Below are 72,089 nucleotides of genomic sequence, written 5' to 3' on the forward strand. Positions count from 1 at the left end.
TAAGTTCATTGTGCTTCACTTCGGCGGCCTGGGATTGGTTCCTGGGCACAGACCTACACCACATGTCGGTGGCCGTGCTGTGGTGGCGACCCACATACAAAATAGAGAACGATTGGCACACAATTAGTTCAGGGCAAATCTTCCTCAAGCAAAAAGAGGAAGATTGGCAACAGATGTTAGCTGAGGGTGAACCTTCCTTGGCAAAAAAAAAAAAAAAAAAAGTTTCTCGTATTTCTCTGGGGAAATTAAGGACTGTGGGCCTTAGAGCTTCTAGAAGAAAACTTTAGCTTGTTTTTGCTTTTGTTTTTAAACTTTGCCTGCCTAACTGCCTGAGGGGGAGTATTGGTGTTTTCTGGCCTTCAGACTCAGACTGAAATATTGGCCCTTCCTGGGTCTCCACCTCGCCAGCTTTTTTTTTTCAGCTTTACTGAGGTATAATTAACAAGTAAATTGTAAGATATTTAAAGTGTATGTGATGGTTTGATATATGTATACATTGTGAAAGGATTCCCCCCATCTGGTTAATCAACACATCCATCAACTCACGTATTTATCTTTTTTTTTGATGAGAACATTTAAGTTCTACTCTCAGCAAATTCCAACTATACAACACAGTGTTATCAACTATAGTCACCATGTTATACATCAGATCCTCAGACCCTTTCACCAACCTCTCCTTATTCCACCGCCCCCCAGCCCCTGGTAACTACTTTTTTATTCTCTGTTTTTATGAATTCAACTGAGTATGTCTGTGACTCGTGCTTGAAACACCTCTAGGCTACTTTGCAAGTGTAAGCAGTCTGCACTATTTTGTTAAAACCTAGTGAGTTTCGATCTCTGATTACTTAGGAATTTATAATGCCTTTCAAAATTAGCTTAAAAGACAGAAAAAAGTTTTCATTTTGGCAGAGAAGTTGGCCTGACTGCAAGATTATATGTAAGCACTTTAATATCTTAGGTTTCTAGGAACAAGGTTGCTTTCTTTGAAGCCTTTTTCCCTTGGCTTTCTTTGGGATCTGAGTCTTTTTATAAAATAAGAATACTGCTCCCAATTATTTATTGCTGGATGTGAATATAAAACTTTTATGCTTATTAAAAAAGTGTTTGATTCTGTGTGGTCTTTGTCCTTAATGTTGGAATTTCAGTAGGTCAGGGGATTCCTTCCAGCTTACAGTGGCCATATTTAAATCTCTTTTAAATATAGACAATGTCATATTTATAGTCCCTGCCAAAATTTTTCCTTTAGCTCCAGTCTGCCTATTTGGTATCTTGTCAGATCTCACAGGCACCTCAAACTCTGCATGTCCAAGATAGAATGTATATTCCCACTCCCTTCCCAACACCCGCTCTCCAAGCTTAGTCCTCTCTCATGCTCCCATTCCACCCTTGCCCAAACCAGACATCTGTGAGCCCCCTCCTATTCTCTCACCCTAGCGTTTAATCCAACAGCAAGTCTCGTCATTTCTAAATCTAAACTACTGGAAATGATCCACTTCTCTCCAGCTCCACTGCCCCAGTCCTGCCCATAATTTCCCATCCATAATTTCTAGTTTGGACTGCTGCAGTAGCCCTCTAACTGGTTTGCTTGGGTATCTCTGCTGCCATTCCATTTTTCACATTAACAAGTGTGATCATGGCACTTTTTTGCAGGGAGAGTAAAACCAAACTTACCATGATTTACAAAGCCCTGTGTGATCTGGCACCCACCCACTGCCCATTCATCCCTTTGCTCATAATACTGTTAAACCAGTTCTCAGTTCTTTGAACACCCTAAATTGTCTTACTGGGGACCTCCACACATGCTGTTCCCTCTCCTTAGAATGCTTTTCCCTCAACTCCACGTGGCTGATTCATTCCTATCTTTCAGGCTTTGCCTTAAATATCACCTCCTCAATCTCTCTGACACCCCTTGTTGAAAATAGGTCCCTTGTTATTTGTATTGTTTTCTTCATAGCATTTGTCTTATTTATAATAGCTTGCTTTTCTCCTTGTCTCATCCACTAGGATGGAAGCTACATGAGGGCAGGAAACATGTCTGATGCATTAACTATTGCTTCTCTAGAACATAGCACACAGTAAGGACTTAAGTGAGTGACTCTTCATTTAATCCTCCCCTCTAGAGTTAATACCCCACTTTATAGATGAGGCAACTAAGGCTTAGAGAAATTACAAATTTACTCCAGGGCACAGAATCAAAAACTCAGACTTAGGTTTGACTGATTTCAAAGTCTGTGCCCCTTACACCCTGGGCACTTTTTATCTTATCTATTAAACTTGTACTGAAACACCAGACTAAGTATGAAAAGCAGCACGATTGTTCAATCCTGGGGTAATCTTGGAGCAGTTTCAGGAATAGTCCAAGATCACATATCTTTTCCTTCCTGATTCTCCATAGGGTACACCAAAGAGAAAACCCTGACCCTTAAGTCTGGTTAAAAAAACCTTCAATAATCTACCTAGTCAACTTTGGTGTCTGTTAAACATACCATGGAATGTAGATTTCTTGTGAAGTCACTCTGGAGCAAGCTAGTATCTCTTGATAGTTGCTTTTTTTTTTTCCAGTTTCATTAGAATTGTTAATCTTAGCACTCAAAACTGCTCTACCTCACAAAGTAAAATTTGGCGTTGAAAAACACTACCAGCTAATGCTAGACTCATTGCAGAATGTGGTAGTTACATACACTACGAATGTTCACTAGGGTTGCAAAATATCTTTCCATTGCACCAATTCTCCCAGACTGTGCTGGGGGATATAATAGTTTATACTTTTGTGGATGGATAATACCTAACAATACTGAATACTTGTGCTACGATATTCTAAATGCACACATAAAATTTCAATGCCTACATAGATATAAATGAGCACATTCTCATCCTCACAAATCCAGAGGATATATCATTACCTTCACTTTACAGAGGAGCAAACAGGACACAGGTTAAATAACTCATCCTGGTCACACACCTACCAAGTGGCAGAGAGAGGATTCAAATCCAGGCAGCTGGACTCCATAGCCCATTTCTTTTTTTTTTTGTGAGGAAGATCAGCCCTGAGCTAACATCCATGCTAATCCTCCTCTTTTTGCTGAGGAAGACCGGCTCTGAGCTAACATCCAGTGCCAATCCTCCTCCATTTTTTTTTTTCCCCAAAGCCCCAGTAGATAGTTGTACGTCATAGTTGCACATCCTTCTAGTTGCTGTACGTGGGACGTGGCCTCAGCATGGCCGGAGAAGCGGTGCGTCGGTGCGCGCCCGGGATCCAAACCCAGGCCGCCAGTAGCAGAGTGTGCGCACTTAACCGCTAAGCCATGGGGCCGGCCCCAAAGCCCATTTCTTAACAGCTACATTAAACTGCTCCGAAAACTGAACTTGAATACAAATATTTTAAATATCAGCAGCATCAGGGGCAGCGTGATGTGATAGGGTCCCAGGCATACAGTGGAAGAGGCATGGGCTTTGGCTTGATAATCAAGTTATCGTGGTTGTGGCTAAACAGGGCTGTAGAGACTGCATGCTCTCAAGGCCTTAATTTTATAGGGAGGTGACTGACCTATAGTCTTGGTCAACGCCTGAGCCATGAATAGAATGGAGGTTGTAACTTCAGTATCCTTTACATTTATACCATGCAATATGCATATTTGTTGAAGCATTATTATAAACTCCTTTGGAAAATAACCAATATGGCAAGCATTAATAGTGACACAGGGGTAAAGAGCTATCATTAGATCAGTGAGTCCCAACTTTTCTCCTATGCGAAACAAGTCCTCCAGGTAATTCTGATACCCCCCATACCACGCTATCTGCTTTCAAGCAAGAAGCTTGGTTTTGAGTTTGATTTGGAAAATACCTAAGCAGAGAAGAGTCTTCTTTTTGCCACCGCATACTTTGTTTCAGTTTGTTATAAAAAGGAGATGCCGAGGTGGAGGATAAGGATGGGCTGCCCCAGGAAAAAGGTTTTCATCATGAGACCTTGACTCAATGCCACATCTGATCGGATGAGACTGACCACAGTGGATGTCCAGAACCAGCTGGATCATGCTTTGTGTATAGCATAGCTCAGACGCTTTAAGAAACCCCATTAGTTGCTCATAGACTCTGGAGTTAAGGGCTAGAGTCAGGGTCAAATTTATCACAATGGCAAGTCTAAGCCTTGTGTAAACCATTTATGGGGCAGCAGAAATTTGGAATAGAGAGTCAGACTGCAGAGAGGAATGTTGGTCCCTAGCTTCGCAGTACTCAGCTGTAGTCACCACGAGACCCAGTTACACTTTTGTCTCCTGCTTGTGGCTGTTTCTGAAACTCTTAGACTTAACAATCAAGTACCCTCTTTTACTGATATTTTCAATGGGAGAAAACAATTTTCCCAGGTCCCAGTATTTTCTGAAGGGCAGATTAAATTTTCTCTGCAAATATCTTTTTATCCTTTATCCTTATAGTGTGTAAATTTGAAAATATTGGGCCGGCCCCGTGGCTTAGGGGTTAAGTGCGCGTGCTCTGCTGCTGGCGGCCCGGGTACGGATCCCCGGCGCGCACGGACACACCGCTTCTCTGGCCATGCTGAGGCCACGTCCCACATACAGCAACTAGAAGGATGTGCAGCTATGACATACAACTACCTACTGGGGCTTTGGGGGAAAAAATAAATAAATAAAATTATGAAAAAAAAAAATAAATTTGAAAATATTCAATCTAAATAGCCACTATGACAAGGACATTAGGATTAAGCTATCACACACACACAAGAAAAACATGCCAGGTGCTTAATATTTGTTGAATGAATGAACAATAATAGTCTTGACAGTAGAATTAAAAAGGCTTTTCATTTCATGTTTATTATTAGTGCTTCAATATAGAACATTTTGTAATGATTATTGACATGTGGATACCAACAGTTTTTTCAAACACCAAGTGCCAGTATTTTTTGATAAATATGGATTTTCACCAAACATCACAATTTCAGGAGATGGTGATATCATCAGCATAATTCACCCAAATTACAAAAATGGCAAGACGTAAAATCATGCACTTTATTTCACCATTTCATAAAACTTCTTTTTAAACTTCTACAGACTTTCGCAGTGTAAAAAGACTCCTCAAAAACTTCATGATAACATTAAATTACAAAATTTACTCTGGAAATGTAGAGAGTTATTTTTCAAATTTTGGCTTTAAGAATTTTTTTTTATTCTGTTAAAAAATATAGTGAGGATTGTACTGAGAGAGGTGGAGAGAAAGGAGCTTCCAGTTGATGGATTCGACATGTCTGAAAATACTTTAGTAATGTAGAGGAAAAACTTCAAGAGCAATAATATATTATAAATAAGAGTCTTTCAGCAAGATGAACACATGAGCAGTTCTTGCACCAACTGCACCCACAGGAGAGAGGTCTTCTTGAAGAACATTTGTTCATAGAATCTTCTGTAAGATAGAGTTGGCTACCTCCAATGATTCATCTTTTACTAGAACAATATCATAAGAGTCCATGTACTTTTCTAAAAGCTCATCCACCTAATCAAAAAAAAATTAATTAATACGCAGAGAAGAGAAGCAAATAATTTCTCTATGCATCTCATTGTTATGTTAGATCTTTTGGGCAAAATGTAGTAAATTAAACTCACTTTCATAAAACCTTTGAAATGAAGAAATACTTTCAAACTTTTAAGATTCATTGACACAGAAATTTTCCCACATGGTGGCTTTTCTCCCAAAATGATTTCTCCCTAGTCCAGTGGTTCTCAACTAGGGAGGAGACTGCCCAAGGGACATTTGGCAATGTCTGGAGACATTTCTGATTCTCATGACTGGGGAGTGCTACCAGGTTCTAGTGGGGAGAGGCCAGAGAGGCCTCATCAAGAATGTATACCCTTGCTCCTCCCAATACCTACAGCACACGTATAAGTGCATACCAACTCCTTTAGTTATCACCAAAGTGAAGGGATAAAGAGCAATCAAAATGTCTAAAATACCTACTTTCTCAGGCACCTTTGGTAACAACTGCCTATAAAATTTCATCCTAAGTTTTTCTTCAAAGAAAATTAAATGACAGATCTGTATACTTACTCTATCATTTAGATATCCAATTTTCAGAATGTGATCAACATTGGCTACTCCATCTGCCATTCTTAAATCCCCTTGGGAGTCTCCCAGCAGAATTATGTTGCTATTGTCTTTTAGTTGATTGAAATATTCTGTATTCTTCAAGGCACCATCATGTTTGTTAAATACATGAATTAGTTCTCCTTTAAATCCTTTGAGCAACCCCTATTAAAAATATAAATCCTTTGAAACAATAGATTTTACAAATTGTTTTATTTTCACATTCATGATAGGTAAGAAGGGCTCTGAGAAGTCAATGACTTTCTAGACACTACTTTAAAATGTTAAACACAATGAGCTGAAAATCCAATTTTTACTTTTCATTTGTTTCCTAGCCAGAAGGAAATTTTTTGTATATCATAATATATTGTCTTGATTAGAAGAACTTGTTCAAATAATGTCAGTACTAATTCACTTCTTTTATCCACCTATGGATGTTAAGTCTTCAGAGTTGCTGCATTAAATTACTTTAAAAGAAGTTTTACTAATTTTAATATTAGTCTATAACTTAGGAAACAAAACTTTAAGAAAGGTATATTATTTTTAAAACATGGATATGGATATAACACAAGGAGAGATAATGAGTCCTATAGCAGGCCTAGCAACTTGGCCTAATTTAATGAATATACATTAATTAATAAATAACAAATGCATTTACATGATTAAAATATTTTCAGATTTTACAAGTAACATGAAGAATGATTTGATATTCTTACATTGTCATCAAAATCCATGAAGTTGGACACCACTTTGACATTCGGATGATAAACACCAGCTTGACGGATAACCTCCTCTAGAACATCACCAATTCCAGCAGAAAATATGAACACAGGGATACTGTATTGTTGGAGCTTATCAAAGAAATTCTCATATCCTTCCCTGCAAGATGGAGGTAGGAACTGATTGTTAAAGAGCAAGATATATCTCCTTTTCACCTAGAAGTTAAAAAAGCTAAATATTCCTACCTAATTCTATGGCTCATTTACATTCTCATTTCAAAATACTGCCCAAGAAGGCTACTCTTGATGTCTATGACACTACTAGTACAAGTTCTTCAAACAACAGTTAACTCTTTACCCTCTTTTAATAAATTCTAATAGCACAAATTTGATGATTTTAGACTTGCACTACATGTGGATATAAGCATACAGTTCTGAATTTATACCATTTAACAGCGAATACTTAAACCACACCTTGAAAAACCCATTTTGAGGCCGGCCCGGTGGCGCAGCAGTTAAGTGCGCAGTTCCACTTTGGCGGCCCGGGGTTCGCTGCTTTGGATCCCAGACATGGACCTGCTCATCGCTCATCAAGCCGTGCAGAGGTGGTATCCCACATAGAAGAGCTACAACTCTACAACTATGATACACAACTATGTACTGGGGCTTTGGGGAGAAAAAAAGAAAAAAAAAGAGGGAGCTTGGCAACAGATGTTAGCACAGGGTCAATCTTTCTCAAAAAAAAAAAAAAAAGAAAAGAAAACCCCATTCAGGGTGAGCTGAAGACCTCCTGCTTGTCATCCTGCTCATCTACTCCCTATTGTTAGAAAAGCAGGGTTGGGGCCGGCCTGGTGGTGCAAGCGGTTAAGTGCGCACCCTCGGCTGCGGTGGCCCAGGGTTCCAGGGTTCGCTGATTCGGATCCCTGGCACGCACCAACGCACCGCTTGGCAAGCCATGCTGTGATGGCGTCCCATATAAAGTGGAGGAAGATGACCACGGATGTTAGCCCAGGGTGTCTTCCTCAGCAAAAAAAAAAAAAAAAAAAAAGGAGGATTGGCAGATGTTAGCACAGGGCTGATCTCAGAAAAAAAAAAAGAGAGAAAAAAAAAAGAAAAGCAGGGTGGCAGGAACTGAGCTGTATTCTCTTTACATCCGGCATCTCACCTGCCTAAGATCTGGCAGCTCTAGGTAAGGTTTTGATCTTAAATCTTCTCTTCCCTTTTTACCCTTCCCGGGCTATAGGTTGAGCTGCCCACAAAAGAATGACATACTTACTACCTGTCCTCACACTCTTTCTGACAATTTAACGCTTTCCTCCTTAGAAGTAGATCACCTTAAAATGGAGCATCATCAAAAAAAGAAAAAAAAATAGCATCATCATATTTGCCTAATGAGTTGAAAAGTTTAAGAAATGGTAAACAGTATTGAAAATAAGCTTAAAAATGTTTATCTTATAATTCATGTGTTATAAATATTTTTATTATTTGCTAAAACATATTCACCTTTCCTAGAGATAGTTTTCAAGGGAGGTGGGAATTCAGAAAGTAGATTCATGTAACTTTAGATTCGGTACTGAACTAAACATCCTTTTCTACTTGATTTATAAACATTCCTTTCATATTTCACGTCTTTCAAAAGTATTCTGCTATAAATTTCAAAATGGTCTTGGTTTCATAAATTTGTAAATTAGACTTGAAATTTTTAATCTGGAGAAAGGAAATGCAAATTAGTACTTAAATCTCCTAAGGCTCTTACCCCCTACACCAAGATCTAACATGTCATTCTAAACTCCCTATCTCATCACTATTTTATGATGGGTGGTATATTTTGGGTATGTTTTTATATGGAATATTATTATGGATTGTTTTAATAAAAATATACACTTGAATACATATATAACAACAGTTCAAGTCTGTAGACAATTAACAACAAAAAACACCCAAAAAACTTACTTGAGCATAACATCAGATTCTGCCACAATTTCTTTAAGTTTAGCTTTCGGTAAAGCTTGTTCAACAAGCAAACCATGTGATTTAGTATACCTGGAGTTTATGACCAAAGAAAAAGAGAATATCAATTAAGGCAAAATAAAACTATCATCTTTGTTAAAAAGCATTCTTCAGTGTGAGAAAATGCAGTATTTGGGGCCAGCCCGGTGGCGCAAGCGGTTAAGTGCATGCGTTCTGCTGTGGTGGCCCGGGGTTCGCCGGTTGGGATCCCGGGCGCGCACCGACGCACCGCTTGTCAAGCCATGCTGTGGCGGCGTCCCATATAAAGTGGAGGAAGATGGGCACAGATGTTAGCCCAGGGCCAGTCTTCCTCAGCAAAAAAAGAGGATGATTGGCAGATGTTAGCACAGTGCTGATCTCCTCAAAAAAAAAAAAAAAAGGAGTATTTCATTCATCATAGTTTGGATTTAAATTTCAGAAATTTAAATTCATCACTAATAAATGTATACCCCATGTGTCTCAAAAAGTGATGCATGTTCTTACTGCATTTTCCAGTCCTCCCCAAACTGTGGCTTAGTTTAAATGTGTTAATGAGATAATGAAAGGATACTAGGTGTAAACCTTTCCTCAGTCTACAGATAAGAACTGAATCCAACCTTGGGAGGTAGAATCATTTCTCTGATTGCAATAAGAATTAAAACAGGGGCTGGCCCCATGGTGTAGCAGTTAAGTGCGCACGCTCCGCTGCTGGCGGCCCAGGTTCGGATCCCAGGCACGCACTGATGCACCGCTTGTCAGGCCATGCTGTGGCGGTGTCCCATATAAAGTGGAGGAAGATGGGCACAGATGTTAGCCCAGGGCCGGTCTTCCTCAACAAAAAGAGGGGGATTGGCATGGATGTTAGCTCAGGGCTGATCTTCCTCACACACACACAAAAAAATTAAAAATAATAATAATAAAAAAAGAATTAAAACAAAGCCATTTTTTTCACATGTATGTAGTCTGAATTTTCATGAAATGCCTAAGTACATAAGATGCTGTCTACTGAGCAAAAGAGACAATCCTTGTTACGGAAAGCTTTATATATAGGTGCTTTATAATTATAGACATGTGCTGCATAATGACATTTCGGTCGACAGACCGTGTATATGATGCTGGTCCCATAAGGTTAGTACTATATAGCCTAGGTGTGTAGTAGGCTATACCATCTAGGTTTGTGTAAGTACACTCTATGATGTTTTCACAATGACAAAATTGCCTAACGATGCATTTCTCAGAACATATCCCCATTGATAAGCGACACACGACTGTACATGAAAGCACATATAATCACAGCATCTCAATATATCAGGCCTTTAGAACCTCTCCATCTGATACCTAAAAATCCCCCTTTAATATTCCTAACTGACTCTCCTCTTTGGGTCAGCTCCCATCATGTTAGTGAGCTCATTCTCCCAGGGAAGTTTATACCATTGCTAGAAAATTCTACTCCTCGACAGTCCTTTCTTTCATCACGCTGAAATCAGTTTTGTTAAGCCTTCCAAGGCTGGTTCCAGTTCTCCTTCTACAGGCACATAGAGTAAGTCTAACCTCTTTTCAACATTTCATACCATAAACACTGATTAAGTGTGCAAGGTATTCAGGTTAGGTAATGGAATAATGAAGATAAATAACATCATTCCTGGTCTCTTAAGATTCTAAAACCACAAGTTATTGCTTCTCAAACCAAAGCATTCTCTATTCCTTGAAATCTTCCTCAAATGGGATGGCTCCAATTCCTGTGATTATTTTAGTGGACTCCTTGGACACACTCTAAGGTTGTCAACATTTCTCTTAACAGCATTCTCCCAGGACTCAACACAATGCTTTCAGTGTGATCTGCCTGAAATGATGCATTTCGATTAATGCAACCAACAGCAGAGGTCCATTTCTCAGTAACTATGTCACCTGCTGGCTCCAACTGAGTTCAGAGTCAATTTAAATCCTAATTCTTTTTCTTTACACATCCAGCCACATCTTGTCCATATACTTAAACCAAAAAATTGTTTTTAATTTAAGGTATAAGTGCAGAATTTTAAATGTATTCCTACTGATCTTCATCTTAAAAAAAACAGAACAAAGTCTAGACTGTTAGAGTGATTAGAGGATTAAGAGTTCATTTTATTATATTTAATCACTGATCTAACTCATTGTATAATTTATGAATCTATTTATATATAGTACAGAGGTAAATAAACCATTAGTTGCAACTGTAATGTTATTTTATTATATTTTTAACCTTCCCACCACCCAATACACACTTACCATTCTACCATATAAGGGTACTTCTCTTCTATGGTAAGAACAGGATCAATTTCAATAGGATAATATTTTTCCTTTAGTTGCAGTAACTATAAAGAAACAAATAACTTAATCATGAAGATTACAGAGTTGTCACTAAGCTGCTTAGTTTTATAGAAAGCAAAACAATGCAAACAAGTGTCTTCCCCAAACTGCTTTATATAGTAAAGATTAGTTCATGAGCACCTAGCTAATACATATATCAACTGAAGAGCTCCTTTGCTGTTCATAATTTACATGTAACTATATATACCTGCAAAAAGCTACCTTTCTTTTTTTAACTACGTTCAGGTCAGCAATTCAGTGAAACTGACCAATAATCAAATAATCACTACAAAAAAACTTTCGTTCTCATATTAAAGTATTAAATTTGATTCACATTTGGAGTCTTATTTTGTTAAAACAGACACAGATAGACACCTACTCAAGTAGAGAACTAAGGCAATTTCCTGATCAATTTAAGGGAGCAAAACCTACATAAAACCAAAGTACTTCTGTTTTAATTCTCCAGTTAACATAAGGAAGGACACCAGAATATTGTGGTGATCAATTAAAAGTTTTTCATGTAAGTTTTATTGTTGTTGTTAAAAAGCACTATTAATTTTTTCTTTCAAATACGTTGAGAGCATATAACCCATACAATAAACCTAACATTTATTGAGTGTTTACTATGTGCCAGGTATGGCTATAAGCACTTTGCATCCATTCTTGTTTACGTGAATGAACCTGAGGAAATTCTCAGGCAAAAAAGGGTAATGAAGTCTTTGAGTAACTCTGGATCACTATCAGTATTTACCTTTTTTCGACATTCATCGGTAACCAGCTTACAGTTGTCAATGACATCTACAGAAGAAAGCAAACTAGGCATTAAAAGTCATACTCTGATTGATGCTACTACTAATTTAACTTATTACTTTAAAGTTTAAATGCCAAGTCTACTAGCATGGTCATTACAACTTTTGGTCTTAGTGCTACAATTCACATGGCATTGCTAGAGAATCTAATGGTTTTAATATCCGAGGTTTAGCAATTGCTTGTTTATACCAATGAGCTAGATAATTCAAAGTCTTCACTGTGAACTGTATATTGACTGGTCCCTTTTTCACCTTCCTTTTTAATTAAACAGAAGCAAGGAATACATCTTTACTATATACTTTTTTCCTAATAAAGAGTTAATGTGAAAATCTGGAAAATTCAGATTATTATAAAGAAAACAAAATTACTCACAATTTTACCATTTCATAATAAATTACTAAAAATATTTAGTGTATTTCCTTTCAGTCTTAAAGTTTTATGCATAACAGTTAGATAAGAGAATAAACCAGATCTCTAATTTTGATCTCTGCTTTCTTTTTCACTTCACATTGTAGTCTCTATTTTTCCATACAATTAAAAGCTCTCCATGAATATCATTCATAATTGCTCTATATTCTCTGTTATGTAGGCATGACATTATTTATACCATTTCCACAGTGTGAAACTTTTTATGTTGTCTCCAGACCTCTGCTATTATAAATAATTTTATGTTGAACTTACTTACCACTATTTTTGTGAATAAAGCTTTTTTTCCCTGCATCTGGGATTACCTAATTAGAAATTCTCCAAAGAGGAATTACTGGGCCAAAGGGTATGATTTTTAGCAGTTTTTATATAAATTATCAAAACAATTTCTCAAATTACACACATACCAATAGCAAATGAGAAGGCTTATATCACTCCTACTTTTGTCAGGTTGAAGAGTCTTATTTTAAAAACTCACTGCCAAGTTTAGAAAACAAAAAGGTATTTTATCCTAGCAACACATTTTGAGATTTATTTAATAACTTTTCTTTTACTTAATTTATATATAAACAATAAAGAAACTTAACATTCCTTGAAAACACAAAGTATTTGATAAATACTGTTTCTTTAGGTTAATCAAAAGTTTAAAATCCATTTAAATATTCTTGAGTAATGAACAGACTACATTTGGAGTGAAAAATTTCAGAAGTCTTCATTCCTCTTGCAACCAAAACCATTCAAGAAAATAGCCATTGATAAATAACATGGGAAGAAAAATCCTCAAAATATAATAAGAAAAGAGCAGGTCCCATCACTTTCAATGTCCAAAAAAGAAGAAAAAACTCTAGTCAATATCATAGATAATATAGGTAGAAAAGTAGCCTAAGATAATGATTACGTTCATGAATTTGATTATGAATGCCACACTTACTATGACATGTTGGGCATCTTTTCCCTTCATAGGAAAATCTACTGAGTGTCATATCAAAGTCTGTTATTATCTGTAAGGAAAAGGAAAAAGACATTACAAAAACACAGCACCCAGGCCAGAGGTACTGTGCTTCCTAGAGGCATGGGACTGTGCTCAGTCCCTGGGCTCCCGCTGTAGGTTATTCTCTTCCCATTGAGCTCTCTAATACAGCTCATATATATCCTGAGAATTGCCTCAGGATATATATGAGCTCTCTAATACAGCTCATATATATCCTGAGAATAACTATCCTGATACCTTAAATGCCCTAGCATTGTCACCAAATAAAATCTGAGTCATCGGTACAGGAATTTGCTATTGCAGGTGATATGGTTACAGTTCTCGATAGAGATAAAACACTGCACAATTTCAATCTACTTGGTCAATGTACAAACATGCAATGGAAGCAATTAAACTATACGAAGCTCTTAGTTATTGATACTGTTACAGTCTTTTTTTTTTTTTTTTTTTTTTTTTGTGAGGAGATCAGCCCTGTGCTAACATCCGCCAATCCTCCTCTTTTTTTGCCGAGGAAGACAGCCCTGGGCTAACATCCGTGCCCATCTTCCTCCACTTTATATGGGACGCCGCCACAGCATGGGTTGCCAAGGCAGTGCGTCGGTGCGCGCCCGGGATCCGAACCAGCGAACCCCGGGCCGCCGCAGCGGAGCGCGCGCACTTAACCACTTGCGCCACCGGGCCGGCCCCTCTTTTTTTTTTTTTTTAAAGCTTTTTTTTCATTTATTTATTTATTTATTTTTCCCCCAAAGCCCCAGTAGATAGTTGTATGTCATAGTTGCACATCCTTCTAGTTGCTGTTATGTGGGACGCAGCCTCAGCATGGCCGGAGAAGCGGTACGTTGGTGCACACCCGGGATCCGAACCCTGGCCGCCAGCAGCGGAGCGTGAGCACTTAACCGGTAAGCCACGGGGCCGGCCCGATACTGTTACATTCTTTTAATTTTATTTATTTATTTATTTATTTTTCCCCCCAAAGCCCCAGTAGATAGTTGTATGTTATAGCTGCACATCCCTCTAGTTGCTGTATGTGGGACGCGGCCTCAGCATGGCCGGAGAAGCAGTGCATCGGTGAGTGCCAGGGATCCAAACCCAGGCCGCCAGCAGCGGAGCGCACGCACTTAACCGCTAAGCCAGAGGGCCGGCCCAGTTACATTCTTGATTTAACTTGTTTATTTAGGTAAACTATACCAACAAACAAATGATACACAGCAATAGTTTACCAGCTCTTGGAATTTGAGAGACTGGGTTAAATATTTTTTCAGAAATGTTTCAAGAAAGGAATAATTTTTTTACTGAATGTCCAGATTGTTGATTTAATATGTACATTTGAAACATTCCTTTAAAAATAAGAATTAAAAAAATCAATTATCCCGTAATAAAGTTACATCTTAATTTGAACTACTGTAATTTAATTAAAATAGAGAAGAGCAACTTGAAACTGTACACATTTTCAAAAATAATATTACTAATTTTTATTAATATCATTCTTAAAATGGTTTAATAATTATGCACAGCATTGGCTAGCTTAGAACTTAAAAGTAAAGAAAAGCTAAATTTATTTCAAGGCTATTAATTTTTGTTTTCAATGGGATATTCTGTCTATTTTAGACCAACTCTAGATATTATCCTTTAGATTTCACATTCCAAAAAGATAGGCAAAGCTTGTCTATCTAAACTTTTTTACTCATATTTTAGCAAAACATGAAATGAATGAGTCTGCTTAAACATTAAAAATAAAGGCTTCTGGGCCGGCTCCGTGGCTTAGCGGTTAAGTGCGCGCGCTCTGATGCTGGCGGCCCGGGTTCGGATCCCGGGCGCGCCCCAAGGCACCACTTCTCCGTCCAGCGCGAGGCCGAGTCCCACGTACAGCAACTAGAAGGATGTGAACCTATGACATACAACTATCTGCTGGGGCTTTGGGGGGAAAAAAATGAATAAATAAAATCTTTAAAAAAAAAAAAATAAAGGCTTCATAATAAAGACTCCTTGATAATTATTCACCTGAAGTTTGGCAGCTCCTCCTTTGATAAGACCACAGATAATTTCTTCCACTCTTGCAGGGTTCTTGATGTGAACTGAACTTTTCTGGAATTCTGGCATCTAAAAATAAAAGGAAATTAATTAACTATTTTTAATTTCTCTTTGCCCAGGTTCCTTTGATACCAAGCAGAAGCGTATATTATTTAAAGAAGTAAAAATGTTGAGGCATTATGTTAAAAAAAGCAAACCACTGCATCCAATTACCATTTATACATACAAAAATCTTAAAGCACATCAGTAGTTTCCATCTAGAAGTTAAGACAAAACTACATTCATAATACATTTTCAGAAATTAATTTTTCTGGGCTGGCCCCGTGGCTTGGTGGTTAGGTGCACGCGCTCCGATGCTGGTGGCCCGGGTTCGGATCCCGGGCGCGCACCGAGGCACCACTTCTCCGTCCATCCTGAGGCCGAGTCCCACATACAGCAACTAGAAGGATGTGCAGCTATGACATACAACTATCTACTGGGGCTTTGGGGGGAAAAAATAAATAAATAAAATCTTAAAAAAAAAAAAAAAAAGAAATTAATTTTTCTAATTATAAAAGTCATGCAGTCTTAGCATAGAAAAAACAAAAAAAAAGAAAAAAGAAAATAAAAATTGCCTGGAATTCTACTACTCGAAGATAAACAACTAAACATTTTAATATTTTCCATTATTTTCATTTCTATGAATTACAAATATGCATGAATATGCACATAGTTAATCTCATTCTCATTATATACTTTTGCATCTGGCTTTTTGAAATTATTACATATATAGTTACAAAAAATGTTTTGAACAGAATTCAATAATCAAAATAAAATCCTAAAACTGAACAGAGAACATTTAAATTCTGTGATAAAGAATTTTCTCATAAGAAACTTTCTGCTTGGGGCCGGCCCAGTGATGCAAGCATTAAGTGCGCGAACTCCCCTGCAGCGGCCCGGGGTTTGCCGGTTCAGATCCCGGGCGCGCACTGGACGCACCGCTTGTCAAGCCATGCCGTGGCGGTGTCCCATATAAAGTAGAGGAAGATGGGCATGGATGTTAGCCCAGGGCCAGTCTTCCTCAGCAAAAAGAGGAGGATTGGCAGATGTTAGCTCAGGGCCAATCTTCCTCACAAAACAAAAAAAAAAAAGAAAGAAAGAAAAGAAACTTTCTGATTAAGATTTAGCTAGCAGGGCCAGCCCGGTGGTGCAGCAGTTAAGTGCACCCCTTCCGCTTCCGCAGACCGGGGTTTGCCGGTTCAGATCCTAGGCCTGGACCTACTCACTGTTCATCAAGCCATGCAGAGGCGGTGTCTCGCACAGAAGAACTAGAAGGACCTACAATTAGGATATACAACTATGTACTGGGGGCTTTGGGGAGAAAAAAGAAAAAAAAAGAAGAAGATTGGCAACAGATGTTAGCTCAGGGCTGATCTTCCTCAAAAAAAAAAAAAAGAGACTTAGGTTGTATTCATATTTACATCTAAAGAAATTTCTTAGCAGAAAGGAAACAAATAGGACATGATTATTCCTCCCAAGTTTACCTTTGTACAGATAATTAAAATATATTTAATATATTTAATTTGAAAAGCTGCTTCAGGATCTTTACTCCTTTATTGTACTATATCCCAAATAACTTCGTGGTTCTTGGCATAAATTTTACCATGGATTTATTTCAAGTTAAGACAACTACTAAAAAGTATTAGACGACCTGGGCTTAGGCTGCTACTAGGCTGGTTTATGCAGGCTTTAGTGTTGCTCAACAACTTAATGTTAAATATGGTCTTTTTTCTACCCTGTCACAGATAGGCTGAAACTGATCCCAGTTAAAATCAGCACAAGCACAGTGCTCTTACAGCACATGCAAAAGAAGCCTGCAGGCCGGCCCTGTGGCTTGGTGGTTAAGTGCGCGCGCTGCGATGCTGGCGGCCCGGGTTCGGATCCCAGGTGCGCATTGAGGCACCACTTCTCTGTCCATCCTGGGGCCGAGTCCCACATACAGCGACTGGAAGGGTGTGCAGCTATGACATACAACTATCTACTGGGGCTTTGGGGGCAAAAAATAAAATAAATAAAATCTTTAAAAAAAAAAAAAAAAAAAGAAGCCTGCAGGAAGGAAACTAGGGATCATTTAATAGTCAGCTCACAGTATAAAAAGACAATAATAGAACCTCAAATCAAGGTTCCATACTGGTTTGTACCTGATAATCTTTATTTATTTTATATGGTATTATTCTGAGCATGTTATCACCAAGAGTAACAAATTTTATGTGTCTTATGGTCACGGTTATGAAAAATTCCCTAGCCCTTATATCTTTGCTACAAGAGAATCTGACCGTGTAAGTCTATCAAGTCCCATGTTGTCTCTACATAATGGACAAAATTAGAAAATTGGAAAAAGGCTAAAATGTTTTCCTAAGACTGGGAGATGAATATAGAAGTGTACAGGAGGGCCGGCCCCGTGGCTTAGTGGTTAAGTGCGCGCGCTCCACTGCTGGCGGCCCGGGTTCGGATCCCGGGCGCACACTGACGCACCGCTTCTCCAGCCATGCTGAGGCCGTGTCCCACATGCAGCAACTAGAAGGATGTGCAACTATGACATACAACTATCTACTGGGGCTTTGGGGGAAAACAAATAAATAAATAAATAAAATTATAAAAAAAAAAAAAAAAAAGAAGTGTACAGGAAAGAGAAATGCTAACAATACAATTTTCTCCATGAATGAAAGAGCTGGACCTACAACACACTTAATTATAAAAAGCCAAATTTAAATAGGATAGTATGCAACTAACCTTCATACAGTGACCTTTTAACTTAACTGGACTTTAAAAGGTTTCAACAGAATAAAGAAGGTTATTTAAATATTTATTTTATAGTGATTTTTCAATAGATGAGAAAAGCAAATAGGCACTTGTTCCTACATTCCTTTTTTTCATTCATTAATCCATTTATTCTTTAACAAATACTTAGCTGGTGTCTACTCTGTGTCAGACACTAGATGCAGGGATATGATGATGAGCAGTACTCACACTGTTTTCCTGCTGAGTTTTAGGAACCATTGCTGTTTTGGAACATCACTTCTGTAGCTCCCTTACAAATACCTTAGCTAATAAGTTCATCTCCTAACAACTAAACTCTGCTCTTACCTCTGCCTTAACTGGCAGATGCATAGTAATCAAAAAATGCTTGATCCGATAACTATCCCACCATTGAAAGCAACAGAGGATATATGTCACTGACTAAATTTTCACCAAGAAAATTAAACATTTTATTTCAGCGTGTCCCTACTGAGGAAGATGTGCTGCGTCAAATGAATCACATCCTACAATACATTTGATTTTAAAAGAGCCATATTTAAATAGGATAGACTAACCTGTTTCAGATAATGGAAAGGAGAATAGCACCAAGGACACTTCAAAGTAGGCTGGTTTGTGCTAGACTAACAACTATTAGATTGGTTTATTTTATACCCCTGGGGCCTGAAAGAGAACCAGTGGCTAGAGGCATTGGTATCCCTGCTTCTGCATAACGTGCAACCATTTATTTTTGGATAAATAAGTAGTGAATACCCAAATAGCACTAGAGTGAAATAACAGTGATGAAAACTGATGAAAGAGCAGTTAATTTGTCCAGAGAGCACAATAGGATGGAGGACATAGGTGTAGGAAATATAAAAATGATAACTATATCTGCCTTGAGTCACACAGTAATATACTACATCCCCCTTCCACAATACACATACAATGTCACTGAAGTATATGATAAATACTTCTCAGGAACATGAGATATTGGGCATTTTACTCAAATATTTTAAAATGCAGCCTAAGAAATGTAATTTTAAAATATTGTATGAAATGTGTCAAAGAATACCAGAACATTAAGAAGCATGCTGCAGGAGTATACTTTTCATCATATGTTGCATACTTTTGTTACCTCTCAAATCCCTTCTTCCATACTCCTTTTAAACAAAAATACCCCTGGTTTGGTGGCACATAAAATAATGATACTTCAAATTTGAAGGGCAAGTTATTTTGAATTGTCCAAAAACTTTTCGTTATGATATAATTTTATGAAAAATAAACAAGGGACTAAAGAGTTCCATCATTTGTGAACAAAAGAAAACAAATTCATTCTATAAGGCCATACTGTAAAATGGTGGGGAAGGAGCCAAGTTTTCCTGACAAGAATCAGGGTATTTTGGTTGACTGGAGCCTAATCTGAATCAACACTAAAGATAACTAAGAAAAACCTAAAATATATTTTATTCTGGCTGATCTTTAATATATTGTATTTATACAGATGAAATGAACTCCTACTCATTAGTCTACCTCCATATTCAAAAAGCAGTGATTTCTAAAGAAGTTGATTTCAAAGTTATACATTTTTATTCACAACTCTATAGCAGTATTAGATTATTTGATATTATCTTGTGGATACACTGAGATAAGATATAAATGAATATCTGCATGGCATAGTCACAAAAGTGTCCTAATGATGTTTACCTGTATTTTTCTGAAAATGGCCCACATAAAAATTAGTTTAAATTACTTAAGAAACTCTGTCCAAAGCTCTCAGGGGAAATATTTTTTGTTTTCCAATGTTCATATTTGGTACAAGCAAAAGACTTCATTACTTCATTGACACAAAGGAGTGGGCACTACAATTTTTATGTAACACATAAAAAGTATAGATTTAAAACCACCTATTCAGACTGGTCCATTTACTCACATACATAGATGATTCTATCATTTATTTGGAAGATTAGGCATTACTAAATTTCAGTGATAGCAATTTCCTCCTGCCTACCACACATTTGGCCTGTCTCCACATTAAGGTAGTGTAGGCCAAATTCTTTCACTCATTCACCATAGAGTCATTAAGTGTAAGGCACTACGTTAAGCAGCTCTGCAAGAGGTACAAGTTTTAGTAAGATACACATCTTATAATCAAGGTACACATTCTCTAATGTGGACTGTAATACAGGAACCCAAATAACTAACACATTGCCAAGATGTCCAGAAAACATACAAGAACAGAAAAAACTGAGATTACTTCTGCTGGGGCCAAAGGAGGAAGAGCCCACTGAGCTAAGCTTTCAAAGAAAAGCAGGACTTGGATACGTCAAGACTGGGGAGGAGGCAAAGTGCAGGGTCTAATGTGGGAAAAGAACAAATAGATCTGTTTGTCTGGAACTTAAGTGTACATGGAGTGGGGAGAGAGGTGGGGAGGGGGAGAGAGCGTGGCAGGGGGAGAGGGGGAAAGGGAGAGAGAGAGAGAGAGAGAGAGAAAGGGAGAGAGAGAAGTCTAGGAGAGATTTGGAACCAGATCATGAGAAGTTAAGAATACCATCCTATTATAACCAATGTTACCTCAATTAAAGAAAAAACAACAACAGCAGCAGCCTAAGGAGCTGTCAACCTAAAAGATGTATCAACATTTTTAGAAAAGCAAACCTGAGGTAAAAACTGTGTAAATTAATGCAATGATAGTAAAAAATATATTAAGTGTATATCATCTTTTGGCTTGTTTTCCTTCAATAGTCTTTTTGTGGGTTGACTACACTGCTACTTGCTTCTAAAGGAGACACATGTTAGAGGGTTCTGGAACCTGGGTTAACAACAAATTATATGGTGGGACATTCCTACATCACTTATATACATTTTGGTTAAAAAAATTAATCAACTCAAGCCAGAAAATAAGTTTAGACTGATTTAATTCTACTTATCAGAGATACATGTTCAAGACCAATGAATCAAATGCTAATTATGCAATGGATGCAAAGATCATGTATGTATTAGGTTAAACCATCTGAAACTGCCAATATTGGACTATATTTGACATATAAAAAAACAGTAATTTCATATGCTTCATCCTAACAGCAAAAATTACACTGATGACAGCTTAATCAGCACTTTTGAGTCAGCTTTCACCTCCCATTATACACTGGATGAGGAAAGTCAAGCTGAACAAGAGATTTATTAATTGTGACACAAGGCTGTTCACATGCTAAGTCATGTTCTGTTTTATAGGCTCAAACCAGAAAAAGAAAGCTAGAAAGAAAGAGGATGAAAAAATAGAAGGAGAAGAGGAAGCACAACAATAAAAAGAACAGAAAGAGAAAGTAAGAAACATCATGGGGCAGCTGTCTCCTTTAAAAGAGGAAGAGAAACTGATATTTAGGATTTTTATTGTGACTATGGAGAATAACTTTTTTCCACGTGTACAAATAAATGCTACTTACATAGTTAAAACACTCACTAACATAATAGAGGAGATTAACATTTACTGAGTGCTTCCTGTGTGCTATTAGGCACTTGATATACTTTTCCATTAAATACGACTGAGAACGTTTCAGTTATAAGATGAATAAGGTTTGAAGATCTAATGTATAACATGGTGACTATAGTTTGTAACACTCTTGTATAAATTGAAATTTGCTTAAAAAGTAGAACTTAAATGTTCTCAAAAAAAAAAAAGGTAAATATGTGAGGTGATGGATGTGTTAACTAGATGGAGGGAGTCCTTTCACAACGTATACGTATATCAAATCATCACGCTGTATGCTTTAAATATCTTACAATTTTATTTATCAATTATACCTCAAGAAAGCTGGAAAATAATATGAATAAAAACAAGATGATGGGCAGGCCTGGCGGCATAGTGGTTAAGTTCGAGCACTCCATTTTGGTGGCCCGGGGTTCTAGGGTTTGGATCCCCGGTGTGGACCAATGTACTACTTATCAAGCCATGCTGTGGCAGCGTCCCATATAAAGTAGAGGAAGATGGGCACAGACGGTAGCCCAGGGCCAATCTTCCTCAGCAAAAAGAGGAGGACTGGCAACAGATGTTAGCTCAAGATGTTAGCTAATCTTCCTCACAGAAAAAAACCCAAAAAACAAAAACAACATGAGATTGGTGGTTTCATATCCATTTCTTAAAGGTGTGATTGTTGCCCTCACTCAAGGGTATCACAGCTATTAAGGACTGAGTTAAGATCTGAAGCCAGTTCTGACTCCAAAGCCCGCACTTTTCTTACTTCATTCTAATGTCTATAATGCAACAAATGCTGTATAAGAAGTTTTTTTTAATTTAAGTGCTTGTCATTTTAATTCAGAGGCCTAAGATAAAACATTTGTTGTATGATTTAAGTGTGTTGTTGCTGAGCAAGGAAAATTTAGCACAAAAAGGAATGCGGTAACCATTTTATATGCTGAGAAACACTATAATGCACATTACATTTCAAGCAAAAAAAATTTCAAAAATATGTTGAAATTCAATTCAACAAAAATTTGAGGTTCTCTTGTGTGTCAAAGACTTGAAGAAAGATCAGCATAAAATTACAGTCCCATAATTAATTATCTGGTTAGAGACAGAGGTAAAAGTGGTGAAGATTCACCATTAATAAATGGAACTGAAAATATTCAAATACCCACCATTTTCACATGTACAGCAGAATCTTGATTAGGTATCTCTTGGTTATCCAATCTTCTGGATTTTCCTAGGTGATGTCACAGTAAAAGAGAGAGAAAAAAAGTACACGTGACATACATACATTTCAGGCTCTTCCTGTATGTTAATGACCTACTAAGGTGGTACTTTTGGTTTGATTTAAATACCAAGTTATTGAAGGCATTTTTTTTCTTTCTTAAAAAGCTCAGCCAAGATTTTACTCTATCTCACAAAGTTTTGAATTAAAAATTTTGTATGGTGAATTTGCAGCTTTCCTATAAGAGTTTATATGGTGTTAGGAAGGTTTGAATAAAGAGGTAAAGTGAAGTATATATTTGCAAGAAAATGCTTTATTACAAGAATATTTTATCAACATTTTCTCTACATATAAAGATAAAGTTTGTGGGAAAATTATGCATTACTATTAATCAATGAAGAAATATATAAATAGAACATAAGGAGAAACATAATACACAAAAGTCAAATGTATTCTTCAATTTTCTCATATTAAAATCTTTAATTTTGTGAAATGATGTGAGTAAGATCTGAGTTGTGTTTTAATCCAGCATAGTGTCTGGCACAAAACAGGTATGTGATAATGTTTGTTAACTGAATGATCAATTTAAGAGTTTGGGTGAAATTTATACATATCTATTTAAGCCAAAAGAAGCAGTTTTTAAAATATCTCATCATTATTCTAAATTTTTTTCACTTTTGTAGTATGAATCTTAGGGAAAATTACTTATTTATTTTTGCTCCTCACGACTTTACTTTTACTTTATTCTAGGTTAAGAAAAATTTTACTATAATAAAAGCACTATTTAAAAAGGGCAACTTAGTTTAAAGGGAAAAAAATCTGACTTTTTCTTAAACTCTAGTAATAGAAGTTGGACATTAGATCTGTGTTCTTTATAATTAAAATGTGCTGTAGTAGATATATAAAATTTTCTCAAATTCTAAAATCCATTTCTTCCCTTCCATTTTAAGTGCATAAAATTAGGAATGTCTTATAAAAAAGTATCCCCCATCTCCCAAAGGCTGTTAGTAAGTTGGTGGTCTTATAATTGACAGCTTCACAGAGTTAAGTAAACAGTATTTCCAAATAGTAAGATACTTCCAATTTTTCACATCTGAAAAATAATTCAGTATCTGCAGAAGCTTCTATCTACATTCTATATAACTCATAAAACATTTGATCACCACTCTCAAAATGTAATTATAATGTGGGTTAGTAGTCTTTAGATAATTATGGTCAAATTTACGTAACTTTTCCTTAGTCTTAACTTTTTTCTGTCAGTCATCTATCTTAAAAAAGATGTCACAGAAGTTGCCTGCAAGTCTGTTTCTTCATTTATAGAAAGCAAAGCACACAACATTAAATGCTTATGGCTTTTCTTTGATGTTTAACATTTGAAAAGGAGTCTAGATTTCTTGGAAGATGCTATTTAAATAAAACCATTTTATTAGCTTGAAAAAGAGGAAGGAGAACGTGGAAAAGTACAGTAGTGTTTACAAAAATACCACATACTCTGAAACATTTGAAAAACCCAAAGGAAAAAAGAATTCAAGCTGAGAAGAATACATTTTAATATCTGGGAATCTCAGATCTTTTTGTTACACACAGCCAGGCAGCCCAGTCCCTCTCCACCCCTTACCCCCAAGTATGACTCTTTTTGGAGCACTCATGTTTAGTAAAAAAAAGAAAACAATGGAAAAAAAGCCAGTGTTAGTAGATAAAAGAGTAATCATCTTTCTCATGGTCTCTGCACATGTTATTTAAACAAAACACAAAAGAAAACAAAGAGTGATCAGAAATTTGATAATGGCCAACTTTAGGACATTATTTTTGATAAGTAAACCTAACAGTTCGTGGATACTGTGCAAATTTCAACGTAAGATCTTTCATTCTTCCCACTCCTCACTGGCAATCTGACCAGAATTTATCCTTGTTCAAAGATAACCTCACACAAAGTGATACTGCACTTCTAACACAAAAATCACCCCGTTGTCTCTATCATTATCAAGGTGTAAAGACGAAGGCATAAATGTCAGCATTCTGGCACTATTCTAAGGAAGACATTGAAAATTAGGGCAGGGTATTTTTAAACCAATAGGCTTGTAAACCTATACTTGGTATATAAAGTTCTGGCTCACTCTGCCAACAGTCATCTGTTGCAGATGCTTCAAGAGAAGAGCTGGAAAAACACATCAGGTGTAGAAGACACGTTCAAAAATAGAAAACACTACCCTTCAACCATGAACTCTCTTCAAAGGAAGCTTTTTGAAGTTTTAAGTCTTTGGAATCTTTAAATATGGACTGGAAAAAGTAGAAACTGGAAAATAATTACTTTGTGTGCTTTCACTATGAGATTAATAAGGTCACTACTGTAACAGTGTTCTTTACAAGGAATATGTAGGACAAGGCTAAAGACTGAAGCAAGAGGTAAGAATTTCACTTGAATAGGAGAAACTTGATAACTGAAAGCTTTAGCTATTGTGGTATTTCATTCTGACATGATTATCTTTTTTTTTTTTTTTTTAAAGATTTTATTTATTTATTTTTCCCCCAAAGCCCCAGTACATAGTTGTCTGTCATAGCTGCACATCCTTCTAGTTGCTGTATGTGGGACGCGGCCTCAGCATGGCTGGAGGAGTGGTGCCTCGGTGCGCACCCGGGATCCGAACCCGGGCCGCCGGCAGCGGAGCGCACGCACTTAACCGCTAAGCCACGGGGCCGGCCCCTGACATGATTATCTTGAAAAGATATTTACAATTCAATGACTGAAAATTTCTATTTCTACAGGAAAAAAATTTACTTGCCTACATTATTAGCTTAGAAAGTTGTGATTCTGCTTTAATTTTGATACTTGTAGAAACATTTAAACTACACAATAAGGTAATGAAATTTTGAAGAGTAAACTGTATACTACTTACAGAAGAAAAAGCATGTATTCCTACAGTATGGACAGGGTATCAGCAACAATACTAATCATCCATAATGAATCCATTTTTACTGCACTTTTCCAGCAACCTATATTGCTTGTCCTAGGCTTGGGTTTTTAATAATGACACTTTCTTAGGGTGATTAGCACACGGGAAAATCAAACTATAAGTTAGTTATTTCTGTAGCATTGTAAATCAGTTTCTTGGGGCATTTAAAAAATTTTCCCTAATTATATTTTCAAGGCAGCAGTGAAAAAAAATACATAAACTGGAAAGTGAAACTTACTCGATACAGACATAAAACAAAAATGAAACTGAATAGCCAATGGTAGGGGGGGAAGGGGAGATAGAAGAAAATAAAAAACAGATTTCAAAGGCTAGTTCTTTAAAAATTAGCAGTTTATACCAATTTTCTTAAATAGTAAAACTTGGCTTCTCAGTCAGAATTTCATGGATACTTAGGAAAATACACAATTTCAGAGCTTAGAATTTATTAATCTACCCCCACTCCCACTGCTCTAATATCTAATAGTGTTTTTCAAGATGAATAAACCAAGGCACATGGAAATTAAGTAATCTATACTGATTATCCTTAAGGCACTCTGAGTTCTTCTGTCCTTGGATCTGTCCTAGAACAAGAGCATAGGTGGTAAGCAATATCCAGAGATGCAGGGCTTGGATATAGGCTGCCAATAAAAACCAAGTAAACTGCTTTAAGAAATGGCCTGCTGCATTATCTAATTTTCCTGATTTAAAAACAAAACAAAACTATAAAAAATAAAGTAAATTCAATTATTTAAATCTAAGTTAGCCACAACGTTCTAGGCTTTTATAGTAATATATATGTTTGAATCTTAATTTTCAATATACAATTTGTTATAAGCCTTAGAGACAGTAATCCAGCTTTTATCAATTCATAAAACATACCAATGTAATCCCATCCGCTGATATCATGGATAAAGCTCACAGGCACAAAATAAAAATTAATCATCAATTACTAGCCATATAGAACAGTTCCTAATTCTAGGGACACGAAGCATGTAGCTATCAGCAAAACTGAGTCACAGAGCAACTGAATGAACAACAAAATTGAATCTTACAGGTTTTTTTTCCCTTAAAAAGAGATTTCTCAAGGTACTTTGCTTTTTCTTAACATCTACAAGTGAAAAAAGAAACTCTTAAAATTAGATCCTATAAATTGTAATTTCTAAGACCCAAGACACTACAAAGTTTTACATATTCATATCTTTGCAAACTATAAAGTTTTGCATTATACTAGATCACTCTATTTTTATTTCCTTATTCTGTACTTTTAAATGTCTAAAATTTCAACAAGATACTGAACCAAGTAAGAATCAGATAAAGTTAAACAAGAGAAACTCATTTATTCACAGGAACTGTACACACTTACCCTGAAGGTAACCGGACGAGCAACACGAGCGAAAGAAAATTCTTCCTCTGTGAGAAGTACTAATATAGCACAAGGTGCAACTGAGGGCGGTTCCAAAAGCCTTGGCTAAGCTCTATGCAAAACAGTCTTGTGACGCATTACTACACAGAGCTTTATTATGCTCTGGGTGACAGGCTTGCTAACTCTGAGCTAGTCACCAGTCAGTGCGACAGAACACGATCAGTTGAGATAATGTGACAGCTAAGAGAAGACAAATCTGTACTATTAGAGTGCTAGCAACTTGTTCCTCAATTTTAAGACTTAAAAAAACTCTCTTCCTCATCATGTTTTTTGGTTGTCAGTATACTTGTGGTATGTGCACTTTTCTATATGAATATTATATTTCAATACAAAGTAAAAAAGATTACGTCATGGTTGCCAAGGGTTGGGGGAGGGGAAAAAGGGAGCTATTGCTCAAGCTATTGAAACAAGAGTTTCAATGTGGAAGATGAAAAGAGTTCTAGAGATGGATGGTAGTGATGGTTGCACAACGATGTGAATGTACTTTAAGGCCACCGAACTGTACAATCAAACATAGTGAAAATGGTAAATTTTATGTTATGTATATTTTACCACAATTTAAAAAAGATTAGCTCATTTAAGATATGTTGAAAAAGACATGATGCATGTTAAGTGTGGTTAATAGAATGTTAATAGTCTTTATTGCAGGGCAGGGAAATTTAGAGTGCTTTTTATGTTTTTCTTCATATTTTCCTATACTGTTTGTAAATTTTAACAAGACCATGCATGGATTTGCTAAAACATCTGAACACAAAAAATGAAAACTAATTTTTATGGTTAAAAAATTGAAAAAATTTCCTTTCCTGCTGGAAATAAAAGCAGTCAAACTGTTGTGAAGAAAAATATTTTTAACTTTTAAAGAGAACCAATCTTGCTTTTAACCTGAGTAGTAGGATTGCAATATGCTAATACCATGTGTCAGGGCCTGAGAGATAAGTCATGCTATGGGGCTCTGGGAAGCTTTATCATTAGGAACACGGCTAAGCTACACTTACGTAAATAAATTTTCACATCAGCCTTCTCTCTTCTATGCTCAAGAGAAACTGAACCCACAGAACACTTCAGTAATCAAACGTGGTGAAGTAGCATTCTCTATTAAAAACAACACAAAAAATTTAAAAATTGCTTTTAAAAAAGGCCACTAACAAATTATCCAAACTTGGTATCTCCCAAATGTTAAAAATTTGGCACTGCTATCTTATTTTAATAAGATGAGAAGATTCACAACAAAACATTCCTCTCAGAGGAAAACCTTTTCTACTCTTGTAACGGAAGCTCAAGGGTAACTAGGTGATCCATTTTGAAAATACTTCTGTATTATGTATGAATGTGATGACTTACTGTCCTGTAATACATTAATATAGTTAGCAATGATAAGAATTTTAAAGATATCACTTTGAGAGATGATTCAAGATAAATCATCTGCAACAACAACAAAGAATACTGGAGTTATAGTTCCACAACCTTTTTGGAGGGCTATTGAGAAATACTATTAAAAGCTTTAGAAATATAAATTTCTTGGGACACACCAATTTTATGTCCCAAGGAATTTATCCTAAGGAAATAAGGCAGTATACAAAGATTTAGTTCCAAGGATGTATATTGCAGAGTTGTTTTATAATACTGGGAAAACTGTAAACAACCTAAACACCCATATCTAAATGTTCATTAATACAGGAGAGGTAAATAAATTGTGGTATATACACAAAATATAAAATTATACAGTTCTCAAAAATGATCATTATAAATAGCTAAAATTTATTGTATGTTTTCTATGTGCCAGATACTTCTACGCATTTGACATACCTCACCTCATGTAATACTCATAACCCTGGAAGGTATGTGCTATTATTATCCTCACTTTACAGGGGAATAAATTAAGGCTTGTAGCTGACAAGCAGCAGAAATAAATTCAAACTCAGGTCTCTCTGTCTTCACAGTCCATGCCTGGACAGTGCTGCTCTGTGAGATCAAAATGTACAGATATATTGAGGCGTACATGATCAATTGAGTGAAAACAGTTATGAAAGTATCAACAGCAAGAGTCCAATTTCAGGGGAAAATCTTATTATAGAAGTATAGAAAAGTCTAAAATAGAATACAAGACAGTATCAGCAACGGGATTAAGGGGCCATTTTTATTTTCTGAGCTTTATAAAATAAATGAGTTCCTTAGGAAACAAAAAATGGCTTACTAAAAACGTTATAATAGTAGCACCAATCATGTCCATAATCAGAAAAGAAAGTTAAAAAAAAATAAATAAAACAACCCGAGCTAGTCAACATGATACAGATGGATTATTTGAAACAGTATTTCTAAAGTAGAGACAGAAGAAAGGAATTCAGCCAGTTTACTGTAAAACAAAACTAAATATAGCATGAAAAGAACGATGGCTAGTATCTTATCAAGACGGGTGTTTTGGTCTTTAACGGTAGAAGATGGTGTTCTATCCTGCTAGTCGAAGGAGAGTAGAGAAGAGAGGAAATGAGTATAGCCTCCTGCCTATAGGGTACTTCTTCTGCCTTTTAATTCCACTCAGGGTGTATATGCGATAGGGGTGGGAAGGTGTGTCTGGTGGGGTGTCCCTCCAAAAAGGACTAACATCTTTTGAGCATTTTCTTACCCTGTGTGTCAGAGTTTCAGAAGCATGCAATGGCCCTTTATATGTGTTCTAATTTAATTTAATCAGTAAACCCTTATCAGTAAGAGAAAAGAGTAAAATCAGTAAGAAATCAGTAAGAGAAAAATAATACTTCCCCTTTTATTAAAGATAAGGAATCTAAGGTCTGGAGAAGTCACTTATTACTTATGTGACTCAGGTACAAGAACTGGAACACTCTTTTTTTCTTAGCACATCTCACTGTTTCTAGGCAATAATATACACATAACACTTACATGAGAGGGCTAGAGATGTCTATGAACAAGAATGATGTCTTAAAACTGTGCCACAGAAATGGAACAAGGACACAAGCAAAGCAATGAATAAACGAAAATGAAATCGGTTTCAAATAGGTCTAGGATACTTTTTTTTTTTTGGGGGGAGGGAGAAGTAAAAAGTCGTAAAGGCAGGATCGTCAGCAGCACAATGGACTTGCACCTCTGGACGCAATGACTGGGCCCTGTTGCCTTAGAGTTTCTTTACCCATTGTCATAGAAACAGAAATCACTCATATCATGCCTAATGCAGACTCTAGACCTGAAATTGATATGACAAAAAGCAGAGAACTTCTCACACAGGACTCAAATCTTTGGAATATTTTTCTCCCCTTATAACACTGAAACTGGCTGTCTTTATCAATGGAGAAAGAGCTGTCTGTACTTCGCAGTAACTAGTTACAACTTTTCAGATACTGTCAATTATTCAATCAATTTGAAAAGCTAAAAATGATCACTTCGTATTTGGCCATCAAAAAGTTCCCCAAAATTTTGAATAATGAAAAAACAAAAAAGCCCACAGAAAAGCAAATCTATCAATTTAAACCTTAATAACTTATTAATTGATGGATTCACTTTGACTCTGATCCTGGGGCAGGGAAGTAAAGGGAATATAGGTATTACACAAATTAATAATTGTATGTGAAAGGACACAAAAACCTGTAGTAAGTATAGTTATTTCTCAATAATCCAATCTAAGACTCAACTACTAACTCACAGTTTACCATAATCCAATTATCATTTGCCATGGAATGTATTTTTTAAACTTCAATCTGAACTTGCCTGACATGCTAGGAAGTTACTCCAAACAAAACAATAAACCCACACAAGGGAGACAATTCAGTATGAGGTGACATGCAATACTTTCCATAAGTACTCTTGCAAAACTTGTTCCCAATAATTGCTGCATGATGTAAATAGAAAGATGATTTTTTTAAACATGCATAACATCTGTCTAGGCATAAAACTTCTCTGAAGACAACAGTCAACTGACTTTACCACTGTGACTGTTCAAAATAAAACTGAAATCAGGTGCTATAAATGTTTATATGAATATGGTTTAAAATGTTTAAGGAGCAAAAACAGATGAAACAATTATTATATTTTGGGAAAATGAATGACAAGTAAGATTTTCTCACTTAAAATCATTACAAAAACTTATCCTAGGGGCCGGCCTCGGGGTGTGGCGGTTAAGTTCGCATGCTCTGCCTCAGTGGCCCGGGGTTGAGCGGTTCGAATCCTGGGCGTGGACCTACTCACTGCTCATCAAGCCATGCTGAGGCAGCGTCCCATACAGAAGAGCTACAACGCTACAACTATGATATACAACTATGTTCTGGGGTTGTGGGGACAAAAAAAAAAAAAAAGAAAAGGAGGAAGATTGGCAACAGATGTTAGCGTAGGGCCAATCTTCCTCAAAACAAACAAAAAGAAACTGTATCCTATTTAGTGAAGCTGATTGCTGCATTTATGAATTTATATACATATACGCAAACTGAGGAAAAGCTATGGTTCTAATCTTATTGCATTTCTTCTTCTTCTTTTTTTTTTTTTGGTGAGGAAGATTAGCCCTGAGCTAACATCTGTTGCCAACCCTCCTCTTTTTGCTGAGAAAGATTGGCCCTGGGCTAACACCTGTGCCCATCTTCCTCTACTTTATATGTGGGACGCCTGCCACAGTATGGCTTGATAAGCAGTGCGTAGGTCCATGCCTAGGATCTGAACCTGCGAACCCTGGGCCGCGGAAGCCGAGCACATGAACTCAACCACTACGCCACTGGGCCAGCCTCCTCAATGCATTCCTTAAAAACACTATGCCAAGACTCTAGGATTGAGTAATTTAATGTTCAGAAACTCAAAGTTCCTGAACACAGTCTATATCTTCTTTACTTTCTTACTGTTAGATAAATTCTGTAGTTTAAACTCCTTTAGAGGAAATGACATTTATGTTGCAAAAGGTAGGTCATGTTCAAGGAAATCAGATGTTAAGACAGTAACATAAATGAAGAGTCTTTCCTAGCTCTCCTCTCAAATGCACTATGTTCTAATATTTCTGGATGCTTAGCACTGAAATTATTGTTCCCATTTTACTATATCTGGATTTCTGTGTCTGAAATGGAACAAGAAGAAACACTTTGTTTTAATTTTGGACTCCATCCACATCACACAGCTGGTACCGCGTCTGTTGAAAAGAAACAGTATTGTTTAGGATTGCTGTTTTTGTTTGGTTACGTTAAAAATGATGAAAAGGTATGCTATTTAACCTTTTATTATTGGTGTATTATATGCAGTACATTTAAATGGAGAGTACAAAGATGTAACTTAGTATCTCCTCCTTTTGTTGAGCCAGATAAACTCATTTAAAAAATAATAAGGTAAGAAACCAATAAAGAAAATTATTTTGAAAGAGACTCAAGTTCATAAACTAATAACTTGTAGCAAAGAATTATTTGAAATTCTAGGGAGCATCACTGGGTGATAACTTGAGTTTTACAAGTATGTAAGTAGAAGAAACCACAAAATATAGCCCCTTCAAAACTTTCTTCAATATTAATAAACAACATAGTAAACGAAAGTACTTAATTTAACCTTAGAAAAGTTTTTTTTTTAATAATTTTATTTATTTATTTATTTTTCCCCCAAAGCCCCAGTAGATAGTTGTACGTCATAGCTGCAGGTCCTTCTAGTTGCTGTATGTGGGACGCGGCCTCAGCATGGCCGGAGAAGCAGTGCGTCCGTGCACACCCCGGATCCAAACCCGGGCCGCCAGCAGCGGAGCGCACTCACTTAACCGCTAAGCCATGGGGCCGGCCCAAAACCTTAGAAAGTTTTGATAACATATATTACATTCAACGATGGAATGTGTGCTCATCAGAATAGAACTTATAAAAATAAGTTTATCAGAGAATGGGCTTCAAAAAGCTTTATGGTGAGGTTTTATACTGGTGAGTTCTTTCAAACTTTTAAAGAACAGATAGCTCCCATGCTAAACTGTTTAACAACACATAAAAAGAAGTTAAGGTATCCAATTCCATTTATGAAACTAACTAGAATAAAACCCTGAAACAAAAGCCTGTCAATAATAGCACAAAAAGAAGAAACATATCTAATTTCACTTAAGAATATAGATACACAAGAGCCTTAAATCATAAACCAGTACTAAACTAAATTGAATAGAACAATAATCATCTAACATGACTGAATCAAATATATTCCAAAAATCAATTAACAGTCATCACAGAGAAACAATACAATCACAGATGACTGTATTTTCTTCTTCATAAGCTTCTGTATTTTCTGTATTTCTATATATTTGGTATTTTCTATTCTAATGAATATATCTTTTTTTTTTTTTTTTAAAGATTTTATTTATTTATTTTTTTCCCCCCAAAGCCCCAGTAGATAGTTGTTATGTCGTAGCTGCACATCCTTCTAGTTGCTGTATGTGGGACGTGGCCTCAGCATGGCCGGAGAATCGGTGCGCGCCCGGGGTCTGAACCCGGGCCGCCAGCAGCGGAGCGCGCGCACTCAACCGCTAAGCCACAGGGCCGGCCCATAATGAATATATCTTATACACAGAAGAAAACAGATTATTTTTAAAAATTACATGTTACAAAATATAAGAAAGTGAAAGTGTATATAATGCTACTGCATCTTTGGAAAAAATGAACATGGCATATGTTAACTCATGTTCATGAAGGTAAAATGAAAATTATCTATTGGGGCAAAATCATACTTTACTATTTTTTCTGTAGTAGCCTTCCTCATTTTATGGCTGGGAGGGTAAACTAATGAGTAAGTTACACAAACTATTTAAACAATGTGCTATCTTCTCCTCCTACTCTGGCTATAAAATGAAGTCATAATGTGTAAATGAGGAGTCATGTGCAAATTAAGCTCAGTGAAACATTCTAAAGAATTAGTACATTGGTTTAAAGCAGCCATTGAAAGGTTTGAAAAGGAGGGTCACATTTAAACTGCTCAAAAATGGAACTGAAACAAAAAAACTTGGAAAAATATATTTCTAACATATTCTCATGTTTAAAATTATTTTATAAAAGCCCTTCTGAATCAAGAAAAAGAACTCAGATGATTCCAAAAAGAAGAAAATAAATGGCCAACTATTTTTAAAAGTTCAACTTCAAAAGGAATAGAAATAGTTTTTTTTTTAAACTATCATTTGGCAGACAAGAAAAAAATGATAGCTACTCCCAGGAAAACAAGGAGCTAAGTACTTAAATATACTGCTGGTGGAAATATAAATTGGTACAACCCTTCCAGAGGGTAACCTGGAAAGCCTTAGATTTGTGCATGTCCTTTGACCCAGCAATTCCATTTAAACAATCATGGACACGCACAGATGCTATAAGAACGTTCACTTATCTGTTATTTATCATAATGCAAAATGAGAAACAATCTGAAGTTCAACAACAAAGAACGTGCTAAATAAATTATGATATCTGTATATGATATATTAACATAAAGTAATATAATCATTAAAATAAGTATAAATTTATTATTAAGAAATAAATTAATGAGTAATCTTGTTAAAAACAATGTTATAGTATGCTCTCATTTTGGGAAAAATGATACTTAATAGTTATGTGCATAGAAAAAGAAAGGAGTACACTTACTAAAATATGGGTTTTTTTATGTGGTGAAAACTGCAGATTACTTCTTTTTGCTTATCCAGATTTACTAATTTTTATATCAGCATGTATTACACCAGAAATAAAAAGAGAATCAAGGAGAAAATGAAACATTAAATAAGTAAATAATTAAAAATAGAGAAATTCCTTACAAAAAGCTGGATCTTAATTCAGGTACTCATGAGTCCTTAATTATTAAAACTGCCCTAAAGCTGAGTCACATGATTGGAAATCCACCTGTATGGACCCCATGAGTTAATTTTTTTAAATCTATAGTGAATCACATGATCTGTGCATGTTGTAAGTGTGTCAGAGGGGCTTCAAAAGTGAGTCAAATGCATATAGAAGCTTTATCCTTTATAATAACCCATGTTTCTCATACGATCTTAGTGAAATTAAATTTCAGTGCCTGAAAACGATGTAATTATATATGACAAGCCTCCCAGCGTGCTACCCAGGTCAGTTTAACCATCTACAATTATGCTAGTAGGCAGGCAGAAATTAGGCCCTATTTGCTAGAGTGCTAGGTGCTCAGGTTAAAAACTTTCTCAAAAATTGGCATAATGCCGGACATCTCCGCATTCCCAATCTTTTCAACTTGAAGAAAGACAGATGTATAACTATACATTCTGCTTTTATCTTCAAATCTGAGAACTCAAACAGAATATTGTTTTGAGATAATTTTAAATGCGTTACTTAATATGAATCTACTATAAAAGAACATCATGTCTAAAAGAAATTTGGGAAAAGAACAGCTTTGTTTACTAACAGAAGGGAGAAGATAAGAGGATGAACATTTATTGAATTACTATGTGGTAAACATAATTTGGCACTGTATGTATAGCATCTCTTTTTTAATCTTAATAACAACCCAGGTAGACAGTATTTAGAATAACATACTGTTGGAATTCTCCTAAACTGTAATTATTTAAAACACCAAGTGAAATAAAAAATAGAAAGACAGAACATATTCTTAATGTAATACCCTGAAGGAAACAAGGAGGCAGGAGAGTTTTTAGGTGAATCTTCTCCATTCTAGAAAACTGGAAATCGAGGCTGAGAAAAGTAACTTGTCCAAAGCTAAACCATTAGAATGTGGCAGTGCTGAGATCTGAACCAAGGATTTACCAACTACTAAACTCTCAAACATTATATATTACCTGACCTCATTCACTTATAAGATTGTCTAGTGTTCAATTCACAGATTACATAACTTGTTCAAGAAAGAAAATACTGTATATCTTTACTAGATAAACCACAATACTTAAAATACACGGAGAATAATAGAATAATTATGGAATACTAGGTAGATTTTCCTCTCCTACCAAAACTAGGAACACATGACAAAATCAGACATATATAGCACACAGTTGTGCATAAAACAAAAGACATAATAGAATAAAGTATTTAATTAGCTTGGAAAGACATAAAATTTTTAAAGACCAGCAACACAATAACACTTACTAAAGACGTAATTCTCATTCCCAACTGGGAAGCGTGCTCTACTCAAAAGCTTCAGAGAGAGCTGGAATCAGATTGAACGCTGGCTCTGCTACTTACTAGCTAGTTCCTGAGGAAATTAATAGAAAATTACAATAATAATGACCAGCTGGACTGTGTTTTAAGGATTAAATAAGATAAACATGCAGGATGTACTTGACCGTTAAGTAGACATCTCAAAATTTTAGTTTCTTTTCCCTGGTTACAGAATAACAGGACAGCGACAAATTAACCCAAACAGGAATCCATTTCTAAGTGTTTTCTAGTTCCAGGCCCAGTGTTACTTCAGTGGGTTTCTATTTCGTAACATTTCACTATCCTATAATGCTTAGGTTCTCAAACTTTTCCTGTCTCCCTCCATCAAAATCAATCGAGTGTCTCCTTCCCTTAGACTGTTAACGCTGTGACAGAGAAATCTAAATAAGCTGACAAACTGTTCACGGGGGAAGACTGTATATGAGTATGATGATTTCTTTTTTTTTTTGATAATGGTATTCTGAAGCCAGACCCTGAGTAGGACATTTAAGGTAAGGTAAATGAGATGGCTGTGCCATGACAAGGCTTTGGAGGAGATAAAATAGGGACAGGAAGGATCTTGCAGGAACCCACATCATGTTAGACATATGACTATCTACTTCCACCTACTTACAAGCAGGCACTTGCCAAACAAATGAAGTAACCCTCCAGTCAACTGCCAAACAATTTTGTAACCTATCAGCACCTTGAAAATGAGGAAGACAAACATACATGGAAAAAATAGACAAACAGTATTTACATCTACAAATAATGACAGAAGACTGCTATATTTGGTTTAAATTTTATAGAGTAATAGTTTGTAGGGGAGGAAAAATAATTTTCCCTCGACCCTTCTAGGTTCTTGGCTGACACCCCCCTGTACTAAAAAGACAGATTAACAGAGGAAAAAAAAAAAAAAAGACCAAATTTAATTTTGTACCTATGGGGGCCCCACAAAGATATGAGACCCAAAGGCAGCCAGGCAATTGAGGCTTACAGACCATCCCGAGCTAAGGAGAAAAGAGGCAGGGGTCTGGGGCTTCGAAGGAGAGGGAGGCAATTCACAGCAAGATGCAGAGCAAATACTTGGTAAACAAATGTTTCCCTGCCGTGCAGATAAGTCTCTCAGATGAAAAAGTTATCTCTGGTAATAGCTCTTTTCCTGGTACAGGATCTCTCTCTAAATTCTTTTCAGCAGTTAAGGGGGAGGTAAAAAGCTTTTCCTGAATCTGCTGGGTCTTGATTGTTTTCAGCTCAAAATAATCCATATGCCAAAATGGCACATTTTGTGGTAGCATATTCTGTTCCCCTTCAGGTTTAAGTAACACTGGGAGAGTAAATATAAAAGTGCATAAACAAGAGAGGTAATTTAGAAATGCAGCACTGTCCTACAGCAGAGAGAGAGAAGTCTGCCACCTGCTGACAGAAAAATGGAATTGTGTAGACTTCCCTGCTTGCTATTGTGGGAGATCAGAATTGGCCACCTCAAAATATGTCTCTTTACCTTAATTATTTTCTCTGAAAGAAACTTTGACCTCTCCCTCCCCTCCCACTAACTGCTTAAAAGAATTTAACTCTGGGTATGGATAGACTGGGAAGGTCCTTGCTAAGCCCATTCCAAGCAAATATAGAAGTTATCCTTTGTAAGAGACATTTACATTTATAATGGAAATCTTCATTTGTAAAGGTATCTCCCTCTCTGTATCAGGAAAAAGGTGGGATGACCTTATCTCTAGAAACTCTTATCATTGTGGAAGGTGGGGACTTAAATCTGGACACTCTTGTTCACTGTGCCTTTCTGGTAATCTCCCATAGCTGGTTCCTCCACCCCCAACATCGTCCTTTATCTTTAGCTGAAGGTAGTATTTAAGGTGAGAACCTCTGCCATCTGGTCAAGACACTCAGTTACCCAGTGTGTCTCTCTCATGTATACATGTTATAAAGCTTTGTTTGATTTTCTCCTGCTATTGGGTCTCATGTCAATTTAACTTGTAGCCCAGACAGAAAGGACCCAGAGTGGGTAGAGGATAGGTTTTTTTTCTTTTCTTCCCCTTCACTGTCTTTAAAGGGGGGAGAAAAACCTATCAGGTAAGGTTTATGACATTAGATTTCAAATAAGTTATTATATTGAATAATAATATACATTATATTATTATAAATGACAACTTCTAATTTAAAAGAGAATAAGGGGGCCAGCCCAGGTGGCCTAGTGGTTAAGTTCAGCATGCTCCACTTTGGTGGCCCAGGTTAGGGTTCCTCGGTGCAGACCTACACCGCTCATCTGTCAATGGCCATACTGTGGCAGCAGCTCACATACAAAAAGAGGAAGATTAGCAGCAGATGTTAGCTCAGGGCGAATCTTCCTCAGCAAAAAACAAACAAACAAAAATCCAAAAAAAGAGAAGGATTAAATTAGGATTTAAGATTCTTTATATGCTTCTTAATTCAATAACTCTAAATAATGTGATACCTGAATTATTTTAAAAGCCAACAAAAGAGGAATATATGGAAACGATTTAACAAACTATAGGGAACATTCAAACTGCCATAAAATTTTTTTTTTAATTTTTTCTTAAAAATAATCAGCCACAAATAATCCTTATGCCAAAGAGGCATATTTAGGGGTAACAAATTCTGCTCCCCTTCAAATTCTATAGAGTTCACCTCCGCAATCTGTTAATATTCTGTCCTCCTCCTTCTATGACTCCCACAGCAGTGTAGGTCTTCATTTTCTTTAATCCATGCTTATCTTAATTCCTGCTCCTTGAGGGTGGCAGAATATGCCACCCCAACATATGCCTCTTTGGCATACAGATTATGTGACTATTTTATTATTTCAGAGAAAGAGCAGACACAGAAGCAGCTCTGAAAACATTAGAAGGTACCCTTTTGTAAGGGAAATTTACATTTATAAAGGGAGTCATCCTTTGTAAGGGTGTCTCCCTCTCTGTACCAGGAAGAGAAGGACAACTAAAGCACAAGAAACTCATATCAAAGGGCATGTATTTAAATCTGCATATCAACCCTTACTTATGTTTACTGTACCTTTCCTCCTCCCCGCCCCATAACAGGCCTCCCCATACACTTCTCTTTTTGTCTTTAGCTGTAGATGGTATAATTCTAAGCCACCTAGGAAAGTTACTCATTTTTCCCTGGGTATCTCCTATGTATATCTGTTAACAAACTTCTGTTTGTTTTTCTATTGTTAATCTGTTTTGTTATAGGATCCCCAGCGGAGAACTTAGAAAGGCAGAGGGAAAATTATTTTTTCCTCCCCTACACTCCTCATCTCCTGATTCTAGTAATGCTAATTTAGTGTACTTCAGCTACAGGTTAATCACACTAAAACACAATCCAGATCTTTTTATTAAAAAAAAAAAAACACTCTCGGATAAAAACTAGACTATTGGTGCTGGAAAAAATAAATAATAACACACTCAAAGGCTCTTTAGCAAATTAATTAAAAACACCTTACTACTGATAATAAAGATGTTTCTACAATGTGGTCCCAACACACTTTTAAAAATGTTGCTTTTAATTAACCAGTTTTTAAAAATGTATAAAATACACGCTCATGTTATTTCAAACCATATGAAACATTAAAGGATGGAAAAGTTGAAATCTCCCTCCCCAGTCTCATCCTCCCAAGTTCCACCATCACCAGTAACAACTATAAACAGCTTCTAGTGTAGTTTTTCAAGAATTTCCAATGACATACAAGCAAATCCATGTGTATCTCTTTTGGAACCACAACTGTTTTACAACTTCCTTTTCTTCCCTAGTTACTGTCTCTTGAGCTTCATAAAATGTTAATGCATACAGATTTACTTTTGTGTTTAAAGCTGTATTATACAGCTGTATTATACAAGTGCATCATAATTTAACCATGCACTATAATTTATTTAACCAATGTACACGGGCTCCACCAAAGTAAATGAAAGTGCCCATTTTTCTACATCCTCATCACATTGCCTTCTCTATTCACACAATAATTGTTTGGCAGCCCCAATTGCCACTACTTGTGAGCAATTAACCTGGAAGTTTTGTGACTTGTAAAATTTGTAATTTTGCTGGGGGCAAGAATTTGAATTGTTTACTTCAATGGTTCTCAAACTTGAGCACGCATCAGAATCATCTGGAGGGCTTGTTAAATGAAGAAAGTAAAAGTATCTATGGATATGATGGCTTTTAGCCAGAAAAGGGAATTCTTGGGTAAATTTAAAATATTAGTATCTGGTTTAAGGGTGGCTCCATCTGTTACGTAAATGAATTAACAACAAAAAGAATAAGAAAAAAACAATCTGTAAAACTAAAACTGTTTCAGGAAGTATTCTAGCTAATATAAAAATGGCTCGCTAGATAAGAGATCAAACTTTTTTTTTTTTTTTTTGTGAGGAAGATCAGCCCTGAGCTAACATCCATGCCAACCCTCCTCTTTTTGATGAGGAAGACTGGCCCTGGGCTAACATCCGTGCCCATCTTCCTCCACTTTATATGGGACCCCGCCACAGCATGGCTTGACAAGCGGAGCGTTGGTGCGCGCCCGGGATCCGAACCCGGGCCGCCCGCAGCAGAGCGCGGGCACTTAACCGTTATGCCACGGGGCTGGCCCTCAAACTTTTCAATGAAGTTGAAAATGTGGTTAGATTCATTGCAAGAGGACAATACACAGGAAACATGACAAATGTGATTTGAAAGGACAAAGTCATCCGCCTGGTACAAACATTTCCACACTTGCAAATCTGAGGATTCAAGATGACCTTACATATTCTTTGCCAATGTTAAGAGTTTAATGTTTCCCTTATTTTACAATATATTTTATTCAAACTGGACCAATCATGATTGTTACCCCTCAAATGTGACTACATCCATCAAATATTACCCAATATAATCTCCGATTCCTTTGAACACCACCTGGCGTTTTGTTATCATCTTTCTGACATTTATATTCGTTCATTCTAGAAGTACTGTTAGGACTCCAGTTTTTAAGTTAGTTGTGACACATAATTGAAAGAGTAGCTTCTAAATCTCATTAGCATGTATGAAGGCAGTGGCCATGTCTCAAGAACTATTTAAGATCTAGATATTTCAGGTGTGAATGAACAAATATTTACGCTTGGGGTAGACAGAGGATCAAAGCTATTCTGAGTTTGTCTCTATTGCTGTATTACCAAGTACTAGGAATAGTTGGAATGATCTATTTTTCTACCAGCCGACTGACCACCAGTAATATTAGATTATATACAGGCATTTTCATCTGACCAAATATTAAATCGATATTTACTGAATGGCAAATGATATGGAAAAAGAATAGGCACTATGATGTAGCATGGTAGATGGCTGATTACCTAACTGATACACATCCTCCCCTTCTTTCTTAGTAATAGAATCTCAATTTTATTGGAGGGTGGCAATTTGCTCAACCAAAAAGAAATTCCTCAGCTTCACTTACAGTTAGGGTGGCCGTATGACTCTGTTCTCTCCAGTGACATGCAAGGAGAAGGTTTTGCTTTACTGAAATAAGTACCCTCCTCCCTGCTTCCTCCTTTCTGCTGCCTGGAAGATGGACATGTTGACCAGGACTGCAACAGCCATCCCGTGACCATGAGAAAAGCCAAGGAAATTTCCAAGACCTCTGCCTTGATGTCCTTGTACCTCCTAATTAAAACCAGCAACTGCGGGGCCAGCCCCATGGCATTGAGGCTAAGTGCTCGCACTCTGCTGCTGGTGGCCCAGGTTCGGATCAGGGCGCGCACCCATGCACCGCTTGTCAGGCCATGCTGTGGCAGTGTCCCACATAAAGTGGAGGAAGATCCACATGGATGTTAGCTCAGGGCCAGTCTTCCTCAGCAAAAAGAGGAGGATTGGGGCCGGCCCCGTGGCTTAGTGGTTAAGTGCGCACACTCCGCTACTGGCGGCCCAGGTTCGGATCCCAGGCACACACCGACGCACTGCTTCTCCGGCCATGCTGAGGCCGCTTCCCACATACAGCAACTAGAAGGATGTGCAACTAACTAAGACATACAACTATCTACTGGGGCTTTGGGGCAAAAAAGGAGTAGGATTGATAATAGATGTTAGCTCAGAGCCGGTCTTCCTCAGCAAAAAGAGGAGGATTAGCACAGATGTTAGCTCAGGGCTGACCTTCCTCACAAAAAAAAAAAAAAAAAAAAAAGGAAAAGAAAAGAAAAAACAGTATCATCAAAAAGAGGAGGATTGGTATGGATGTTAGCTCAGGGCTGATCTTCCTCACACAAACAAACCAGCAACTGCCTACTTTTTGGACTTCTCATTACATTAGAAAACTAAAATCTGTATGTTTATTAAAGCCACTGATTTTGGATCTCTGTTTCTCATAGTCAAGAGCAATTAATAAAAAAGGAAGTCAAAGGGGCCGGCCTGGTGGCACAAGCGGTTAAGTGCGCTGCTCTGCTGCAGTGGCCCGAGTTCACCGGTTCGGATCCAGGCGCGCACCGACGCACCGCTTGTCAAGCCATGCTGTGGCGGCATTCCATGTAAAGTAGAGGAAGATGGGCACGCATGTTAGCTCAGGGCCAATCTTTCTCAGAAAAAAGAGGATTGGCATCAGATGTTAGCTCAGGGCTGATCTTCCTCACACACACACAAAAAAAAAATTAAAAAAAGGAAGGCAAAGAAATATGTACCATTCCAGATCCTTGAACATATACAACAGTAAACAATACAAGACAGAGTATAAACTGCTAAATTAGGAGAAATCATCAGGAAATACTTTAGGAGTTCAGGGAACATGCTTCACAAAACAAATCAAGAATTCACAACAGGTTCTCAAAGGTCATAAATCTGAGTACTGACACAAATTAGATAACAGTTGAAATATAGAGATATTTTAAAAGCCTACATGAGGGGCCAGCCCGTGGCTTAGCGGCTAAGTACGCACACTCCGCTACTGGTGGCCTGGGTTCAGATCCCGGGCACACACCGACGCACCGCTTGTCCGGTCATGCTGAGGCGGCGTCCCACATACAGCAACTAGAGGGATGTGCAACTATGATGTACAACTATCTACTGGGGCTTTGGGGAGAAAAAGGGAAAAAAGAATAAAACCTCTCAAAAAAAAATAAAATCCAACGTGATAGTGTTGATCCACTAAAGCAGTTTTTAAATCTTGGTTCCCCCCCTCTGCCTTTAAATACAGACTCAACAGCAGGCTTTCTACTTACTCAGTATAGGACCCAGAGAACTTCTGATATTAAGATAGGAGAAAGGAAGAAGTTTTTGTTAGAAGTTTATCTCCAGGAAGGAAATACACTATACTCAAGTTTCAAAAACAGTACCAGCTATTTAAGTAGTAATTGTTGATGTTCACAAGGAAGCCATAAATAGTTGAGATGTGTTTAAATTAGAAATGACAACTTTAACCAGATGGGAAGTTTTTATCGACAGTTCCATCTCCCCTATCCTGCTATCCAAATAATTCCCACCCTCCTTGTTGCTCTTTATGGCACAGTGTTAAGATTATACATCTGGGGCCGGCCCGGTAGCGTAGCGGTTAAGTTCATCAAAGCCATGCTGTGGCGGCGTCCCATATAAAGTAGAGGAGGATGGGCACGGATGTTAGCCCAGGGCCAATATTCCTCAGCAAAAAGAGGACTGGCAATGGATATTAGCTCTGGGCTAATCTTCCTCACAAAAAAAAAAAAAAAAGATTATACATCTGTTTTGGTTTTGTGCTTGAGTTTTATTTCATTTGTTAGATACTTCTACTTCGGGAGAATTTTTTCCCGTTTTATTGAGCTATAATTGACATACATCACTGTATAAGTTTAAAGTGTAGGGCCGGCCCCGTGGGTTAGTGGTTAAGTGCACGTGCTCCGCTACTGGTGGCCCAGGTTCGGATCCCAGGCGCGCACCGACGCACCACTTCTCCGGCCATGCTGCGGCCGCGTCCCACATACAGCAACTAGAAGGATGTGCAACTATGACATACAACTATCTACTGGGGCTTTGGGGAAAAAAAGGAGGAGGACTGGCTATAGATGTTAGCTCAGAGCCGGTCTTCCTCAGCAAAAAAAAAAAAAAAAAAAAAAGAGGAGGATTAGCATGGATGTTAGCTCAGGGCTGATCTTCCTCACACACACAAAAAAAGTGTACAGCATAATGGTTTGACTTACATGTATTGTGAAATGATTACCCCAGTAAGTTTAGTTAGCATCCATCATCTCATACAGATACAATAAAAAGAAAAAGCAAAGAAAAAAAATTTTTTTTCCTTGTGATGATCATGCAGGATTTACTCTCCTAACAACTTTCGTATATATCATACAGCAGTGTTAACTACAGTCATCATGTTGTACATTACATCCCTAGTACTCATTGATCTTATAACTGGAAGTTTGTACCTTTTGACCACCTTCCTCCAATTACTGTGGGAGAATTTAATAAAAGATATGAGAAGAACTGAGTAAGACTAAACCATCTCACCTTTTTTGGGGGGATTACTTTTCTACTAGGGAAAATAAGTAATTTGCTGGTAAAAAATAAAACTAGAATATATTCTGGTAATGCAACAGAAATTGGGAAAGCAGTTGGTATACAAAATTTGGAAAGAGATGCCCTTTAATAGGAGAAATTAGGTCAACTGGATAGAAGTACAGAATGAAGTAGGTAGAGGCAGTTAACATAAGGCTGAAAATAATAAGACATAATGTAAATAAGAACATGAGGAAATAAGCAACCAGAAATCACTATAAGTAGTACACTTTTAGAAAGAGAGATGTTCTTTATTCCTTTCTAAAGGCATCCGTCCACCTATGTTCTCTATCCCTTGCCTTCTATCTCCTCTGGAATTCAGCTGGACTGATTACTCCTCTCCTGTCTCGCTTCTTGAATTACTGGCTTTTCACTGCCACACTGGCCTACCAACATGCTCACATGCCAACCATTCAAAAACAAAACAAAACAAAACACATGCCCACAGCACAAGTACTTCTTGTACTCAACAATCACTTTCTGGTTTTCCTCACTTCATTGTTTTTCTAGTGGCTGCTCAACCCACTGCTACAACAGCCTTTCAGTCCAACTTGTGACCTCTGCAGACTGACACTGCTGATTCTCTCCCTTCTTTTGGAAACACTCTGTTATTCCACCTCTGACAGCTCTTTCTGTTTTCCTTACTGAACACCCCTCTAATGCCGGCATTCTCAAGTTTTCTCTTCTTGCTGTAAAATTACGGATGAGAAACCATATCTGTTCCCACTATTACCGCTGAGAGACTAGACATTTGAGAAAATAATATTTCCAGTGCCAGTTTATCTTCTGAGCTCCAGCCCTACATTTTCAGTTGCTGCTGCTATAATAACAATAGGTGATATATGTATGTATTGGTTACTGTGGGCCAAGATATGGGCCAACAATAACCAAATGCTTTTCTAAGCTCTTAAATTATATTAACTAATTTACAGACATTTCTACCTGGCTATTCCCTGATCACCTCAAATTTAACACAACAAAGTGAACTTATTTTTCCACATTTTCCCTGCCTCCTGGCTGCTCTTCAAATCTGTCCCTCTTTCCCCCTTTTCTATCTTGGCTAATAATGTAGCCAAGTTTACCTTGTAACCTTGAAGTCACTGTTCCCTGTGATTAATCTCTTTATTTAATGATCATAAATAATGATAAGCTCTCAAATTGTGTTCACTGTGTTATCTCACTTAATCTTCGAAAGCACCCTATGAGTAGGTACTATTACTACCTCCCAATTAACAGATGAAGAAACAGAGACTCAGAGAGGTTAAACAACTTGCCTAAGATCACACAGCTTGATAAATGAGAAAGCCTAGATTCAAAGCTAGGTTTATATGACTTCAGAGTTTGTGCTGCCACTAAGTCCTATTGATTTTATCTGTGAAATGTTTACCCTCTGATTTCTCATTTCCTAGTCTAGGTCTTGATCATCTTTCATAAGGAATACTGCCAACATCCTCCTAAGTTATTTCCTTCTTTCCAGGCTCTACCCTTCCCCTCCATCTTGTCTAAGTTATCTTTATAAAATATAGTTTTGAGCACGCAACTATCCTGTTTAAGAACCTTTGATGGCCCCTCACTGCTTACAAAATAAAGGGGAAACTCTTTAGAATGGCTTTACAAGATTCCTTTACAACTTGGCCTCTTTATCCACATTCCCTATCTCTTCCATCCAAACATACATCTTTCATGCTGTAGCCACAATACTACTTGCCACTATGCCTTTTCTCATTCTATTCCTTCTGCCTAAAAATGCCCCTTATCTCTGTCTTCCTGTTAAACTATGTTTGAAGGCTCTGCTTAACCACTATTACAATTTTGTAGCACAACTTATGTATTCTAAGTAGGATTAAGCGTTCCCTCTTTTGTGTTTCAAGCACTTTCTGCATATTTCTATTGAGCTTTGAGGATAAGAGCACTGGCTGAAGTTAAAGAGACCTGGTTTGAATCTGGGGTGTGCTTTCCCTCTTACTAGCTGTGTGACAATGACCAAGTTCCTGTTGCTTAAACTCTTGGAGCACATTTCTACAGCTGTAAAATTGAGGTGGGGTTAGGGGTGGTAGAGCAGATTGTGGTAATAATTGAACCTAGCTCACAAAACTGCTGTGAAGACTGAGATTGACAGATAAAGCATTAGGCCTAGGTTTGGGTAATATATTGAACATGCAATAAACATTAACCGTTATTATTATGGTTATTTTACTTATATACTTGCCTATCTGTCTCCTATCCTATACTGTAAACTCTTTGAGGTTCAGGTCTCTGTTTTATTCACATTTATATCTCAAAAAATGCATATCACACACAGTAAGTACTGAACAAATGTTTAATTGAATAATGCCTTCTTAATTGAAAAATGCTTTTCTTATCTGAATATATAAAATAAGTGGCTACACACATATCCATCAGCTTTCAGAGTATATGAAAATCTACAATTTTTAACCTAATATTTCTTGCTACTCAAAAATCATAATGAATAAAGAAAATGGAAGGTCTGCAGAAAAGCATAGTTAACTATATCCCCCCGAAAAAAACCCAAAACAATGAAAGAAGTCTTACCTTGAGAATAAAATCATAAAATATCTGTTACATAAGTCAAATGATCCAAGGTACTTTTAAACACATTTTTAAACCTAAATACTATAGTTTGACCAAATAAATTCTGAAATATAAAATAAGAGAATGAAATACTCTAGATTAAGTCTCATCATTGTTCAGTGGGTAGAAAAGTACAAATAACTTGCTAGATAAAAACATGAATCTGGGGCCGGCCCCGTGGCTTAGCGGTTAAGTGCGCGTGCTCAGCTGCTGGCGGCCCGGGTTTGGATCCTGGGCACGCACCGACGCACCGCTTGTCAGGCCATGCTGAGGCAGCGTCCCACATACAGCAACTAGAAGGATGTGCAGCTATGACATGCAACTATCTACTGGGGCTTTGGGGGGAAAAAATAAATAAATAAAATCTTTTTTTTTTTTTTTTTTTTTTTAAAGATTTTATTTATTCATGTTTTTCCCCTCAAAGCCCCAGTAGATAGTTGTATGTCGTAGGTTCACATCCTTCTAGTTGCTGTACGTGGGACTCGGCCTCGCGTTGGACGGAGAAGTGGTGCCTTGGGGCGTGCCCGGGATCCGAACCCGGGCCGCCAGCATCAGAGCGCACGCACTTAACCGCTAAGCCACGGAGCCAGCCCAATAAATAAAATCTTAAAAAAAAAAAAAGAATGACTAAAATGTGTAAGTTTTCTAAATATATTAAATCATTTGTGTCAAGGATTGGCCTTGCTCTAGAAATTGACAGAGAATAAAATAAACATGTTGAAATAAAATAATTAAAAAAAAACAAGCAGATAATTCAAATACTTCCTAAAATTAATTTGAAACAAATTTAATAATACATCTTCAGTCATGAGTTTATACTGTTTTGACCCTTTTACTGCTTCAAATGAAGAACTAGGCATAAAGTTTCTCTGTACAAAATGTTTACTATCTGTGGTTCAAAAGTTACGGCTAATGCAGTGGAATTTGAGATGTCAGGTTAACCATTTGTAAAATTTATGTACATTACATCAGTGAATGTCCCTCTATCCCAAACCAATTCGCCAGAGTTAACAGCCATGATCACAATAAAGCAAGATTTTTAACCAATAAAACATGTCACTTGGGGGCCATTATTAAGTAAAATAAGGGTTACTTGAACACAAGCACTGCAATACCTCGACAATCAATCTGACAACCACGAGGGCTACTAAGTGACTAACAGGTGGGTGGCATATACAGCGAGGATATGCTGGACAACGGGATGATTCACACCCCGGGCGGGACTGGGCAAGAGGGCGAGAGATTTTATCATGCTACTCAGAACGGTGCCCAATTTAAAACTTATGAACTGTTTATTTCTGGAGTTTTCCATTTAATATTTTCAGACTGCAGTTGACCGCAGGTAACTGAAACCACAAAAAGCGAAACCACAGATAAGAGGAAACTACTGCATTCAATTCACTCATAGTAGAATGTACTAAGGAAAAAAAATCTTAAATGATGCTAGAAGCATTATCCTAAAAGTACTATGTGATTTTGCATGGTATGTTCTTAAAAACCAGTGTAAATCTTTTTAATGAATGGTAATTTAAGATACAATTACAATTGAGAGTAAACATCATCTGAATTGTATTTTATACAAATCATGAACATCAGACCCTTTTCTAACATTTTTAACCTTTTCTTTTTGGGAAAAAAGAAAACCCCTTTGCTTGATTCTGGTTTTCTCTGATTAAGCCCCCTCCCTATCCTTTCATAAAAAAAGTTCTCAAATGAGTGGTCTACCTTGATCCCTCTACTACTCACCCTATTAACACTCTGACTCACTAAATCTCATGACCCTCCTACCATAATTTGATTCTTTTTTTTAAGCCATTCTTTTCCCTTTTGACTTTTGTAAAGCTACCTAATATCCTGAAATTCCTAAAACCAGGCTTCCTCCTCTAATTAGTTTTTTTCTCCACCTCCTTATCTGAGAATTTTCGGCAAAGTTTCGGTCCTTGGTCTTTAGCTCTTCTCTCCTTCTCAGAACACATCCTGGACTCTGTTTCAACTTTAACTTCTATATAAGTGACTTCCAAAATACTCTCCATTTCTCTCTAGTATAGTCCTCTGTCTCTAAGTGCCTGACAGACATTTACACTCAAGTGTCAGGCTGTCACCTTAAAATCAACATGTCTGGAAACAGACTCCTCTTCTATACAAAACCGGCTCTCCCTCCTCATCTGTTTCTGTCAATTGTATCTTGTTACTCAGAGGAAGAGAAATTTTGGAATCATCTTTGATCCCATCTGTCTGTCTCCACATTCAGTCACGCAGAATTTGTAAAATACTGCTTTCAATGAGCAACCCCCCATTATCTACAGGAAAATTTTAAAGCATGGTACCAAAAGCCTTCTGAAATTTAACTCCACTTGCTTTTAAACCTTGTCTCCTACCACCCCTTAATTCATAAAAAGCATTTTTGTTTCCAACTGCAATTGTCAACTCATTGTTCCATTCATTATCTACTATGCTCACTTTATCACTTACCTCAAAGCTCTCTCATGTCCTTTATTTCTCTGAATTTCATTGATCCTTATGGCCCAGCTCAAGTCCTACTTCTTTTAACTTCTCTAAATATTAACTCTCCTTTCTCTGACCATTGCCAACCCCAACACCCATGAGGGCAGGGATTTTTGTGTTTTCTTAACTGCTGTACCTAAATGGCTAGAACAGTGGTTGTATTCAACGGATATGTGAATAAATTTTCACAAGGCTTTTTGTCATGTACATTCTGAATTACTGTCTTTTTCTGCTATTTAACTTCTCATGTTTATATATGCCTTGTCTCCTTCAAAGGCAAGGGCTTAAAATTCCTTAGTGTCTTTTTATTTTTTTTCTGGTTGCTACTGTGAAATCAGACTCTTTTTCTATTGCATTTTCAATCTGTTTTTGCTGGTATATCAGAATGTTATAGATTTTTGTACTTCAATCTTTCTGGTTACCTTAATGAATGCATTAATTCTAACAGATTTTCAGTTGGTTTATTAAGATTTTCAAGGTAGACAATTACATTGTCTGTAAGTGAAGAATTTAGTCTCTTCCTTTCAAATATGTACACTTATTATTTCTTTTTGATTAATGTATTGGCTAGGTTAGGTTTATCATTTTTTACATCTCATAAGGCATGAGCAAGGTGTCAATCACATGTTAGGCACTGAATAAATATACTATAACACAACAGTCCTCACACTGTGCTACACATGAGAATCTGACAGGTATATTTTAAAATAAGCTTCTCAAATGATTTCACACTCATTTTAACTTGAGATTCACTGATACAGAGAGTCTGCAGAAAACATAATACTTTATACCTTTCATTTCAAGGCAGGGCTCAGTTTCTTCTCGTTACAGATAAAATACATCTAACTTTCTAAACAAAAGACTGAGTGCTTTCTTTTTTGAGTGCTAAACATTGACTGGGCAAGAACAACTTTTGAGGAAAAAAAAATGACATACGCTCATCAAACAAAAAAAGAAAACAAAACCAAAGATACTTGTGAACCTCTTTAAACAAACAACAAAAAGGAGTGCTGGTTTGCTATGGCTGCCGTAACAAAATACCAGACAGGGTGGCTTAAACAACAGACTATTTCCTCACAGCTCTGGAGGCTGGAAGTCAAGATCAAGGTTGGCAGATCTGGTTTCCTCTGAGGCCTCTTCCCTTGGCTTGCAGATGGCCACCCTCTTGCTGGCTCTGTCTCAAGTTCATCCTTCTGTGCCTGTGTGCCCCTGGTTTTTCTTCCTCTTCTTATAAGGACACAGTAATATTGCATCAGGGCCCCTCCCTAAGGCCTCTATCGCCTCTTGAAAGACTTTATCTCCAAATATGGTTACATTCTGAGGTACTGGGGGCTGGGACTTCAACATATGAATTTTGGGGAACAATTCAGCCCATAACAAAGAGTGCCATCTATGGGCCGGCCCCATGGCTTAGCGGTTAGGTGCGCGCGCTCTGCTGCTGGCGGCCCGGGTTCGGATCCCAGGCGTGCACGGACGCACCGCTTCTCCGGCCATGCTGAGGCTGCGTCCCACATACAGCAACTAGAAGGCTGTGCAACTATGACATACAACTATCTACTGGAGCTTTGGGGGAAAAAAATAAATTAAAAAAAAAAAAAAAAGAGTGCCATCTAAAAAATTTTCATAGAATGTTAAACTTATGTAATAGGATGTTAAATTAGGAATCCTCAGGAACCAATATGATAGGTGTCATACTAAGGTGAAGGGAAGAAACTCCCTAAGTATGTTATTTAGTAAGGAAATGGAGAGAATTGGTTTCATGATTCTTGGGCCCTCACCCACTTAAAGAATAAACAAGGGTGAAAAGAGTGAAGGAAGAGAGCATCTGTGAAGAGTTGTTGCTGTCTTATATTTGCCCTCTGCCTTCAAGGGGTGGGTACAGTAGAGTGCTACCTTCTCACCAAGCTGGCAAGAGGACCCTTTCCCAGGGTCACTTGGAGAACTTGAAATGTGTTTGCTGTGGAGGACTGACTCCTGATCCATGCTACAGAAAGATATGCAGCAGGACAGAAGTGGCTCTGCTGTGCTCCACTAGGCAGCACATACACTAAAAGTGGAACTATAAGGTGATTAGAATGGCCCTTGTACAAGGATGACATGCAAATTTGTGAAGCATTCCATACTTTTTATAGTTGATAACACTGTACTGCATAACTGAAATTTGCTGAAAGTGGAACTTAAATGTTCTCATAAAAACAAGATAAATATGTGAGGTGGTAGATGTGTTAATTAACTCAATGGAGGGAATCCTTACCAGTGTATACCAAATCACCATGATGTAGACTTTAAATATCTCACAGTTTTGTCAATTACATCTCAAGAAAGCTGAAATTAAAAAAAAAAAAGTGGCTTTGTTGTAATGGCCTGTACTCCTAATTTGTCAGAGCTAGGGATGAGTGAATGTCTCCTACAGACTGGACAGGGAGCACACAGGAGGGAACAAGCCAGGAATCTATTTTTATCCAGCCCCAAAGAGCTACCTGAGAGGGAGGGACTTCAAAAGCAAGAGCCTGTATGGAGTGGATCACTTAAAAAAAAAATCAGGCTGGGGGGAGTGGGGCACCAAAGGCAATCCTTTGTCCACATTAAGGGGATACAGTGAAAGAACAAGAAAACGTCAACTTTAAATATCTTGCAGGCCCAGAGAGCACAAACCTATCCAGTCAAATAAGTACTCTCATTTCTTTACTTTCTCCATGCTGCCCCCTTCCTCCTACTCCACTGACCCAAAAGTCTGAAGCAATGGCTAGTGGGGGAAGGAGGAGGAGGAGGAAAAGAGAGAGGTTGACTATGACCTCCTCTCCCATCCCAGATCACTAGCTACCATTAACTAGAGAGGGGAGAAGCCACCTGCAGTAAGCCGTAGCTTGGTGGTGGTGAAGTCTATATTAGTCAGGATAGGTTATGGTGCAGTAACAACACAAAAATCTCAGTCCTTAACACAAAAAAGTTTATTTTTCATTCACACAAAGTCCAATATGGGTCCAGATGACTCTCCAGAGCAGCTGTCCTCCGTGTATTGGTTCAGTATTCCAGGCTGCTCTGATACTGTGTCATCATCTCCAGCATGATGCTTCAGGGTTTGCTCCAGCAGGAGGAAAGAATATGCACAGCTGTGCACCTGTTCATAACTACACTGGCCCAGAAGTGACCAAATCATCTCCGGACACAGTCTATTGGCCAGAACACTGAAAGCCTGCCCAACTGCAAGAAGGGAAGAAGAACTAAAAATATTGGGGAGCACAAGTAATGCCCATCTAGAAGTCTGATCTCAGAATTAATACTGAAATTGTGAATAATATATATGACTGAACACTTTTATATACAGAAATGAGATTGGCTGCTTGTGATTTAAAAGAGTGTCTTTTACCTGAGGGTGAGCAAAAAAGTCATGGGCCTATCATCTGGGGTGAGAAAGATTACCACCACCAAATAAATTTTAAAGGGGCCACAAGAAAGAAAAATAAAGTTGTGTTCTATTTATGTTCCTTGCATCTTGTCTATTCCACATACCAATCACATCTTTAGAAGAGATCTTAGAGATCATCTTATTTAACTCTATTTTCTACTAATAAATCTTTAATCTCTCTCTAGTTTAAAGACTGTCATTCTATTTTCTTCAGTAAATATGTGAGGCTGGAAATGCTTGTTCTTATCAGCTAGCTCTTTCTGTTCACTGAATAGTCTATCAAATGAAGTCATTCTTTTCCATGAACGTAATTTATTTTAGTTTTTAAACTCCTACAGGGAAAGGTCTGTATCCAACTTATTTTAACAGCAAACAGAAGAATGACCTAAATAGATGGGCCTTAAATTTAAAAGTCAGTTTTAGAGCTTTCTTTTAACACCTTGGATTAAAAAAAATATATTCTCAGCTTTCTTTTTCTTTCTTTCTTTTTTTTTTTTTGTGAGGAAGATCAGCCCTGAGCTAACATCCATGCCAATCCTCCTCGTTTTTTGCTGAGGAAGACAGGCCCTGGGCTAACATCCGTGCCCATCTTTCTCCACTTTATATGGGACGCCGCCACAGCATGGCCTGACAAGCGGTGCATCGGTGTGCGCCCAGGATCCAAACATGGGCCGCCAGCAGCGGAGCACGCACACTTAACCGCTACGCCACGGGTCTGGCCCCTGAGCTTTCTAAAACAACTTCAAAAGCACAAATTAAGGATACATAATTTTAAATAATTGGAAAAGTTGGTCAATTTGTTATCAATATATTAAGGGCATTACATCTGCTTCCTATATGACATTAAGTTTTCTGGATTAGTCTCTGGAATGAATACAATGGAACACTAAATTATAAATTATTTTACTGAGAGATTAAAGTAGATTTGGGTAGCCAAATGCAAAATTTAATAAAAACAAATAAAATCCACACTTTTAAATAACCTATCTTACAAGAATGATGACTAGAGGAACGGTGGGGAAAAGTGTGATTCTTAAAGCTGTAGAAAAGTTGAGTTCTGTGGAGGATAACTGTTGGACAGGAAAGACATCATTTATTCACAAATGACAGGTAAAAACCCTTGCAAGATTTCTACTACCATAATCCAGAAAAAATAAGACGAATTCTTATAAATAGCACATATATGCATAAACATATATATACAAACATTTAAAATAAATGTTTTTACTTTAAAATAATTTCCTCTTGAAAGTGATTGCATCTTATATCCAGAAAATAGACAGTTTCATTGGTGCTGTTCCAATCCCTTGATGGCTAACCACACACATTTTTAAATGGTGTAAAGTAACTATCTTCTCGGGCCGGCCCCGTGGCTTGGCGGTTAAGTGCGCGCACTGTGCTGCCGGCGGCCCGGGTTCGGATCCCGGGTGCGCACTGACGCACCGCTCCTCTGGCCATGCTGGGGCCGCGTCCCACATACAGCAACTAGAAGGATGTGCAGCTATGACAGACAACTATCTGCTGGGGCTTTGGGGGAAAAATAAATAAATAAAAAATCTTTAAAAAAAAAAATAAAGTAACTATCTTCTTTAGAAGCCATATTTAGTACTTAAATTTGTACACTGCTATTTTTTTAATCACTAACACTTAGTTTTATCTAGTTTCAAGTACTGGGTTTTTCTTTTATGAGGAAAAATTACAGTTCCTACTATTTCCCTAAAATTTTATTTACTGTTAATGCATTTATATTTAGGCTAAATTAATTTGAAAGTAGACAAATGCTATCTGGAGATAATAAAATATGGAAGCAATGCCTATGAATAAAAATCAAGTAGACACACTCAAGTTATCATGTATCATTCAATATAAAAAGTTATACAAAGATACACATGATTACATTTTCCTCCCTCAGAGCCTCATCCTTCAAAAGCTAAACTCTGTGTTGGAGTGGGTTTCTCTGCCTGGCAGGAAACTTCCAGTCAGTCCGCGAGCTTTGTTCCAGAATTTGTGTTTTTACTGACGGAGTAGCCATTCCTGGCCGAAAAGGCCACAGAGAGAACAAGTAGGCGTGTTTGACTGGAATGGTGAGTTAAAACTGAGTAGTAAGTGAGAAGTGATGGTTAATAGATATGAGGAAGGACTTGAAACTTGTAAGAATCCAAGAGAGGGTGGGGGAAGGAATGAATTCAGGCTTACAATTACATATTGTAATTCATTCCCAAATACAATTCATCGCCAAATACCAATTCATTTGTGCAAAATTCTACTGTATGTGTATAAACTTCTATATACATGTTTGGCAACCTTTATCTTTTTGGTCCAGTTTACAAAAACTGCAAATCATTCTTATTGGGGATAATTAGAAAGAGTAGTTTTTACAATGAAGGCTTAGGAAAAAGAAAGAAAGAGGAGAGAAAATAAGACGAGTGGCTAAAAATTATGCCCTACTGGGGCTGGCCCAGTGGAGTAGTGGTTGAGTTCTCGAGCTCTGCTTTGGAGGCCCGAGGTTCGCGGGTTCGGATCCCAAGCGTGGACCTACGCATCGCTCATCAAGCCACGCTCTGGTGGCATCCCATATACAAAACAGAGGAAGATGGGCAGAGATGTTAGCTCAGGGCCAATCTTCCTCAGCAAAAAGAGCAAGACTGGCAACAGATGTTAGCTCATGGCCAATCTTCCTCACCAAAAAAAAAAATTATGCCCTACTAGTGTTCATAAGGAAAAATGACTACAGGATGTGAGAGGCGTTGGTAGTCTGTGTTTGGGTATAATAATTACAACTACTATTTATTAAGCAGTTACTATGGGCCAGATAACCAGCCCTGGTGGTCTAGTGGTTAATATTCACCACTTTCACTGTTGCGGCCCGGATTCATTTCCATCAGGGAACCACACCACCTGTCTGTCAGCCGTCATACTATGGGGCTGCGTGTTGCTGTGATGCTGGAAGCTGTGCCACTAGTATGTCAAATACCAGCAGGGTCACCCATGGTGGACAGGTTTCAGTGGAGCTTCCAGACTAAGACCTGGCCACCTACTTCGGAGAAAACTGGCCATGAAAACCCTATGAATAGCAGCAGAGTATGATATAGCACCGGAAGTTGAGAGGATGATGCAAAAAGACTGGGCAGGGTTCAGCTCTGCTATACACAGGGTCCCTAGAAGTCAGAATCGTCTCAACAGGACTAACAACCCCAACATGGGCTAGATATTACTAAAAGTTTTACATTTAATTATTTTTATACACAACACTTCTGACACCAAATATGTGGGGTTTTTTTTCAGATCAACCAATTCTCCAACTCTCTGGACAATTCAATTCTGACACTATCTAGAGTTAGTATCTGATCCCATGAGTTAAGGGCTCAGTCCACAAGTCTGCCACCACTTCAGATGGCAGTTTCAAGTCCCAGGTTGCCACGCATACTTCTGACTGATCAGCTATAAATTTGAGGGTTCCCACAACCCCCCGCTCAGGTTCCATAATTTGTTAGAACGACTCACAGAACAAAGGAGAGTGCTTTACTTACTTACGGGTTTATTATAAAGAACACAACTCAGAACAACCAAAAGGAAGGGAAGCATAGGACAAGGTATGGGAGAAGGGGTGTAGAGGTTTCATGCCCTCTCCAGGCACACCACCCTATCAGCACCTTGAGGTAGTCACCAACCTGGAAGCCCTCCTTTACGAGTTCTTATGAGGTTTAGGGAGGTTCCGTTATGTAGGCAATTTGATTAAATCATTACTAGAGGTGATTAACTCAAACTCCAGCCCTTTTCCCCTCCACAGAAGTGGGGGTGGTAGAGCTGCAAGTTCCAATCCTTATGCCTTGATCTTTATGGCAACCAGTCCCCATCCTAAAGCCACCTTGGGACCCCTAGCCATCAGTCCATCTCATTAGCACACAAAAGACACTCTTGACACGTCCGAGAGTCCTAGGTTTTAGGAGCTGTGTGCCAGGAACCTGGGACAAACACTAAAGATGTATTTCTTACTGTAGCACAGATATAAAAAACAATGTAAACCTGAGAAACTGTCACAGCCAAGATGAGATAAGGAGACATGATGACTAAATGTAATGTGGTATTCTGGATAGAATCCTGGGACAGAGAAGGATATTACGTAAAAACAAAGGAAACCTGGGGCCGGCCCCGTGGCTTAGCGGTTAAGTGCGTGGGCTCCGCCGCTGGCGGCCCAGGTTCGGATCCCAGGCGCGCACCGACGCACCGCTTGTCCAGCCGTGCGGAGGTGGCGTCCCACATACAGCAACTAAGAAGGATGTGCAACTAAGAAGGATGTGCAACTATGACATACAACTATCTACTCTGGCTTTGGGGAGAAAAAGGGGGAAAAAAAAAGGAGGAGGATTGGCAATAGATGTTAGCTCAGGGCCGGTCTTCCTCAGAAAAAAGAGGAGGATTGGCAGGGGTGTTACCTCAGGGCTGATCTTCCTCACAAAAAACAAACAAAAAAAGAGGAAATCTGAACAAAGTATAGATATTTCAAAATGTATGAATATTTGTTCATTACTTTCAACAAATGCTCCATACTAAGGTGAGATGTCAGTAATCAGGGAAACTGGTTATGGAGTATAAGAGGATTTATCTGCTTGATTTTTCTGTAAATTTAAAATTGTTCTAAAATTAAAAATTTATTTAAAAATAAAGTGTATTGACTGATAAATTAATGAATAATCTTTTTTGTGTGTGTGAGGAAGATCAGCCCTGAGCTAACATCCATGCCACTCTTCTTTTTTTTTTTTTTTTTTGCTGAGGAAGACCGGCCCTGAGCTAACATCTATTGCCAATCCTCCTCCTTTTTTTTCCCCTTTTTCTCCCCAAAGCACCAATAGATAGTTGTATGTCATAGTTGCACATCCTGCTAGTTGCTGTATGTAGGATGCCGCCCCAGCGTGGCCGAACAAGCGGTAAGTCGGCGCGTGCCCGGGGTCCGAATCTGCCAGTAGCAGAGCGCGAGCACTTAATCACTAAGCCACGGGGTCGGCCCCTTAATGCGTAATCTTAAAGAGATTTTGGGTGCATGGAAGAGAAATCTACCCAAACTAGCTCCACTAATAGGTAGGGCTGGTTGTTACAAGCTCTGAGGGAACACACAAAAGGATGAATAATTAGACTTGGAAGGAAAGAAACATGTACTTCATGAAATGGCTCCTCTTAGCTCCAAGCTCTGAACATCACAAGTAGGTCTTTTGACTGGCTTCCTCCATATATTTATCCTGCTGCCCTACAGGGCATGTCAGTTGTAGCATGCACAGCCCACTAGCAACTCCTCTGTATCTCTTAAAAACTCTTAAAGCAGTGCATCACCTTAAGCCTAGTGCCAGAAGTCATTTATTTGCCTAGCCAGCTATGGATAGGCCCTCTTTGGTTAGGTAGTTACTGCGGGTTCCATTACCTGTGACCAGGTTGAGTTATGTCCACTGGACATCCATTGGTTTGTACAGATTCTCTAAGGTGGGGGGTGGGGTGGGGTGGGCAGAGCATGCCCCCTAAAACACAGCTATTAGAAAGAAATAAAGCCAGGATTTGAACTCAGGTCTTTAGACTCCCAATCAAATATTTATCCCATTTGAAGAAGCAACCTACTAAAATTACAAGTTAAAAACACAAAGCTCTTTTGACTTGTTCCTTTTCAAAGCTACTAGCAGGCTGCTGCACATGTATTGCAATCTGAATTAATATAACATACGCATACATATGTGTATGTCAAGATTGACTGATTTCTATAGTACAAATAAGTAAAGTTGGTCTGCCTGATGGGCCTTCATTATTTCTCACAAAGACTCCAAACTGTTCTTACGATGTTATCATTGTGGGATTTTGTGAAAGCATTGATTTTTAGCCCTACTTAGTTCAGAGGAGAAGTGATACAACAAACTACATACAGGAAGATATGGCAATTATTTTTTTTCAAATACGTATTTTATTTTGGGGCAAAAAGAAGCCACCAAAGTTCTCTAAATAGGACAGCAACACAAACAAAATGAAATTTCTGAAATAAAAACATTTGCTGTTGTGGGTATAGAGGTTGAGAAAAGAAGTAATAATAACCCAAGAATAATTTAATTCTAGCAATAAACAAAACCTAGGAATATTACTGGCATATGAGACATGTGGGAGTTAACATAGTTTTTTACTTTTAGTTGCGGAAAAATATTTCTGTAATCAACCTGGGGCCAATACCAACCAACAGGACAAATAGTTTCTTTGATCAATTAGAACATGACAGAGGCTGACGTATTCTAAGTATATGAATCTAAACGGTATTATTTAGCACAGTAGTAGATTGTCAACTTATTTGTCATAAATATTTGACCCCAGATGTTCACGTGTGTAGCACACTATCGGGAGTATTCACGGGATTATGCACTCCAGAAAGTACATCAGAACGCAACTCGGTGAGTAACTTATCTTGATGAGTGGGCTCTAATTTAAAAAAAAAACTAAAACGTCCCTAACTTTGGAGCAAATATTGCTTATAACGTACCTCAAATGGAATTTTTGAAACTCTCTTACAATAAAATTGGAAATAAATTTCTAAAATAATGGTATGCAAGAAGTTTGGGGAAATGATACTTTCTGGCAGTTTGAGATAAGAAGGAATAACCTCCAAATACAAAATAAACTATTCTGAACTCCAACTCAGTTAGCTGGCATCCTTTCAACCACTGAGAAGTTACACCTTTTCATAATCTAACTCATCCTAGCTACGCTGCAAAAACAACAACTCTGTCGGAATGGATTAGTTGCAACGGTTTGATGCGGGAGGGAGAGAGCAACCTGCCCAGAACGTTCAGTTATCGCTCGAGAAACGGGTTTTGCAGCAGGAGGCAGCTTGTTTCCGAATGCCCTATTTGCTGCCTTTGCGTTTCAAACGGAGACAAAACAAAGGCCACGGGAATGCGAGTGCCGCCGTCGAGGCTCTAGACCAGGTCACTGGGCCCGCGTGGTCGCCGCCCGCGGGGCGAACGGGTCCCCCGTGCACCCCTCGCATCCCAGCGGCGGCCGGCGCGAGAAGGCGAGGCCGGACAGACCGCCGCGCGGCCCCTCGCGCCAGGGCGCGCCAACCCTCCGACACTCACCATCTCGATGATCTTGGTCTTCCGCCCCGTCTTCCTCTTCAAGGTGAAAATGTACTGGGCCAGCACCACCCCCGCCACCAGGGCGCACACACTGGCGCTCGCCACCACGCCCACCCTCGCCGCCGCCGCCCGGTCCATGGACCGGGCCTCGCGCGCCTCACGGCCGGAAAAAAAATCAGACCGCTGACCGCCTGCGGGCCCCGGAAGCGCGGGCCCGCGGAGAAGCCCGGACGCCCCGCCCACTCTGCGCGAGTCCCGCCCCCGCGGAAAGCCCTGCCCACGAACGCAGAGGGGCGGGGACGGGAAGGAGCGGGAGGGGCGTGGCCTGAGGTCTTGGCGAAGGCAGGAGGCGGGTCTTCTTCGGAGACTGGGTCCAAGGAACTGTCCCAGGGCAGAAAAGAGAATTGTATTAGTTAGCTCTCTCTGCTCATAAGGACCAGGCAGTGGTTCATTCCAGCCTCGCCCAGTAGAAATCTGATTCCAACCACGGCCCACTCAGAAAAAGTCCTCCCCCTTCTTCCCTCCTCAGCCACTCTGGACTACAGCCCCCAGAAGGCCTCGAGGCTCAGCCTTCCGACTTGCGCAGTAGCTTTGGCTATAAAGTGTTAAACTGCGGGGCCGCAAAGGAAACAAACAGAAGAAAGCAGCTACCTACGGAATGTGAGAAAATATTTGCTATGTTTCTGATAAGGGATTAATATCCAGAATAAGTAAAGAAATCCTATAAATCAACAGCAAAAACGACCCAATTGAAAAATGGGCAAAAGTTTCCAATAGACAAATGGCCAAAAGCTTATGAAAAGATGTTCAACATTACTAATTATCAGGAAAATGCAAATCAAAACCAAGATGAAATATCACTTTACTCATGTTAGGATGACCATTATCAAAAAAACAGAAAATTACAAGTGTTGGTGAAGATGTGGAGGAATTGGAACGCTTGTGCAATGTTGGTGGAAATGTGAATTGGTGCAACCACTATGGAAAACATTGTGGAGGTTCCTCAAAAAAATAAAAATAATTACCATATGATCCAGTCTGGGTATATATCCAAAAGAATTGAAAGCGGGTACTCAAATATCAGCACTCCTGTGTCCGGGAGTTCATTGCTGCACTATTCATAATAGCCAAGGTGTGGAAACAACTGAAACAACTTAAGTGTCCATCAACAGATGAATGGATAAAGAGAATATGGTATATGCATCAAACGCAATACTATTCCGGCTTTAAAAAGAAGGAAATTCTGCAATATTGGACAATATGGACAAACTTTGAGGACATTATGCTAGGACAAGTGAAATAAACTAGTCACAAAAAGACAAATACTGCATTATTCCATTTACATGAGGTAGTCAGACTCTTAGAAAATAGAATGGTGGTTGCCGGGGCAGAGGGAAGAGGAAAAGGGGCAGTCGTTCAATTGAGTATTGAGTTTTGCAAGATGAAAAAGTTCTAGAGGTCTGTTGCACGATCATGTATATATAGTTAACACTACTCTACTGTACATTTAAAAATGGTTAAGTTGGTAAATTTTATGTTATGTATTTTATACCACAATAAAAAAATAACAAAAACTGACAACAGGGCAAAGATGGCTTGAAGTTAGCCTGGAAAGAAGAGGTGTCCCTTCCACCACTGCTGTCCTTTTTCTGCTACATCCCAGTCACCACCTCTTCCATCATTTTCTCTTCGTGAGCAGCAGGACTTGTTCTCATTTGCCTGGTGTCTTGGAGGGACTGATGTTGTTTCCCCTGCTTGTCTCCAGGAGTGACAGAGAAGGGATGCAGGGGAACTCCTCAGGGGGATCGCTCCAACTCTGTGGAGCTGATAGTGCTGCCTGGTGAGGCTCTCTCTTTGCCCGGGACAGGACATGGAACAAGTTGGAGCAGGAGAATGAGAGGGAGGAGTGAAGCTAAGGGTTGCTTTTTCCTCTGTTCTTGCTTTCGCTGTTCCAGCCCTGGGATCCTGGCAGGAGTTCTTAAAGGGAAATTTGTGGAAAGAGCCTTGTTAGAAAGGTGGGGAAGGGCCCACCTGCCCAGGCATCTGGTAAGAAAACAAGTCTGGAGTTAACCATCAGGTGTATGAATGCCCTTTTTGTGTTTTATTTTACGGACAAGATTGATCCTCTGATGCCATGTAATGATTTTTGGGGATATAGAGTGATCGGTTTCTTAGGAAGGATGTTAGCTTTTCTGTTTGTTTGTTTTAATACAAGCACAATATGTGTGAGATCTTGGGAATATATTTGAGAAAAAGGTGACAAGAATTTTACAGAATTCCGCTAGGAACGTGTGGTGCTTGAGCATCCTCTGTGACCTAAACTTCAACAGGTCCCAGCAAATGGGAACACAAATTTCAGCCTGTGACTAAAGTAGGATGCATGTCCTAATACCTCATAATTCCTTTTTGCAATAGGATTATTGCTTCCACCTCCCTCTTTACTTTGCAAACCACAGCAGCAGAGATTAATTTAGCTGATTTTAAGACCAAGATTAAGAAAAAATGAGTTGTACATAAGTTTATTATTAACACAACTGCTGCGTACAAAGAGAAAATGTTTTGTAAAGGGTTTGCTTTGTTTGAACCAAATGATCTTTATTAATCCTGTCAAAAACAAACATGGATATTCAAAAACCTTACGTGAGGTCGTTCAGATATTATCGGCTCCATTTTGAAACCAAGAGGGAAATCTAATTCATTTTAAAATCTACCAATTTTTTAGGAAAGGAAATTAATGGTATGCAATCTTTTCCCAAATGAGATTTTGTGGTTTTTGCCTTTGAAGCCTTTGGCAGAACTGGGAAAGACATGGTGGCTACTGACCATCAGCCATATGGTTGGTTTTTCTGGGTTTTTTTTAACTCTTTAATTATGTAAATCTTTATTTTTCAATAAATTATTGTCCATAATGATACATGATGCCACTTGGGATAGCATGAACCATGGGAAACAATACGCAGGAATTAGACCTAATGGAATTATAAATTTTCGCTATGCATGACCTTACGTTTTGCTCTGGTGTGGTAATTGGCATAGTGTTGGTTTGAAGTAGTTAGGTAGTAATCTTGTGAGGAAGAGCCATTTGTTAGACCTAGGTTTAAAATCTCCTCCCATTAGCAATCCTGTTAATTAAAATAATACAAAGCAAAACTAAAGCACACCAATGACACCTGCTCCCTCATTTTTTTGAATATTAAGTTATAGGCTGGTGGCAGCCTGAAAGAATCTAGAGACCAGGAAAAGGGTAGCAGAAGCAAGGTTCTGCCATTACCTATGTGACTTAGAGGAGCCATGTCACATCTCTGGGCCTTGCTTTCTTATCCTGCAAAAGGAGAAGACCAAATAATTTTGGACAGCATTTACCTGTTAAAGCTCTTTGATTAAAAAGTAATGTTCTTTGGGCTGGCCCCGTGGCTTAGTGGTTAAGTGCATGCACTCTGCTACTGGCGGCTCAGGTTTGGATCCCGGGCACGCACCGATGCACTGCTTGTCCGGCCATGCTGAGGCGGTGTCCCACATATAGCAACTAGAGGGATGTGCAACTATGACCTACAACTATCTACTGGGGCTTTGGGGAGAAAAGGGCGGGGGGAAAGGAGGAAGATTGGCAATAGATGTTAGCTCAGGGCCGGTCTTATTCAGCAAAAAGAGGGTGATTGGTATGGATGTTAGCTCAGGGCTGATCTTCCTCACACACACACACAAAAAAAGTAATGGTCTTTTTCATGCCCTGGAAGGTAATTTGACAGAGGTCCTAGGAAAAAGAGGGAAGTCCTGCTATAAGAAAATATCTACTTAGGCAATCAAGTATCAGCTCAACCAGTGCTTCTCAAACTTTAAGGTGCAGGTGAACCACGTGGGGATGTTGGGTGGGGCGGGGCCAAGATTCCTCATTTCTAAAAGCTCTTGGGTGATGCTGCTAGTCCAGGCACTACATTTGGAGTTAGCAAGGAGCTAAATTGTGACTGGAGGGCTTTAAGGGACTTTAAGGAGGTAACAGAGAGGGGGAGGGGTGACTGAAGAGAATTGATAGAACAGGAGAAACAAGAAGGAATTAAAGTTTGCCAATATTTTGTCAATAGATCTTCAATTTTATGTTTGAAATCTGTGAGAAATTAGTGTTTTATATAGAACATTTATAGAGAATGTTGGAAAGTTAGTTTTGCTTATTGGAGACATTTTTCTCTTCATTCTAGCAACTGGACAGGATTTTTTCACTAAAGGTGTTCAAGACCATTGTCACATTACAGCTATTTTTACCTGATACAATTACTTCTGTTTAAATTCCAACTGAAGGGGCCACCCCGTGGCATAGTGGTTAAGTTCTGCACACTCCACTTCTGCAAGAGTTTGGATCTCGGGCGTGGACCTATACCACTCGTTGGCGGCCATGCTGTGGCAGCAACCCACTTACAAAATAGAGGAAGATTGGCACAGATGTTAGCTCAGGACAAATCTTCCTCAGGAAAAGAAAAAAAAAAAGCTCAGGGTGAATCTTCCTCAGCGAAAACAAATAAATAACTAAAAATAAATTCAAACTGGAGCCATCTCTTATCTAAGCATTTTGATTTTTTTATATATCATTCAATAACATTGATGGAAAAAACTCTTCTCTTGCACCATTACTTGGGTATTTGGTCTTCTCTAGGCAGCCCCAATGAGGTTTTCTCTTCTGCCTGCATGAGGCAAAAGAGAGACCTCTTCAGATATTGAGCAGATCTTCCCTTCCTATTTTCTCTCCTTGAGACCCCTGTTGAACTGGCTGATGCAGAATGTGTGCAAAAGATCACTTATTTTTGGTCAGCCTATTGATTTCTGTCCTTGGCTATGTCTCCAAATGGAGCTTGTGCCCCCAAGTCTTCATTCTTTACAATGTATCAGCAGCAGTTGATGTAGCTGGTTACTCCCTCTTTTTAGATACACTTTTTTTCACTTGGTTCCAGATAATACGCCTGGTTTTCCTTTGATCTCATTGGATGCCCCTGTTCAGTTTTCTGGCAGACTCCTCCTCTTCTCTCTGACCTCTATAGCACCCTAAAGCCCTGTCCTTCTGCCTCTACATTTCTCTATACCTCATCCCCTAAGAGATTTCCTCGTCTTATGACTTTAAGTAGCAGGTATATGCTGACGACTATTTCCTGGAGCTGCATCCTGCACTATACAGACAGGTGTCTCCAACTTTTTGTTTGGCACCTCCACTGAGATGTCTAATAGACATTCCAGACTTAATGTGTGCAAAGCTGAACTCCTCCTTATACCTTTCTTCCAAACTTCTGCCACTCACTGTATTTTCCATCTATTAATGGAATTTCATCTGTCCAGTTAATCAAGACAAAAACTTTGGAGTCATCCTTGATCTCTCTCTCACACACACCACCTGGATCCAAAATATATCCAGAATCCGACCACTTCTCACCTTCACCACTGCCATTTTGGTCTCTTCCACCAACATCTCTTGCCTGGATTATTGCAGTAGCCTTCTAAATTGCCTCCCCCAAAATCTATCCATGCCCTTTTATAGTCTGTTCCCCACATATGGTAGCCATTGTGATCCTTTGTACAGTAAATCAGATCATATCACTCCTTTGCTCAAAACCTCTGTGACTCCCTAGTACACTCATAGAAAAAACTAAAGCCCTCACAATGGGCTGTAAGACTACTGAGTTTACCCCTGGTTAACCTCTCTGACATCATCTCCTCCTACCTTCCCCTTCATTCTGTTTGTTCCAGTCACCATGGGCTCCTTGTTGCTCTTTGAATATGTCAGGCATGCTCTTACCTCAGATTTCTTTGCAGTGCCTGTGTACTCTACTTAGAAAATTCTTGGGCTGGCTCTGTGGCTTAGCGGTTAAGTGTGCGCGCTCTGATGCTGGCGGCCCGGGTTCGGATCCCGGGAGCGCCCCGAGGCACCGCTTCTCCGTCCAACGTGAGGCCGAGTCCCACGTACAGCAACTGGAAGGATGTGAACCTATGACATACGGCTATCTACTGGGGCTTTGGGGGGAAAAAACTGAATAAATAAAATCTTTAAAAAAAAAAAAAAAAAAAAAGAAAATTCTTTCCCCAGGTATTCCTATATTCACCTTTATCTTCTTCAATTATTTGCTCAGAAGTTGCCTTCTCAGTGGACTTTGCTCTGACTACCCTACACATAATTTCAATCCTTCCACCTCTGGAAATTCTGATCCCCCCACTCTTACCATAGCACTTATCGCCTCTAACAGACTATATAATTTATTCATTTAGTATGTTTATTATGTCTTTCTCCCTGCTAGAATAACCTCCTTAATGGCAGAGATTTTTGTTTTCTGATGTATTTTTGGCTTTTAGAACTGTGCCTAGAAAAAAGAAGGAAATTCTGCTGTATGTAACAACATGGATAAACCTGGAGGACATTATGCTAAGTGAAATAAGCCTGTCACAAACGGACATACACTGCATGATTCCACTTATATAAGGTATCTAAAATAGTCAAACTCATAGAATGAGAGTAGAATGATGGCTGCCAGCAACTGGAGGAGGGAGAAATGGGGAGTTGCTGTTCAATGGGTATAAAATTTCAGTAATGCAAGATGAATAAGTTCTAGAGATCTGCTGTACAACATTGTGACTATAATTAATAATTGCATTATACACCTAAAAAATTTAAGAGGTTAGATCTCATGTTAAGTGTTCTTACCACACACATTTAAAAAAAGAGTAGAGGGCCGGCCCTGTGGCTTGGTGGTTAAGTGCGCGCGCTGCGATGCTGGTGGCCCGGGTTCGGATCCCGGGTGTGCATTGAGGCACCACTTCTCCGTTCATCCTGAGGCCGAGTCCCGCATACAGCAACTAGAAGGATGTGCAGCTACGACATACAAATATCCACTGGGGCTTTGGGGGGGAAAAAATAAAATAAATAAAATCTTTAAAAAAAAAAAAAAAAAAAAGAAATTATTTAAAAAAAAATAAATAAATAAATTAAAAAAATAAAAAAAGAGTAGGGGCCGGCCCAGTGGCATAGTGGTTAAATTCATGCGCTCCACTTCAGCAGCCTGGGGTTCGTGGGTTCGGATCCCAGGTGTGGACCTAGGCACTAACCATCAAGCCATGCTGTGGCGGGTCCCACATACAAAATGTAGGAAAATTGGCACAGTTGTTAGTTCAGTGACAATCTTCCTCAAGCAAAAAGAAGATTGGCAACAGATGTTAGCTCAGGGCCAATCTTCTTCACCAAAAAAAAAAAAAAACCTTTAAAAAAAAAGTGGTAGAGTGTGTGTAGTTATAGCATTCAATAAATTTCCAAATAGATATGTATCAATTGCTTTATATCTTAAGCCCTCATGACCAAGATCCAGAATTTTAAAAGTTACTATACATATACACAAGGAATTGTGCCTGACACATTACAGATGCTCAATAAATATTTGTTTAATGAATAAAGAAGGCATTGGTATATTTTGACATAATACCAGGGATTGGGTCTATATAGGTGGGAGAAAGGAAGAAACATACTCTCTCTCATCTTTCTTTTGAATAAAAATTACCACCGTAGTCTTTTATTGGGTTAGAGAATTCATTTCTCGCATCTGAATGAAACCAAAAGTAACTTAACAGTACATCAAAAGAGTAATTTGGTAACCTGATGGAATATGGATGAAGATATAAATAGAATCAATAGGCACGTTGACTTAAAATTTTCATCTCCCTGCCTACTTTTTGTTTAACTTCAGCTCATTTCTGCCTTGTCTTATTTACTTTTTCTAATGGCTTCATTGTTTTTTTATTTTTTTTGTGAGGAAGATCAGCCCTGAGCTAACATCCGCTCCAATCCTCCTCTTTTTGCTGAGGAAGACTGGCTCTGAGCTAACATTCATTGCCAATCCTCCTCCTTTTTTCCGCCCCCAAAAGCCCCAGTAGATAGTTGTATGTCATAGTTGCACATCCTTCTAGTTGCTGTATGTGGGACGCAGCCTCAGGATGGCCAGAGAAGTGGTGCGTCAGTGCACGCCCAGGATCCAAACCTGGGCCGCCAGTAGCAGAGTGCGTGCACTTAACTGCTAAGCCACGGGGTTGGCCCGGCTTCATTGTTTTTGATTCTTTTGTATTTACCCTTGCTAATGAAATGGAATACATTTGAACCTGGATCTTGGTTGCTACAAGATTCTTGAGCCTTGGTTGGAATGGTTTGGTAATTCTGTTTCAGTTTGAGACTATACTAAAAGAGCCCAAGTGATTTGAAGCAGGTCCAGGGAAAGCATTAGAATATCTACATTGATTCTGGGGCATCAGGGATTCGTAGTGACCTAGGTGGTATTTCAGGCTGGGAAGTTGCGGAATATTCTGATCTGGGCTGCAAGAGAATGATGTATCATTGGCAGTCCAATAGTATGGCATATTACAATACTCCTATGCATCTGGAGTACATAAATGAGAATATATGGCATTTATTAAATACTGTTACTTCTCTCTCAAATTAAAAAAAATTCAATAAAAGTGTAATAAAAGGATTTACTTCATTTGTTTAAGACTTGCTGCCTGGGGCTGGCCCAGTGGCGCAAGTGGTTAAGTGCGCGTGCTCTGCTGTGGCGGCCTGGGGTTCGCCAGTTCGGATCCTGGCACATACTGATACACTGCTTGTAAAGCCATGCTGTGGTGGCGTCCCATATAAAGTGGAGGAAGATGGGAAAGGATGTTAGCCCAGGGCCAGTCTTCCTCAGCAAAAAAAAAAAAAAAAAAGAGGAGGATTGGCAGATGTTAGCTCAGGGCTGATCTTCCTCACAAAAAAACAAAAAACAAAACAAAACAAAAAACAAAACAAAACAAAAAAAAGACTCGCTGCCAGATTTGAAGTTTAATCATCTGCTGATTTGTATGGTTGTATAACACAATTAGCAATAATGACTGTTGCAAATGTTTTCCAGAAACTCTTTTGCATATGTTAATATTCATTATAAATTTATTTATCTGCTATATACTTTTTCTTCAGTTCTACCAAGACATTTTTTTTAATCTAATTTCTTTCTTCTTAGCATAAAGAGAGGATATTGGTTGGAGGTAGCTTTCTTTTCCCTTCCTTCCCTCCCTCCCTCCCTCTTTCCTTTCTTCCTCCTACTCTCCTTCCTTTCTTTTCTTTCCAGTGTTGTTTTCTTTTTTAATTTTCATTTTGAAATAATTTTAGACTCCCAAAGTTGCAAAAATAGTACAGAGAATTCTCACGTACCTTTCACACAGCGTCCCCCAATGATACCATCTTACATATATCTTATAACCATAGCACAATTATAAAACAAAGTTGACATTGGTACAATATAGAAACTCAACTATACATCTTATTTGGATTTCATCAGTTATTGAAGCCAGGTACCTGAGGGTTACTGTAAATATTCAGTAAGATTACCTTTCAACCTTGTTCCTAACACAGACATGGATGAAAAGAGGTTAACCTTGTCAATTTGCTGTTTTCTTGTTTAACCTGAGGGGTGACTCAAGGGTCACAAAGATTTATGAGCTTATTTTACAGAAGAAAAAGAATGCCTTCAAGGAAGTTAGCATCACCAGATAAGCAGCCCCTAGCTGCTGTTGATGCCTAGAAGTCAGATTGCCCAAGGGCTTATCTGGAGTCAAAGAAATACAGATTAGCCATTTGTTTCTCCAAAACTCCTCCTGCTAAGCCCTTTACCTCTATAAAATCTCCTGCTTCCTTCTCTTGTTAAGGCAAATTTGAGAGAATTTATCCTCCTGCCTTCTCATTTTGGCCAATTCGAATAAACCATTCTCAATCTCCAAGCACCATGTCTCAGTGATTGGCTTACCGTGCATTGGGCACAGGAACTTGAGATTAAGAGGTTTGGTATCAGTGTGAATTTTTATTATAAATAAATGCTTCCTCTTAACATGAAAGAAAATGTCTTTATTTAAAGCCTGTGAGTGGTGGTTTACTGTTGCCCGAGGAAAAGAACTTAATGAAGGCTGTTTGTTTCGCTGAGATTAATAATACTGGAAACGGACAAAGTAAGCAACCTATGACCATGCGTCTTGGAGGGAAGCTTTCCAGAGGTGAAACAAAAATAACTTCCCTTTTAAAAATAATGAGTACTATAATGAATTGTCATAACTATGTCCTAACTTTTAAGGTAGTTTTGCCTACCAAGAAATATTTAGGAGACAGACTAATATAGTTCTTACTTTGCTAGAGAGAGGTATAGGTTTGTGTTGTTTCTGACATTAACTTGCTGGAATTCACAGAAAAATATTATGAGGTATTGCTTCATTTGTTGAAAACCTAAGTTTGGGGGAGTAGACCTAGTAAAAATATTTTGAATTATGAAGAAATTTTATGTTGAGAAGTAATGTACAAGAACAATCATATTCCTTTTTATTGGAAATGAAAGCCTTTCATACCAGAATGCACAAATTATGCTGGCTTTATTTGGTTGTTAGACAAGTTTCCTTTTTCATATTATGGTACTAAAAACAACACACTATCCTATTCTTATATTAATTGCCTCTATATTAGTTTGTCAGTGCTGCCATAATGAATATTACAGACTGGGTGGTTTAAATAACAGTAATTTATTTTCTCATAGTTCTGGTGTCTACAAGTCCAAGATTAAGATTTCAGCAGGTGTGGTTTCTTCTGTGGCCTCTCCATGACTTGCTGATGGCTGCCTCCTTACTGTGTCCTCACATGGTCTTTCTTTGTGCCTCCATACCGTGGGTCCTTAATCTCCTCTTCTTATAAGGCCACCAGTTATATTAGACTAGGGCCCACCCACATCATCTTATTTTACCTTAGTTACCTCATTAAATGCCCATCTCCAAATATAGTCACATTCTGAGGTCCTGGGGGTTTGACTTCAACAGATGAATTTTAAGAGGACACAATTCAGCCACAACACCATCTTTTTTTTTTTTTTTTTTTGAGGAAGATCAGCCCTGAGCTAACATCCATGCTAATCCTCCTCTTTTTGCTGAGGAAGACCGGCTCTGAGCTAACATCTATTGCCAATCCTCCTCCTTTTTTTTATTTCCCCAAAGCCCCAGTAGACAGTTGTGTGTCATAGTTGCACATCCTTCTAGTTGTTGTATGTGGGACACGGCCTCAGCACGGCCAGAGAAGCGGTGCGTTGGTGCATGCCCGGGATCCGAACCCCGGGCCGCCAGTAGCGGAGCGCACGCACTTAACCGTTAAGCCACGGAGCCGCTAAGCTACCCACAACACCCTCTTTGCATCTTTTGTGTTTTTTTTAATTGATCTTTAAAATATTTTAGTTCCATATCATTGCTATTTAAAATCTGTATTTGCTTTTAATAATTTATAGGCATAAGCTTTTTTTGCAAAATGCTCAAAGTAGTTAGATTGAATCTAGATATTTCTTTGGCCTCTAAAAAAGCAAACATAATAACTCTATTGTTCAGTATATATGCAAATAGTCCATTTCTCTTCATTCATTTCTCTTGCTTATAATGAAAACAGTAGAATATAGGGGGAAAAGTGAAAGAAAATTATATAGGGAAAGAAGAAGAGTAGGAGATATTAACATGCACTGAACACCTAATACATTATTTCTAAGGAAAATCTGGGCCCTGACCTCCCACCAAGAGGAAGTGGAAAGGCTTTCTTTCAGAGGGTGTACTTCCA

The 72,089-nt window shown here is 38.3% G+C and overlaps 1 protein-coding gene and 1 non-coding gene across 4 annotated transcripts; one reads left to right on the forward strand and one right to left on the reverse strand.

Annotated features, from left to right (window-relative positions):
* Positions 1 to 4,798: 4,798 nt before the first annotated feature.
* Positions 4,799 to 60,625, reverse strand: NT5C3A (5'-nucleotidase, cytosolic IIIA). 3 transcript variants are annotated; one of them, XM_014785861.2, is made up of 10 exons: positions 60,467 to 60,614; positions 22,819 to 22,883; positions 15,376 to 15,474; positions 13,315 to 13,384; positions 11,899 to 11,945; positions 11,067 to 11,152; positions 8,766 to 8,855; positions 6,810 to 6,972; positions 6,058 to 6,258; positions 4,799 to 5,505 (listed from the first exon to the last, which is right to left on the reverse strand). In XM_014785861.2, exons 2-10 carry the CDS (start codon positions 22,819 to 22,821, stop codon positions 5,404 to 5,406), a joined length of 861 nt encoding a protein of 286 aa, XP_014641347.1. In that variant the 5' UTR covers positions 22,822 to 22,883; positions 60,467 to 60,614; the 3' UTR covers positions 4,799 to 5,403. The 3 variants fall into 3 exon arrangements, with proteins under 3 accessions (XP_014641347.1, XP_014641353.1, XP_004418899.1); XM_014785867.2 differs by lacking the exon at positions 60,467 to 60,614 and adding an exon at positions 27,189 to 27,206; XM_004418842.3 differs by lacking the exon at positions 22,819 to 22,883 and having other exon boundaries at positions 60,467 to 60,625.
* On the forward strand, positions 51,978 to 52,081 carry LOC147918231 (U6 spliceosomal RNA). Its single transcript, XR_015553541.1, has one exon. It is a non-coding gene; the product is annotated as a U6 spliceosomal RNA (small nuclear RNA).
* Positions 60,626 to 72,089: the final 11,464 nt, after the last annotated feature.

The sequence above is a fragment of the Ceratotherium simum genome, chromosome 1, assembly GCF_057802395.1.
Source record: "Ceratotherium simum simum isolate JZ-2026a chromosome 1, ASM5780239v1, whole genome shotgun sequence".
NCBI lineage: Eukaryota > Metazoa > Chordata > Mammalia > Perissodactyla > Rhinocerotidae > Ceratotherium > Ceratotherium simum.

Bases quoted from the DNA above. Each gene is read 5' to 3' on its own strand.
- NT5C3A (XM_004418842.3), bottom strand. From the start codon at position 60,604: ATGGACCGGGCGGCGGCGGCGAGGGTGGGCGTGGTGGCGAGCGCCAGT. The intron at 11,153-11,898 runs GTAAATACTGAT...GTTTCTTTATAG, and splicing joins CCGATGAATGTCGAAAAAAG to TTACTGCAACTAAAGGAAAA. The intron at 6,259-6,809 runs GTAAGAATATCA...TATTTTTAATAG, and splicing joins TCATGGATTTTGATGACAAT to GGGTTGCTCAAAGGATTTAA.